At 32.4% G+C, this 62,007-nt stretch overlaps 5 protein-coding genes across 5 annotated transcripts in view; all 5 read left to right on the forward strand.

Moving 5' to 3' along the window:
- The window catches only part of LOC125872135 (GDSL esterase/lipase 5-like), a 2,042-nt gene extending 518 nt beyond the window's left edge, over positions 1 to 1,524 (forward strand). Inside the window, exons 3-6 of the mRNA XM_049552813.1 lie at positions 1 to 39; positions 115 to 339; positions 455 to 719; positions 1,242 to 1,524. The exon at positions 1 to 39 is cut by the window's left edge and continues 1 nt beyond it. Of these exons, the coding sequence (XP_049408770.1) occupies positions 1 to 39; positions 115 to 339; positions 455 to 719; positions 1,242 to 1,441 (729 nt within the window). The 3' untranslated portion in view covers positions 1,442 to 1,524. The remainder of the gene's footprint in view (positions 40 to 114; positions 340 to 454; positions 720 to 1,241) is intronic.
- A 19,940-nt stretch (positions 1,525 to 21,464) lies between these two features.
- LOC125872127 (GDSL lipase-like) lies at positions 21,465 to 23,572 on the forward strand. Its single transcript, XM_049552807.1, has 5 exons — positions 21,465 to 21,714; positions 21,831 to 21,952; positions 22,052 to 22,276; positions 22,428 to 22,692; positions 23,235 to 23,572. Exons 1-5 carry the CDS (start codon positions 21,465 to 21,467, stop codon positions 23,474 to 23,476), a joined length of 1,104 nt encoding a protein of 367 aa, XP_049408764.1. The 3' UTR covers positions 23,477 to 23,572.
- A 1,092-nt stretch (positions 23,573 to 24,664) lies between these two features.
- Positions 24,665 to 26,475, forward strand: LOC125872131 (GDSL esterase/lipase 5-like). Its single transcript, XM_049552810.1, has 5 exons — positions 24,665 to 24,920; positions 25,093 to 25,214; positions 25,314 to 25,538; positions 25,685 to 25,949; positions 26,160 to 26,475. Exons 1-5 carry the CDS (start codon positions 24,665 to 24,667, stop codon positions 26,399 to 26,401), a joined length of 1,110 nt encoding a protein of 369 aa, XP_049408767.1. The 3' UTR covers positions 26,402 to 26,475.
- A 12,100-nt stretch (positions 26,476 to 38,575) lies between these two features.
- Positions 38,576 to 40,678, forward strand: LOC125872133 (GDSL lipase-like). Its single transcript, XM_049552812.1, has 6 exons — positions 38,576 to 38,822; positions 38,941 to 39,062; positions 39,174 to 39,370; positions 39,547 to 39,574; positions 39,672 to 39,936; positions 40,437 to 40,678. Exons 1-6 carry the CDS (start codon positions 38,576 to 38,578, stop codon positions 40,676 to 40,678), a joined length of 1,101 nt encoding a protein of 366 aa, XP_049408769.1.
- A 13,990-nt stretch (positions 40,679 to 54,668) lies between these two features.
- Positions 54,669 to 59,702, forward strand: LOC125872132 (GDSL esterase/lipase 5-like). Its single transcript, XM_049552811.1, has 5 exons — positions 54,669 to 54,921; positions 55,045 to 55,166; positions 55,462 to 55,686; positions 58,547 to 58,811; positions 59,372 to 59,702. The coding sequence occupies exons 1-5, from the start codon at positions 54,669 to 54,671 to the stop codon at positions 59,611 to 59,613; spliced, it is 1,107 nt and encodes a 368-aa protein (XP_049408768.1). The 3' UTR covers positions 59,614 to 59,702.
- Positions 59,703 to 62,007: the final 2,305 nt, after the last annotated feature.

Here is a 62,007-nt window from a genome sequence, read left to right on the forward strand (position 1 = left end):
GGTGGTTCTGGTTGTTTGTCTGAAACCGCTCGTGGCTTTGTAAGTCACAATATTTCTTGTTTCAATTTGATAGTTAGATCAACTTTTTATGAAATGTTTGTTTCCATTTGACAGGTTATAGATCTTAAAACACAGTTGAAGTATTTCCAAAACGTGGCTCAACTGTTGAAGAAGAAAGTGGGTGAAACAGAGTCCAAACAGATTCTCTCCAATGCTGTATATATATTTAGCACTGGCAGTAATGATTTCTTTGCCCCTTTATTAGCAAATTCGACTTTTCCATATTCCGATACAGAATATATACAGATGATTATGGGCAACTTGACTTCTGTTTTAAAGGTAATATTGATCTTCTTCTATTTCTTTCGATTTAATTTACTAGTAATGGTTCTATCTAGGCGTGTCAAATGGACAAGTTAGGCTAACTCTTTGTACTTTGTTATGAATGCAACAGGGAATTTATAAGGAAGGAGGGAGAAAGTTTGTGATGCTTAATTTGGGTCCATTAGGTTGTGTCCCTTTAGTGAGAGCTCTCAACCTTCAAATTGGAGTTACAAATGGGAGTTGCATGGAGAAGGCCACAAACTTGGCCAAAATGTTCAATTCAGCTCTCCCAGAAATGCTCAAAAAACTAGAGAAGCAATTGCCTGGATTTAAGTATACAATATTCAACTTCTTCAAAGTAGTTGCAGATAGCATTGATAATCCAACAAAATATGGTGTGTTCTATCTCTTTGAACTCAAATCAAGTACTTATATGTTTGATTATATATTTATGAAAGAATAACTATTATACCAAGAGTACTAAAGTACTATAAGTACCAACATGAATTAGTGGAGTGGTAAATATTCTTTTATCTTTAACAAGAGGTCTCAGGTTCGAGCAATGGTTTGAAGTCGCCTTTGTTAAGGAGCGGATTACCCCCAATGTAGAACTTCATGGTGCAAATCTAGATTTAGTCCGCCCCATGAGAAACCTTCAATAAAGTAAAATAAAGAATTGGAATTGATCATAGAAAGATGAAACATAAATCATATATAGGTTGTCTATTTCTATTCAGTTCAAACACTGTAGCAGAAATTTCATGGCTCTGCTAACAGAGTAGAATGTAGATGCAATAATCATACAAAATGAAATCACACAAACTATTTAGAGAATAATAGAGTCAAATGTTTGGTTGTTATATAAAGAATGTTTCCTTTGTCTCAATTTACTTATGATTTTGTTCTGTTTTGTTTAGGTTTGAAAATATCAGAGACGGCTTGTTGTGGAACGGGTCCATTTCGAGGGATTCATAGCTGTGGAGGGAAGAGGCAGGTAAAAGAGTACGAGTTATGTGAAAATGTGAAAGATTACTTGTTTTTCGACTCTGTTCATCCAGTGAGCAGGCCTACCAAAAATACACGGAATTATTATGGAATGGAACTCCAGACGTTGTAGCACCTTACAACCTAAAATCCTTTTTTGAACTTTCAACATAACCTGATGGTGGCATAGGTGGAATACTTCTGTTAATGCTTACGATATGATACGAAAGAAAAATAAATAAATGTAAAAGTTGATGATAAGGAGCTTGATCTTTACTATTATTTCTGATCTTGTGTTCGATCTTTAGATTTAGTGAGACGACTTCATATCTCAGTTCATGATTGAACAAAGTTGAGAAATAAGTTGGAATGATGCAATGTACATTTGGTTAGGGAATCAATAAAAAAATCCCCTCTTGTCTGTTTGAGTGAGTTAATTTGTTCGTCTACACCAACACTTATTTCTCTACTATTGTCATGCATTATTGGACCTAATGTGACTGTAGATTAGAGTTATCAATTAGCATAATCAGACCTTAAAAACAAATGCTCTTCTGCCTTCTTTTGCATCTAAACAAAACGAAAAACATGTTTGGCAATTAAATTTTGTAAACATGGTTGCTATGTTTTGGCGATGCAGTTTCATAGTAACACATACCTGATGTTACCTATATTTGGGCCATGTCTGATCAGTTCAATTGCTTCCTCTACATCATTTCACAATGCCCATTAACCCAAAAATCATAAGAGATAATTTGCTGATCGTCAATCTGCTTTCTTAACCACTTCTATGTAATTTTGTCATGGATAAGACTACAAAATCTATATCATAACCTTCTCTACACATCACTTATTTTCTCTTATTAATGTACAAATACTGAAACAAAGGAACCATTCTTTGAAAATGACAGCGAACATATGTTGTGATCAGAGGACTAATCATCTCCAAATATATGCTTTATGTTGTGAGAGAGAAAAAAACTTTTATCACGCTTCAAAATTAAGATGGAATATCAAGCGAATTTTAATTCTTACTAACCAATGAAACAATCTAAACTAAATTGTTTGATCATCATATCATATCATATCATATCATCATATCATATTATATTATAAGTGGGAAGTTCCAACATTGAAAGTTGGATTACCATTTTGCCCCTACACTAAGTGATAATCTAATTAAATCATATTTATCTAATCTAAAATTTCAATAATATTGTGAATAAATAAAAATAATTTCGTTGAGTCTTTTCCACTACCCATTAACTATGCATGCAATGTACTTAATATACAATGTACATCAGCAAACTTAAATACAATAACTATAATTTTATCTTCATTATATACAAATTCCCTAGAGAATGTGAGAAGGTGCTCCGAATATTAATTTTTATTCTTGACTATTCAGTTGTCTAATTTAATTAGTATTATATAGCTCTGTTGCACTATTCTCATTCTCATATAATTATATCCATGACTAGAGATGATTTTTGGTTCAGATTTTGATGAAAACTATACTCTTTTTTTATCCTTCCTCTTATGTGAGTATATTTTTAATGTAAGTTAACATTATGTGATATTAATTTTTATTATTTGTGCCATTTTGCTACATTTACAGAAACATTGCGACAAATTTATATATGAACCATTTCCTCAATTCAAGTTTGTGTCTATCTCTATGTGTCATTATATATGTATGTGCATGTGTGTGTGTCTTTGATATTTGTTTGTGGTGTTGGATTTAAGTTTGTCAAGAAGGCGCAAAATTGAATTTTGATGTCCTTAGCATTCATTTCTTGAACTTTCTTTGTCTATGTCTGTTGAGAACTTGAGATCTTGAAGATTTGAGGGTTGTGCACTGAAGTGCTGCCCTGTTGATTCTAGCCATTCTCTGTGTTGAAATTTTTTATGGATGAAATTGTTTTTGTCTTTTTTTTTTTTCTTTAGCTCCATCCTCATGCAAATGTCAATCATACAAAAGATATTTCTCCACTAAGTTGAAAGAGGTTTTATTATTATTTATTATAAGCAACACATATATCCTACAAAAAGGAAAAAAGAATTTCCATAGAAGTCTAATTCCTCTAGTGCATCGTACTTTATATCTTTGCACTGATTGATTTATTAATTGATTTTCAAGATATAATATAACGTTTCACAATGATCATGATCTTGATACAAAATTGTAGGATCATTGTGATTAAAGACTATTATATATATTTATGGGAAATGCAATTTCTAATGAATTCTTGTATTACACCAAAAGTGTGAAGTTCTTATCTTTAGGGTTAGATAACGATTTTGCCTTTGTTGTAAATTAATAAAATAATTAATTGTTATATAGTATTATGTTACCATATCATCATATCTTTTCCAATAGTTTGCTTGTGTTGTCATCTCCTATAATTATTTATTTATTGTTGTAAGTACCAGATGAGGCATTGGACCATTTTTAAAGGCAACAAAAATAGTAGTAAATGAGGACATTTCAAAGTCCAAATTTGGATTATCATTTTATTCCTATTATCCACTTTTAATACTATATATAATCTTATAAAACATTTAATTAATAATGTTATAAAATATCTAATGAATTAAATATTAAATAGTAAATTCTCCATACTTACCGAGAATCCACAATGATTTATATACTAGCTACCATAAAGTCATATTGATCGAATCTCTATAAAACTTATGCAAAAATTTACTCGCTCAACAAAACTTATATGTAGTTATTAAATAGAGACTGTAATATCATTAAAACAATTATTGTATTTGTATTGAAAACCACAATATTCATTCAAATATTTTTTTCGTTTAGTATTTTTATTTTTACTCTTTAGGATGAAAATTTAAGTTTTATATATAAACAGTATTCCCTCTTTCCTTAATTACTTGTCCACTTTTTTTTTTTTAGTTGTCCCTAATTACTTGTTTATTTTGACAAATTAAGAAAGGACAATATTTTTTTACCTATTATACCCTCAATTAATTACTTTGAAAAAGGTAGAATTTCTTGAAAATCTTAAGTTTTTAATTCATGCACTTCATAATTAATAATAGGGGTAAAATGGTAAACTCACTATGTCAATAAATATTTTCTTAATAGGTGTCTAAATTCAAAATGGGATAAGTAATTAGGATCAAGGGGAGTACTATCTAATAAATAATTATCAGCATTAGATTAGGCATGTACAAATTAATATGGTAGTGGGGGACAAACGTGCAACGCACGTTTCCAAGAACTAGTTTAACTAAACAAGCCAACATATTATTAATAGAACTATTGAAGTCTATAGTCGAATATTGAAAATGAAAATTAAAATCCATAATCATTTATTTACTAGGCTAAGTCATGAGTGATACTAATATGAACATATATCCTTGACCTTGAGGTATATCCTGAAATACTATATTTGTGTATATATAGATCGATTTTCTGGGCTTTTATGGCGATTGTTGTTGCCGCTAAAGGTCTAGTTCTTTTGTAATGAATCCTAGTTGGCAACGCTAGGTGGAAGGATTAGTCCCACGTCAATAAAAATTTGGGGTGTTAACTTTTGAGGATATTTGTGGTCTCTTAGGATAATAGCAGGGGCATTTTTGATCCCAAAATATAACGAAGGGTATAAATGATCTATTTCACATAGTTTAAGAGCAATTTTGACCCTTTTCCGTATATAATATGATCAGTTATCCACCTGAAAGAGAAGCGAGAAAATGTTGACACAAGGAGCTGATCTTATTTGGTAATGCCTGAAAGGTGGTCAACAATACCCGCATCCAAGAAAAAAAAGTCAAATTTATTTTATTTTTTACTCTATACGTTCTTTTTCTTCTTTCTCTTTACACCAGCAATAACATCGGCGATGGCGGCACCTATGATCAGGGGTGGACCTAAAGGTTGGCGAGGGGTTAACTCGAATTCACTTAGCAAAAAATTACGTTTTATATTTAAGGTATTTTTAAGAATTTTTATGTCTATATATTAATTTTGAACGGTCAAGAGTTTTTTTCTAAATTCCTTTAATGAAAATTCTGAATCCGCCATTGCCAATGATCCACCATGTGAGCTTCGCTCCTCCTCTACCACCAGGTCTCTGTCTTCACTAAGTCGCCTCTCATCTTCAAATCACACGTCTCACAGTAGCTCAACTAAAAAATTCACAGAAAATAACCTGTTACTCCACCATACGACAATAGATTCATCAACCACCATTGCCGCTACTTTGGTTTTCCTCCATAGTTCCACGATTTTCAGTGTAGGAGATGCAGATTCAAGCACAAATATAATTAAAAGGCATAATACATAAACATGATCCTTAACTTGGCACCGATAACTATGACTTTTAACTTTGGGTGTGCACAAGTAGACACTTAAACTTGTATAAAATTGAACAAGTTTAAGTGTCTACTTGCGCACACTTAAAGTTGGAAGGATATAATTGTCCGTTAAAACCAAGTTAAAAATCATGTTTATTAATTATGCCTATTAAAAAGTCCGACATCACATCTACCTTTCTTTTTCAGATTTGAAATTTTTTTGACTACCAAATCTACCATCAACATTGAATTGTACAAAAATCATACAAGATCTTCATTTTTAAGATTCCTATTCAACTTAAACTAAACTAAACTAACTGCAACTAAAAACTTAACCCCTAAACTTGATATAAAGATTTTTTTTTGGGTATTGAATTGTTAATGATTTTGGGTGGAAAATTTATCAATTGAGAGGGAAAAAACTGTTTCCAGTGACTTAATTTGCTCAACAAAGAGAGAAGCTAAGAAGAAGTTGAGTGAAGAAGCAGGTTGTTGATTTGCCTTTGGATCAGAACATAAGCCCAACTATATTATTGGATTGATTTATTCATTATGGGCTTCAACAACAGAAACAATAGAGGTCCAGTTCTAGTAGATCATTTTCCTTGTAAATACATATACATGTACAGATATTTTAGAGTACAGTACTCTAGAAATAGTACATGTCCTATTTTATGCTATACAGCTGTATGTACTGATAAGGATAAGGATATAGAGTCCTAGTACGTTAGTATGTTTGAGTCATATACGTAGTTATTTCTCTTCTCTTTAGGTCTCTCACGTTCCATAGACTTCTTTATCTTCTATACTTGTTCATGTATAAATACCACACATTGTATCAATAATACTTAACGCTTTCATAATCATATACAACTCTTACATGGTATCAAGAGCCTCCTAAACACTCTGACGAGTATATTTGATCGTCTTCTTTTTTTCCAGATTCAAACTCTTTTTTTTTCTCTCCAGAATGCCTGCTACTTCCTCCTCTCCTAACTCTCCAGCAGTCTCTCTCAATCAAGGGGGTGTCGTTCAGCCCTCTCAATTGATCTCTTTTAACCCTGCGTCTCAGCTATCCTTCAAGCTAACAGGAAGTGCAAATTATCCAACTTGGAAATCCCAAGTTACCACTCTATTGTTTGGCTACGATCTTCTTACTTTTGTTGATGGTTCACTTCCCATCCCAACTGCGCACATTATGGACAAAGACAATACCCAAATCCCTAACCCCAACTTGCAATGTGATTAAACTTTGTGATAAGTTTGGTCACATTGCAAAGGTATGTAGGTCCAAATCACACAGTGCTACTGAAGCATATGCTAATTTCGTCAACCGTCAGTCTTATGCTTCCAATTCTCCAAGCCCTTGGGTTGTGGATTCCGGAGCGTCGCATCATATTACAAACAACTCTCACTCTCTTCAGACTCCAACTGAGTTCTCTGGAACAGATGCGATAATTGTTGGTGATGGTAAAAGAATTCCTATCACTCATATTGGTCACACTACTTTATCTTCTCCTAATCTTGTTGCCAACTTTCTTTTAAAAAATGTTCTTTGTTCTCCATTTATAAAAAAGAAGTTGATTTCGGTTGCTCAATTTTGTAGGCAAAATCTAACTTCCATTGAATTTTTTCCTTTTTCTTTTGTTGTGAAGGATTTGAGCACGGGGGCATGTCTTCTTCAAGGCAAGAGTAATGGTGATCTTTATGAGTGGCCTACGGACATGACCAAATCAGTCACACCTTGTCCTCAAGCACATTTTGTTGCATCAACAACTCCATCATTGCATTTATGGCATGCTCGTCTTGGCCATCCTCAACCTCGTATTACCAAAGCTTGTGTCTCTTCTTTCAACCTACCAGTGAACCATGCCGAGTCTTTTACATTTTGTAATTCCTGTTTATGCAATAAGAGTCATCGTCTACCATTTGGTCGCAATTCAATTACAAGTTCTAGGCCTTTTGATGTTGTTTACTCAGATGTTTGGGGTCCCTCTCCAACTATCTCTTTTGATAATTTTAGATTCTATGTTATTTTTGTTGACCATTTCACGAAATATACTTGGTTGTTTCCTCTCAAATCCAAATCAGACGTTAAGGGCATTTTCATTAATTATGTTCAAATGGTTCAAAACCAATTTCAATTGAGAATAAAAACGTTATACACTGACGGGGGAGGTAAATACATTGGCCTTAAATCAACTCTCTTGAATTTTGGGATCCAGCATCTTATAAGTCCTCCATACACTCCCCAACTAGTTGGCACTGCCGAAAGAAAACATCGCCACGTTGTGGACACCGCTTTAACTCTTCTTCACCATGCTTCTGTCCCTCTTAAATTTTGGTCTCTCGCATTCCAATCTGCAGTCTACCTCATTAACAGGCTGCCAACTCCACTTCTTGGTCTTAAATCTCCATTTCAGTGTCTCTTTAACACTACCCCAAACCCTCTTAAACTAAGGGTTTTTGGTTGTCTTTGTTATCCATGGTTAAAGCCCTACACGTCAACCAAACTTGATCCTAAGTCTAATCCTTGTGTGTTCATGGGATATTCCGCTGCCACCAATAGTTATGCTTGCCTAGACCTTGCCACTTTAAAAATCTATATCTCTAGGCATGTTGTATTCGTTGAACATATTTTTCCATTCACAACCAATTATCCTCAGTTCTCTCGTCCACAAGTCTCGCACATGGAAAAATGGTTGTGTCCAGATGACCCCTCCGACTCTTCCTCTTCCTCACAATCTCTTTCACCTCTTATTGTTGCAGACCCAATTCCAATTCCTGCTACTACTGATTTGGTCAACTCCATGTCTACTCGTGGATCGCACACTCAGGGCCATCAAGATGACGTGCCAACCGGCTCCACTGTAAGTCCTCCTACACATTCTGTGTCTTTTTCTCCTTCTCAAAATAACAGTCCATATTCATCTCCACAACCAACTCCTAATACACCATCAAATCGAATGGTCACTAGGTCTCAAAATAATATTTTCAAACCCAAAGTGATTTTTGATTACCTTGCAACCTCCACAGTAAAACACCTTCCGCTTACCCCAAATACATTTAGTCAAGCATCCAAATATCCCGAATGGCAGGCTGCTATGACAGAAGAACACATCGCTTTACTTAAAAATAAAACTTGGTCATTAGTTCCATCTAGTCCCTCTCAAAACGTAGTTGGGTGCAAATGGGTGTTTCGTGTCAAACACAAGCCTGATGGATCCATAGAGCGTTACAAAGCTAGATTAGTGGCAAAAGGATTTCATCAGCGTCCTGGAATTGACTTCCATTCCACATTCAGTCCAGTTATTAAAACCACAACTATTCGCCTCATCTTGTCCCTAGCTGTGTCTCTTAAATGGCCGTTGCGTCAACTTGACGTAAACAATGCCTTTTTACAGGGTACTCTACATGATGTCGTCTTCATGCAACAACCACCTGGATTTGTAGATCCCCGATTCCCTAATCACGTGTGTAAACTACACAAGTCTATCTATGGACTTCGCCAGGCACCACGCGTATGGTATACTGAAATAAAGACGTTCCTCTTATCATGTGGCTTTTCTCGTTCCAAATCTGATGATTCTTTATTCATCAAATGGTCTCCTAACTCTCTCATTATTGTTATGATCTATGTTGATGATATTGTTGTTACAGGCTCTAACAACTCGCAAGTTTATGCAACAATTAAGTTGTTGGGTGATAGATTTTCCATTAAGGATCTTGGTCCTTTACATTTTTTTCTAGGGGTTGAAGTTATCCAGCATGATCATGGATTGACTCTCACACAAAGTAGCTTCATTGCGGACATACTCAGCAAGTTCAATATGCTGGATGCAAACAGTGTGAGCACTCCTCTGTCCACAAGTGAAATTTTATCCTTGGATGACGATTCTCCTTCGGCAGACGCTACACTTTATAGGCAGGTCATTGGCTCATTGCAATACCTCACTTTCACACGGCCTGATATATGCTTTGCGGTAAACAAGCTCGCTCAATTCCAACACTCTCCATCTACTAAGCATTGGCAAGCAACAAAGAGGATTCTTCGTTATCTAAAAGGAACCATAACCTATGGACTTCACTTCAAACGTGGTGACTCTTCTCAGTTACTTGCATACTCAGATGCAGATTGGGGTGGTATTCCCGATACTAGACACTCCACTTCAGCCTACGTTATTTTTCTTGGAAAGAATCCAATCAGTTGGTGCTCCAACAAGCAACGCACTGTTGCCAGATCTTCAACAGAAGCAGAATACAGGGCTGTAGCAAGTGCTGTAGCTGAGCTAAATTGGCTAACCAACCTACTGCAAGAACTTCGGGTCAAGCTGCCTTGTCTCCCTAAGGTCTTTTGCGATAACATTGGTGTCACTTACCTATGCCGTAATCCAGTCTTTCACAGTCGAATGAAACATGTCGCAATTGACTTTCATTTTGTCCGTGACCAAGTGGAAAGTGGAAAAATTTCAGTTCATCACATTCCAACAGGAGCTCAACTAGCAGATGCCTTAACTAAAGCACTTCCCAGAAGGTCCTTTGTCCACCTTGTTAGCAACATCGGTCTCAAGCAAATTGAGCCGATGTTGAGGGGGCATGATAAGGATAAGGATATAGAGTCCTAGTACGTTAGTATGTTTGAGTCATATACGTAGTTATTTCTCTTCTCTTTAGGTCTCTCACGTTCCATAGACTTCTTTATCTTCTATACTTGTTCATGTATAAATACCACACATTGTATCAATAATACTTAACGCTTTCATAATCATATACAACTCTTATATGTACTAGGTAGGTACTTAGTTGATTTTATTACCATTCAATCCCTAGGAAGTTTGAATATATTTGCTTGTACAGTAGCTTTGTAATGACAGGCTGAAGAAATACAAAATTCAAAAAATTTCTCACGATCTTTTCTAGTATATTTCTATATATTCTTTCAAAAACACGATATTGTGTAGAACTGAAGAGCTTGAAGGGTAATTAGGTGATTATTGAAAAAAAAATAAGGATTTTCGACGATTGAATTGAGAGGAATCTAAAAGAGAATTGATGAACAATTCGGCTGGTGGGAGAAAGTATAGCTATATTGAAAGATTTTGTGAAAAAGTAAGCTAACTCCGGCGGAAAAAACTCCGGCAGGTGGCTGGTGCCATAAATGTAAAATAAAGAAAACAAAATAATTATTTAATATGTAAAAAAAGGGTAATTTATCGGTGACAGGTGCGTGCAGATCACTACTTATTACGAATCTAGGTGTGAGTTTTAAAGGAGTTATATATTTTGGGGTTTCCAAAAATATTTTTGGGGCTAGTTTCGGGGTGGGACGTACCAAAAACGCTATTAGGCGCAAACTGAAGACGTAGATCTATATGACGCATGTTCTAGAATTTGGGGCGTAAGTTTCGAACATAAAAATGTAAGTCGTGGGCGTAAAAACATATACCTCGGACGTTTTATTTTTTTTTGTTTTAGTTTTTTTTTTGTTTTAGTTTTTGAACCTTTTTATCTTTAAATCATATATTTTTTTATTATTGGTATAACAATATTTCTCAAATAGTAATTATAATACTTTTTTTCTTTATTATTGGTTATTAATACCTATCTCCAATAAAAATCATAATATTTTTTCTATATGTTATAAGTTATGTATTAAAATTTATTTGGAAAATAAATTTTACTTTTACTTATTTTCTTAGTAGAATTATAAAATTGAATATACATGAGACTACACCCTGTAGAACCATGAGACTTACGCCCCGTATCTTGGGGCTTACGCCTCGCCTCGTACTGCATACATCGTCTCGCCTCATGCCCTGTAGATTCATGAGACTTACCCCCGTGTTTCGAAGCTTACACCTCACCCCGTACGACATACATCGTCTTGCCTCACGCCCTCTAGATTCATGAGAGTTACGCCCCGTGTCTCGGGGCTTACGCCTCGCCCCGTACCGGATAAATCGTCTCGCCTCATGCCCCACCTTTTAAAACAGTGATATATTCCTTTCAAAATGTTTAGGGGTAATAAGATCTTGTGAGTATGACACAGTTGAGAATCCTGTAATAGATTGAGAGGTTATTTGGCTATTTTCTCTCCATTATAATATACATATATATATCTTTTTTGTATAACCATATAGATCTTAAAATTTTGATATTGAAATGCTCTTCGATCAAAATATTTGACTTTTGTATTTTAGTTTATTTTATTCATTTAAAAAAAAAACATATAAGAGTTTTTTTTCCTCATATTATATATTATATTTCATATTTTATCATACAATGTCGTGTCAAATCAATCAACAAACAAATTTAACGATTTCCATATTTATTTATGGGAAAAAGGACAAATATACCCCCGAACTATCATAAATGGTATGTCAATACCCTCCGTTATACTTTAAGGTTGTATATGCCCTTACCGTCATTCTTTTGGGTTGTATATATCCTTGAATCTAACGGATGAACATGTGGCATCATCTAAATGATTGACCCGATTTTATTTATTTTTTACCCAAACATTAAAAATCCACCCGACCCACAACCAAAATGGGTGGTGCTAAAATCCACACTTCATTTTCATCAAAAATCATCCCTTTATTCTTCTCAACCCACCATAACCATGGAATCAAGAACTCATCTTTCAAGGAAGAAGATGACTTGTTCACTAAAACTACTATTTTCTTCACTTTCACTAACATCCTTGCAAGTTATGTGAATCTTGTGTCTTTCAATTTTTTTAAATATGTAGCTTTATGCTTGCTAAACAAAAAAAAAAATTTAATTCATCCTCATTTAGCATAGTAGGAATCTAGGTTATTGGGTGTTTTATACATCATCTATTTCAAAAATATTTTCAACACATTTCAATAATAACAAATCAGTTTGAGCTTGAAATTTTTGATTTGATTGTAGACCCACTTTAAAGCTTGAAGCTTTGTCCATCAATGGTGGTTGTATTTTCTCAAACCCTTTCAACAATAACAAATCGATTTGAGCTTGAAATTTTCGATTTGAATGTAGACCCACTTTAAAGCTTGAAGCTTTGTCCATCAATGGTGGTAGTAGTTTCTCAACCCCTTTCAACAAATAATAAATTGATTTGAACAAAAAAAAAATGAAATTGATTTCTTGATTTTGATTGAAATAATATGCTTCTAGGTTTTTGTTTGTGAGATTTGGAAAATGAATTGAAGAACATTTCTCCTTTTATTTGATTTTTAATGAAGATGAAAAGCTATGTTTTTTATTTTTAGTTTTAAATGTCATGATATTTTAATTTGGGCCATGGGTGGGTTTTCAATTTTTTTGGAATAAATAAATAAATAAAATCGGGTCAATCATTTAGATGATGCCACGTGTTCATCCGTTAGATTCAAGGATATATACAACCCAAAAGAATGACGGTAAGGGCATATACAACCTTAAAGTATAACGGAGGGTATTGACATACCATTTATGATAGTTCGGGGGTATATTTGTCCTTTTTCCCTTTATTTATTAGTTTGTTTATTTATCTATTACCATGTTGTATAAAATGAAACGGAAAAAAGGTCTAATATACCTCTCAATTTTGTCTTTAAGAGTTGATATACCCCTTGTTATGAAAGTTATTCATATATACCCCTATTGTTATACAAATGCCTCACATATACCCTTTTTCTCTAACATAAGTGAAAAATATAATTTTAATTTATATTTTGAAAAAAATATAATCCATATGGGGTATATTTGATCCTCGTCACACGTATTTCTTTTTGACTTGTTTATTTCAACGACTAATTTAAATTTATTATTTTGATGGTCAAATTTATTTATGTTTCACTAATTTTCTTGTAAAATTTATTATAGATGCCCCATTTTTTTTTACAAATACAAATGCTAAATTACAATATAGCCGCAAAAAAATTAGTTTTAATTTTTTTCTTTACACTAAAGAATGAAAGAAAAAAAGAATAAGAAACTCGAAGAATGATAATCAAAGAAGTTAAAAAATAATTTTTGTATGAAAAAAAAAAATAAAAAAAAATAAAATATATATATATATATATATATAATAAAGGAGAAACATAAAAAAGGTGATGTGGCACCTCTCTATGACCTCCAATTGTATTTGTCTTTTTTTTTTTTGGCATTTAAATTAATTATTTTATTATAAAATCAAATTACTTAATTTATAACAAATAAATATTTTATTAATGGAGTAAAATTTATAACAAAGACTATTCACATTCTTTTTTTCTTTGTTAGACTCACTTCTAATCATAAAATGATAATATATTTTAATATTTTAAGTGTTTTTCTCTATATTATTTAATTTATTTACAAGGACTAATTACCCATGACCTACATCTCTTTAATTTTTATTTTTAATAATATTCAAGACTCTCATAATTTTCATGTTTATAACCTCCAAAATTTAATTTGTAAGTTTATGATATCTTATGGTATTACTATATTTTGCCTATATAAACTCATATTTAGTTCACATTCAAGATTATCCTTTCCCTTCTTCATCATATTGGTTTGTGAATTAACTAACATGTAACAAAAAAGAAGTACATGAAGGTGAGAAATATTTCATTCCCAAGTCTTTCTTTTTATTTTCTACATTTTGCCTATGTAAATTGATATTTAATTTCATGAAAATTCACATTCAAGAATATATTTTCTCTTCGTTATCATATTAGTTTGTGAATTAACTAACATGTAACGAAAAAGAAGTACATGAAAGGTAAGAAATATTTCATTCTCAAATATCTTTTTATTTTTATGTATTTGGTTATGCTTTCTTAATATTTTATTTAGGGAAAATGCATAAGTACCCCCCCATCCTATGCCCAAAATCCCTGAGACACACCTAACCTTTACTAAGGTCCTATTACCCCCCTGAACTTATTTTTTAGTTAATTGTTTACCACTTTTCGGCCTACGTGGCTGAGTCCGTGATTTCACCTCTGTTAAGCGCGTGGGTGCAGCTTTTAGACGGCACTGACCAATAAAAATTGGTCATGTGTTAAAATAAACTTGGAAAAAATAAATATTAACTCAATTGTCTTCTTCTTTATTATTGTTCTTCACTAGTATACGTACCCGCGCGTTGCGCGGCTATATATTAATTTAAAATTATTTTAATTTAATAAAATATCAAATACTTCAAATATTTTTATATATTGTCCTTTATTACTTTTATGTTGTATTAATAAACTAATATTTTTCATATTAAATATTTAATTTTTTTTCACATGAAATGTAAAATATCATAAGATTAAATGACATGTTAGTATATTTTGAATATTTATTTTTCGAATCCAAAACATTCTTTACATTCTGAAATTTGCGTCAAACTATAATAGAAAAATGATTTAATATAGAGTGGATATAAATAATGTAATAATAATACATGTACTTGCTATATACATTTTCTTATTAATCATTGAAAATAATTAATTAATCAGTTTGTTATATTATTTTTTAAAACATTAATTTAATCTCTTAAACTTTCGTAGAAGAAAATAATAATTTAAATTTTAATCAATGATTAGATGTCGAGGAACTTATCAATTTTTCTAGTATTCTAATATAGTAATTATTGCGTAAATTCCTGTTATGACTATTATAAAATTTATCATAATTTTTCATACTTATTATTTTAATACAACGTGTAATCTTTACTTATTATTTTCTTCCCATTGTTATTTTTGTTTAATTATATTACAAATAATACTAACAACAATTTCTTTTTTTATTAATGTAAAGATAATTTAATATAACGTGTAATTTTTACTTACTATTTTCTTCCCAATTTTATTTTTTTAATCATCTATAAATAATAGTTACAACAATTTATATTTTTATTAACGTAAAGATTTTGAGTAATAATTCTTCTTATGTTCTATTAATAATAATGATCGAAATTATTCACTATTAAAGTTTCTACATAATTGATATAAAAATTGAGGTTGCATACAAATAAAAACATGTTTGAACAAACAAAATAATTATATGCACTATTAGAGAGTACCTTCTAGTCTTATAAGTATCCTACAATTATGATAAAGTTGGAAAAGTGTAACTATCTATAAATAAAATAAAATTATATATATAATATTTACAAAATTTTACAAGCCCAAATTTGAAATAAAATATATAAACATTGAAAGCTATAAACTAACTAAAAATATATTCACAAAGTAGATTATAAGTAATATTTTTTTATCTATAAATAAAATAAAATTATATATATAATATTTACAAAATTTTACAAGCCCAAATTTAAAATAAAATATATAAACATTGAAAACTATAAACTAACTAAAAATATATTAACAAAGTAGATTATAAATAATTTTTTTTATCTATAAATAAAATAAAATTATATATATAATATTTACAAAATTTTACATGCCCAAATTTGAAATAAAATATATAAACATTGAAATCTATAAACTAACTAAAAATTTATTAACAAAGTAGATTATAAATAATAGGATAGCTTTTTGAAATTTTGGGAAGTGTAAAAGCTACTTTTTCCTAGCGTTTGGCCATAGATTTCCAAATATATTTGGCAAATATTATTTGGGTGAAGATTTGGGTGAAATTTCACCATGTGTTTGGCCATAGTATTTGGGAAATATATTTCAATTTTTTAAGAAATATGACTTATGCCCATAAGTTTTTAAAACTATCAAAACTAACCATAAATTTGTATTACATAGCAAAATAGAAATGTCGCGTAACAAGATTCATGACTTCCGCAACAAATCAAAAAGCATCATTACAGTAAATAGTCGCATAGTTAAAAAAGACTAGTACAAATCATGATAATGAAAATACAACTAATATGAATTTGAAAATGTATGCTCTTTATAATAGAAAAATTTGAAAATTTGAAAATGTATGCTCTTTATAATAGAAAAATTTATTAATTGAGTTAGTTAGCAGATGGAGATTTGATTGAGTTGGTTGGTGATAATAAATAAAGTGTTTGGTGTTAAATTTGAATTTTTAAAACTTTCCAAATAATGAGATTTGGCCCAAATACTAGAAAAAACTAGTATTTGGGAATTTGGGTTATTTGCCAAAAAAATTTGCCAAATAATGAGAAAGTGTATGGACAAACAATATTTGCCAAATTTTTTCCCAAGTTTTACTTGGGAAATCTATGGCCAAACGGGCCCTTTAGAAAGTTGAAAAAATGGGGCCCGGCGCGTGTTGAACAAAGTTTTCAACCTATTTGGTTTATATTTCCACGTAAGCCGAAAGTGGTAAAAAATTAATTAAAAAATAAGTTCGGGGGGTAATAGGGCCTTAGTAAAGGTTAGGTGTGTCTTAGGGATTTTGGGCATAGGCTGGGGGGGGGGGTACTTATGCATTTTCCCTTTTATTTATGTATGTATTATCATTCTCCAAGCAAGTATGATTAAGAAAAAAAAAACTTTGTAATAACGAACAATGTGTTGTTAGTATGTGATTGTTCTCTTTAATAGTCAATTTGTTGAATATAATATAGTTTGATTACAATATGTGTGAGATTTCAAGAGATGATTATTATTTATTGTTGATACAATTGAAAAAAAAAATCATTTACAGATATATTACATATAGTTTAGATTTCTTTCTTTCTTTTGGTATAATCACTTTCAATTGGTATGATATTTTATTTATTTATAATTATATTTTTTTTATTCAATTGGTAGCATATAATGAAGAGGTTGACATATGGAGTACATAATATGATGACGGATCTACTTACAAAGGAAGATAGTAGAAGAAAAACAATTTTTGAAGCATAATTAGGGATATTTTTTGCTAGAAATTTTTTTGTTACTTTGACTTGTATTGGTGAGGTAGCTACTTTTGCTAGAATTTTTTAAACTTTAATTTGTATAAGTAAATTAACTACATGTATTGGCAATGCTACTCATTTGGTTCTTTACTATTATAATATGTTTTGTTATGAAGCACAATTAATATAACTATCTCATTTAAAAAATAAATAAATTATGATGATAATGAGCTTCATTTTTATTATGCTTGCAAGAAAATAATTTAAAATAAAATATTAAATTCTATGATGTCTTTTTTTTATGTAACAATTTGTTTTCGTCACTATTCTTTTTTGTTTGAAATGTATTTATATTTTTTATGCAGTCACCAATCATTTTATTTTTTTGTTCATTAATATTGTATTTCTATCCCTTATTTTCACATTTATTTATTATTTATTTATTTTTATAAATAAAATTAATACATGATTATTAATGCAATTAATGTCTAATAAAATTCATAACTCATGTCTCTTCATTTTACTTGTAACTTCTACTTTTAAATATTGTTATAACTTTTTCTTGTTTCTTTTTCATAATTTTAATTAATATTTAAAAAATTAATAATAAAGACACAAGGAAGAACTTCAAAAGTTTTATTTTACGAAATCAGAATTTGTATAGAGAATCATAAAAAATATGTATACAATATATTGTTATTTCAAAATATGATATCTATTTCATTTACTTCACCATGGTAAATAATTGGGATAATTTCAGAAACCTCCCTTGAGATATTGCTCCATCACACTGACCTCACTCGTGGTTTACGATATTACGTTTACCTACCTTATTTTGATTTTTTATAACAATTCCTATAACCTATTTTTCATTAATGAAAATAAAATATACTTTGACAAATCTATCCTTCTCTAATATTAATTTATTTCAATTAAATATTTCTATCAAAATATTATATTTAACAAATTTTGTAAATCTTTTGATGAAATTCTTGAAACCATTCAAGAACTAACATTAAAATTATTTGTAACCATGAAGAACATAAAACTCTAAATCTTTTGGAAGGAATCAATTTCGGAAAACCCAAAAGACGCAAATGCTTAACAAACAAACCGGAAAGAGACACAATAACAAAAATTGATGTTCTGATCAATCCAGAGATCACTTTGATTAGCACTAAAGATTCAAAATATCATATAATGATTAATTAAAGAGAGATTCAACAATGAAAAGAATGATCAATTCTTTAGGAACACATTTACAAGATTGATATCTTACAAATGCTTACATAAATTGAAGAAAAAAAATAATTTATTGTGTTACGTTAAATTTGAAAATATAACTAATTATTGATGATATTTATATTGAATATTGAGCAAAATAGTGGTTGATTTTTTTTTTATTATCGTCATATTTGAATCGTTTATGTGTTTTGAAAGAATTCGTTGCAACCCTAATTGAAAGTTGAAAGTAAGACTAGGGAGGCGACGTCTTTATCCGATGAGTCCTACAAAGAGGAACACAAGAATCTGGAAATTTTCATGTTTCTATGAAAAAATAAAAATCTTTAACTAAGCATAATATCGTGAACCACAAAGGAGGTTAATGTGATAGAGCAATATTTGAGGGGAGGTCTCTGAAACTATCTCTAAATAATTTATTCTACTATATACATTGAATAGTTTGCACTTAAAAAATGTAAAAAAAATTCAATTTTATATATTAAAAAAAGATGAAAAAATGTATCATATCGCATATGAAGAGAATATCAATATTGTTTATATATCTGATACTAACATGCATATAAATATTATATATTATTGTCCAATAAATGATTCTTATAGCCGCGCGAAGCACGGACAATTTCCCTAGTATTAAAATATACCTTAAATTTTGCTAGAAGAATCATATATATACCCTTACATGATTTTTTTTTAAAAAAATTTAAGTCAAAAAAATAAATTTAAAACTATTTTTTTCACTTTTGTTAGATGAAGGGTGTATGTGAACTCTTTTTGTAACGATAAATATATATGTGAGCCATTTATATAATGACAAGGATATATATGAGTCACTTTCATAACGAAGATCTATCAACTCTAAATGACAAAGTTAAAGGAGTATATCAGTCCCTTTTCCTAAGTGAAATTGAAGCAGCGCAAAGAGAAGTAAGAAAATGCACACACACCAAATTTTGTATAAATTAATAATAGTAACCAATAACCGATCATACTTCCGTTTTTTTCTAGAGGCTCTGGAGTCTTTTAGGTAAATCATATATAAATCATATAACTCAGCTAAATATTTTATCAAAATTAATAAGATTTAAGGATTCACTCGACACTCAATTAGAATCAGGTGTCAATTACGCTTTACTTTAATTTTGAGGCGTGACAATATCCATATGCTTTATGGAAAGATATCCATGTATTTGGTACTTTAATTCAATAATATAACTTTAATTTATTACTGAAAAACAATAATTCCTATTTTAAGAAAAGGAGAGTTGATAAAGAGTACTCTATTAAACTAACAAACAAACTTGGTAAGTGAAGAGTCCAAAGTACATAAGTATATAAAACTACTCCACGTTAAGCAATGTTATTTATTTAATACTCGTTTACTTGTTCCGAACGACTGCTATATCAAAATTATTTATCACATTTCGCTTCTCGAGAGTTAATTTGATTAATTTTTGAAGCTAAATTGAATTAACGTAACTCAATATTATATAATTAAATATATATTCAAAAATTATACAAAAAATACTACAAATTACAATTTTCCTCATTCAAATTTGATGAAACATTTTATAATTTTGATCAAAATTAACATAGTTTAACTTTAAAAGGAAATATAACAATTAATTTGGGATGGTGGAACGTGGAAGTAGTGATTTGTATTATATCAAATAAGCTTAGGACAAGTAGCGCACTCATGTGTTTGGTTCAATAGATTTCTGTTTAGGGAATATGCCTTTCAATTTTAAAAAGTTTTTTTTTGTGAACATTTTTTTATTTTATTTTTGAAGAGATACGAATATCTCTGATATACATAAAATAAAGGAGGGAAAGGAAATAAAAATTCGAAGGGAAGGTGGAAAGAAACTAAAAAGGCTTCCCTGGCAATAAATAAGTACTTAAAACGCTATCCATGTGACGAGTTCAATCGATGTAGAAAATTTTGAACATTAAAACCTGACTCATATTTGAGAGATTCTTTGCTCAATCAACTCAATATTTTTACGAGGAAAACAACTGCTTCCCTAGTTAGTTGCTAAAATATATAAATAAATTGGCTTTCCTCAACTCTTATTGATAATTTTTTAATTGAACGGAAAAAGTTTAATCATAGTAATTTTCCCGTAATATTTGAGTTAAGGGAATGAATTGTCAAATATAGTTTATTATCAGTGATAATTTATCACTAAAAGAATTGTTTTTTCTTATACGGAGAGCGATGAGAATTAACTTCGTTAATATTTAGAGTTGCCTTTCCTTATCTTATATCAATAAAATAAATAAAAGATTTAGCGATAATAATATAATTGTCACTATATTATATTTAGCATTAAATAAATATGAATATTTATAATCTATCCTCTCTATAATGCTACTAAAAGCTTTAGCGACTTTAGATGCAACGACATTAAGTCATGCCACTAAATATTTTTGCGACAATACTAAAAGAAAAATCTATTACTATTAAATATCTATATATATATGTATTTATTTTCTTTGAAAATAAAATGTAAATGGCTCTGTAATTTAACTCATAAATAAAGAAATTATTTTATTTATTTCTCCCTAAGAAAACACCAAGCTAATATTGCACAAGTAAAAATGCACAGAATATATAATTGTACTCTACATTAAAGAAAGAGACGCTGGCAAGATAAATGTAAAAGATTGGCTCTTTCAATACATTTAAAAATATCTCTTTCAATGTAGTGGATGCAGACACAGGTATTTTTTAATCATTCTGCACTTCAGGAGTGTCATATATATAATTCCAATTCTATGCAAACTTATAATAAATACTCCAATGGCTTTGATCTCAAGGTTGTGCATCTTTGTTTTGGTTGTACATTTTGCCACCCCAATTGTGTGCCATAAAAGACTTCATCAAGCTGCCCTTTTCGTGTTCGGTGATTCAATTTTCGATCCTGGAAATAATAAGTACATCAACCCGAATACTAGCTCTCAAGGAAGTAATAATTTCCCTTATGGAGAATCATTCTTCAAGTACCCTACTGGCAGGGCCTCCGATGGACGTCTCATTCCTGATTTTATTGGTAAATTTATTCAATTCTACGGAAAGTATTTAATTGTTGGAGGTAGTTAATGTCAACTGACATTTATTTTGCTATATATATGGAGACATCACTTTGATTTTTATTTTATTTTGCAGCTGAATATGCTAATTTGCCATTAATTCCGCCATATTTTGAAATTGGGAAGGAACATTTCATTCATGGGGTGAATTTTGCATCTGGCGGTTCTGGTTGTTTGGCTGAAACCAGTCGTGGCTTTGTAAGTCACAATATTTCCTTCTTGTTTGAATATGATAGTTAGATCGATCAATATTACGTTTTTATTTCTTTTTATAAATTGTTTGTTTTCATTTGACAGGCTATAGATCTTAAAACTCAGTTGAAATTATTCCAAAACGTGACACAACTGTTGAAGAACAAAGTGGGTGAAATACAGTCCAAACAGATCCTCTCCAATGCTGTATATATTTTTAGCACTGCCAATAATGATTTCCTTTTCCTTTTATTAGCAAATTTGACTTCTCCATATTCCGATACAGAATATCTACACATGGTTATGGGAAATTTGACTTCTGTTTTAAAGGTAATATATATTGATCTTTTCGATTTAATTTATTTACGAGTAGTAGTTTTTATCTATTGAAGAAATAAATCAGATATTGTTACTTCCATTTTCTACGTTAAGTTAGACCTAGGCGTGTCAAATGGACTAATTTTTTGTACTTTGTTTACAGGGAATTTACAAGGAAGGAGGGAGAAAGTTTGTTATGTTTAATTTGGGTCCATTAGGTTGTATTCCTTCCATTAGGGCTCTCAACCTTCAAAAAGGAGTTACAAATGGCAGTTGCATGGACGAGGCCACAAACAAGGCGAAAATGTTTAATTCAGCTCTCCCAAGAATGTTCAAACAACTAGAGAAGCAATTGCCTGGATTTAAGTATACAATATTCAACTTCTTCAAAGTATTGGCAGATAGCATTCATAATCCAACAAAATATGGTATCTTCTATCTCATTGAAGTCAAAATCAAGTATCTTTATGTTCGATTATATATTGTGCACTGTTGATTTATGTAAGAATAGCTGTTTTACCAAGAGTACTAATGTACTATAAGTACCAACATGAATTGGCGGTAAGTACTCTTTTATCTTTAACCAGATGTCTGAGTTCGAGAAATGGTATGAAATCACCTTTGTTAAGGAGCGCATTACCACCAATGTAGGACTTCCTGGTGCAAATCTGGATTTAGTCCCCCATGAGAAACCTTCAATAAAGTAAAAGAAAGAATTGGAATTGATCATAGAAAGATGAAACATAAATCATATATAGGTTGTTTTTTTATCTGTTTTTTTCTATTCAGCTCAAAACTCTGTAGCAGAAATTTCAGGGCTCTGCTAACAAAGTAGAATGTTGATGCAATGATCATAACAAAATGAAATCACACAAACTATATTAGAGATAAATAAAGTCAAATGTTGATTGTTATATAAAGAATCTTCCTTAGTCTTAATTTACTTAAAGTTTTGTTCTGTTTTATTTAGGTTTTAAGATATCAGAGACAGCTTGTTGTGGAACGGGTCCATTTCGAGGGATTCTTAGTTGTGGAGGGACAATGCAGGTAAAAAAGTACGAGTTATGTAAAAATGTGAAAGAGTACTTGTTTTTCGACTCTTTTCATCCCACTGAGCTGGCCTACCAACAATACGCAAAATTACTATGGAATGGAACTCCAGACATGGTAGCACCTTACAAGCTAAAATCCTTTTTTAAACTTTCAACATAACCTGATGGTGGCATTGGTGGAATTCTTCTGTTAATGCTTACTATAAGGAAGATAAAAATAAATGTAAATGTTGATGATAAGGAGCTTTATCTTTACTATTATTTCTGATCTTGTGTTCGATTTATGAAGAGACAATCTTTAGATTTGATGAGACGACTTCATATCTCAGTTCATGATTGAACAAAGTTGAGAAATAAGTTGGAATGATGCAATTTACATTTGGTTAGGGAATCAATAAAAAATCCCCTCTTTGTCTGTTTGAGTTACTTAATTTGTTCGTCTACACCAACCCTTCTTTCTCTATTGTCATGTCATGCATTATTGGACCTAATGTGACTGTAGATTAGAGTTATCAAGCATAAGAAGACTTTAAAAAAAAACTCTCTTCTGCCTTCATTTGCATCTAAACAAAACGAAAAACATGTTTGGCAATTAAATTTTAAAACATGGTTGCTATGTTTTGGCGGTGCAGTTTCAAAGTAACACATACAAGTATCTTTGAAGACATTGGTTTTGATTGTTACCAAAAGTGATCCGGAATGAGCATCGCTTTGAAACCATTGATGTTGATCTTTTCTCAGAATTCCTACTCTCACTACACAAAAAATGATTTTTAACAGCAATTAATTGACGGCAATAGCTTAATCACCGCTAAACTTGATCAATCCGAAACTGAACTTGAAAAAACCTATCCAATCCGAACTTATTTAGATTTTAATCTTGAATCTGATCTAAAATCCAAACAGAAGTTTCCATATCCAATCTGAACTGCCTGAACGCTCACCCCTCCTTGCAAAATTCCCTCTTGTACAAACATTTAAATAAAAATGAGACAGTTTCCGCAACTAATCAATTATTATCAGTAAAAAAGGAACTTCATGACATTGACTACAGCCAGCCAACACAATATAGTTTCTTGGTGTCTTTTCAAAAAGAAAAAAAAACACTTCATTTCCTATTCAGATCTTTTAAAATCCACAATTCCTTACTAACTCAGTTGACTTTTGAATATAATTAAGAAATTACATCATGTTTTAACATGTTTACTGACTAAATGATTGTGTTTACATAGAGTAGATAGTGGATGCAGACAGGTATTTTTTTAAAAAAAATCATCCTGCACTTCACTAGTACTATATATTTCCAATTCTATGCAACTATAAACCAAACCAATATATCCAACAATCAATGGCTTTAATCTCCAGCTTGTTTCACTTGTGCATCTTTGTTTTGGTAGCACATTTTGCCACTCGAATTGTCTGCCATGAAAGACCTCATCAAGCTGCCCTTTTCGTGTTTGGCGATTCAATTTTTGATCCTGGAAATAATAATTACATCAACACCACTGCTAGCTTCCAAGCAAATTATTTACCGTATGGGGAATCATTCTTCAAGTACCCTACTGGCAGGACCTCCAATGGACGCCTCATTCCTGATTTTATTGGTAAATGTATTCGCGTTTTGGTCAATTCTTTGAACAGTATTTAATTGTGGGAGGTAGTAAATGACCAGTAAACTAATCAACTTATACACAAGCTGACTCGAACACCTCCTCTAATTTCTATTGCTATATTGAGACATGAGGTGAAGAATTTGATTTTTCAGTATACTTGCAGCTGAATATGCTAATTTGCCATTGATTCCGCCATATTTTCAAATTGGGAAGAAACATTTCGATCATGGGGTGAATTTTGCTTCAGCCGGTTCTGGTTGTTTGGTTGAAACTGCTCGTGGCTTTGTAAGTAACAATATTTACTTTTATGTAATTCTTGTTTGAATTTGATGGTTAGATCAAGATAGATTTTATATTATAAAAATGTTTGTTTCCATTTGACAGGTTATAGATCTTCAAACACAGTTAAAATATTTCCAAAACGTGGCGCAACTGTTGAAGAAGAAAGTGGGGAAAACAGAGACCAAACAGATCCTCTCCAGTGCTGTATATATTTTTAGCACTGGCAGTAATGAAGTATTTGCCCCTTTATCAGCAAATTCGACTTTTCCATATTCCGATACAGAATATCTACAGATGATTATGGGCAACTTGACTACTGTTTTAAAGGTAATCAACTTAATATTGATTCAACCTCATCTTTTCTACTCCCTCCGTTTTAACTTGACACTGAGTTAAAGGATGTACAGAAGACTTTTGATCTTGTGGTCGATAAGACAAATGTATTAATATATCTCTTTGAATTAATGCAACAGGGAGTCTACAAGGAAGGGGGGAGAAAGTTTGTGATGCTTAATTTGGGTCCATTAGGTTGTGTCCCTTCTGTTAGGACTCTCAACCTTCAAAAAGGAGTTAGAAATGGAAGTTGCATGGAGGAGGTCACAAACATCGCGAAGATGTTTAATTCAGCTCTCCCAAAAATGCTCAAACACCTAGAGAAGCAATTGCCTGGATTTAAGTACACAATATTCAACACCTTCAAAGTATTAGCAGAAAGCATTGATAATCCAACAAAATTTGGTAAAATCTATCTTATCGAACTCAAAATCAAGTATTTGTATGTTAAATTATTTTGTGCACTGTTGATTTATGAAAGAATAGCTATTATAGTAGAGTAAATGCAATTATACAAACTAAATATGTTCTGAAAACACAGAGTAAAATGTTTTTATTTTTTATATAAAGAATGTTCCCTTGGTCTTAGTTTACTTGTGATTTTGTTTTGTTTAGGTTTTAAGATATCAGAGACAGCTTGTTGTGGGACTGGTCCATTTCGGGGGATTTTTAGTTGTGGAGGGAAGAGGCAGGTAAAAGAGTACGAGTTATGTAAAAATGTGAAAGATTACTTGTTTTTCGACTCTGTTCATCCCACTGAGCTGGCCTACCAACAATTTGCCGAATTACTGTGGAATGGAACTCCAGCAGTTGTAGCACCTCACAACCTAAAATCCTTTTTTGATCTTTCAACATAACCTGATGGTGGCATTGGTGGAATTGTTTTGTTAATGCCTACTAAAGAAAAGAATAAACAATGTGAAACATGATGTTAAAGAGCTTGATCTCTAGTAATTTTTCTGTTCTTGTGTTCAACTTATGAAGAGTCAATCTTTAGATTTGATGAGATGACTTCATGCCTCAGTGCCCTCAGTCCTCATGATTGATCAAAGTAGAGAAATTAGTTGGAATCAAGCAATCTACATTTTCAGTTGTTATGCATTTGGATAAGGATTTGAGTTTGAATGTTGTTTCGTTAGGGAATCATAGTGAGACCAATAAAATTTCCACTTTGTTGTACTCGAGCTGAGGGTCCTCCAGAAACAGCCTCTTTACCTCTACGAGGTAGGGTAAGGTGGGCGTACACTCTACCCTTCCCAGAGCCCACTTGTGGGATTTCATTAGGTATGTTATTATTGTTGTTGTCTGTTAGCGACCCTTCTTTCTCTGCTGTAATCCATTGCACCATAATCCAACCTTAAAAGATGAATGTGACAAAAGATTAGAGATATAGCAAGCATAATCAGTCCTTTTGCATCAGGCATCATCAAATGTCCCTTGCAAAAATCAAAATTCAAAACATGTTTGGCAATTTATTTTTGAAATCCTAGTTACTGTGTTGTCGCAATGCAGTTTCAAAGTAACACATACCAGTATCTGGCGACACTGGTTTGATTAGTTTTTGGTTGCTACCAAAAACGATCTTTCTAGAACAGGAATGAACATAGCTTTGTAATTATTGATGATCATAAGAATTAGTACTCTGTGGTGAAAAACACACCTGAATTTCATTTATGAAACCTGCACACCCGATAGTTCAGATATGAAATTCACAAAAATGTGATACCTTCAGGTGTGTTTTTGACCACTAACTCTTAGATATTAGAAAACATACTCTTTTTGTAAACTACAAGCAGGATACCCCTCTGACCGTTTTAAAGTGAAGCCTTGTCAAGTTGTTTCACTTGGAAAAATTAAACGACTTTCCAAGTGAGACCTGACTTCTATCGTAAGGTTTATTTATGTAGTGACAAGAAACATTTCTGGTTTTATTTGGTTCTCGAATCCTAATCAGTAGTTTAAATAACATGTTGATGCAATGCACATGAAAAAGTGCAATCACACTTAAACAGAGCCGACTCAATAACATTGGGGCATAAAACGAAATTTAGGAGAGAGGCCCTAATTTTTTTCCCCATCATATGTACTTTTATTTAAAATATACTTTTCTAGCTATTTTAGATGCAAAGTCATTAAGTACTGTTTTATAATCAATTTGTTTTAATAATTCATTTTCAAATAATGATGTAGCTAATTCATTCAATCTATCTTGAGACATTGTTGATCGTAAAGAAGATTTAATCAATTTTAATTTCGAACAAAGAAAAATTTGGTTGAGGCAACGGTTACAGGAACTATTGTTAACATTATCTTATAAGCAATATGTGTATTTGAAAAAGAATCAAATCTTTTTATTTGATTGAGTATTTTCATTACATCATTATCTTCTACTTGTATTATTTATCTTCAACACTTTTAATTCAAAAAATAAATCTAAACCATCAATTCAGAATAACTAGTATGTGTTAAAGAAAGTTCAAGGTTAAGACAATATTTTAAAAAAAAATTCATCATCTAGTAATCTCAATATTTTACCACTAAATAAGAAATCAAAAATATTTTTATATGCTTCAATTGGTTCAAATCTATTTTAAAGTGAAAAAATAGTTTGATCTACTCTACATATATAACGTAATCAACTCTAAAGATTCTTCAAGGGACTTAGTGATTTCTTTATCCATATTTTCATCAAATTGTTTCTTACGAAAATCATATTTATATTCATGTCATATGCAATTTCTTTAGTAGAAATCATAACATTCATAGTACATATAAAAGAAATTTTAAAAAAATAAACAACATATATAAGTAATTATTTTTTAAAAATGGAGGTCCCTCAAAAATATGGGGCTCCAAGCGATGCTTTAGTGGCCTAGGGATTAAGACGGCCCTGCACTTAACTATATATTTAGAGAAAACACAGAGTAAATTGTTCAATTTTTACATAAAGAATGTTTCCTTAGTCTTAATTTACTTTATGATTTTGTTTTGTTTAGGTTTTACGATATAAGAGGTGGCTTGTTGTGGGACGGGTCCATTTCGAGGGATTCTTAGTTGTGGAGGGAAGAGGCAAGTAAAAGAGTATGAGTTTTATAACAATGTGAAAGATTACTTGTTTTTCGACTCTGTTCATCCCACTAGCTGGCCTACCAGAAATACACCGAATTACTGTGGAATGGAACTCCAGATGTAGTAGCACCTCTTCAAACTCCAGATCTTTAGATTGGATGAGATGACTTCATATCTCAGTGAGTCGTCATGATTGAACAAAGTCAAGAAATAGATGGAATCACGCAATGTAATAAGAAGGTTGTGTGCATCTCTTACCTTGTTCTTCTACAGCCACTTTGTTACTGTAGTTTGGCAATGCACCATCACGTTATTAGATAGCAGTCAGCAGACATGATCAAATGTCCTCTGCTAAAACCAAATTTTCAAAAAAGTTGAAGAAGAACATAAAGAACAATCCTTTTCTGGCTTCATTTACATTTGAAGAAGAGAGAAAACATGTTTGTTCAGTGTTTGATCTTTTAAAGTCACTTTAACTATTGAATAAGTAGGAAATAATCTTTTTTCTTCTTCTTAATCTTATATTAATAATAAAAATAGAAAAAGTTCATGTACCTTTTTAGCTGATAATATAGTAATCATGGTAATCCATCGTTACTTTTTATTTAGATAATGATAAAAAAAATCATGGTAAAATAGAAAATATTTTTGTTTCATAATTTCTTCGGAATTGAAATAGGATAAACATTTTCTAATAAAAACAATCATCATTAGAAAACATGTGTGTTTAAAAAGAAAATAAATAATGTATTTATTTGAAAAAAATGACATTTTTAGTCTATTAAGTAATAATAAAGATATTTGGACCAAACTATTGACGACAAGAGCACTTTTAGACCAATCTATTAACTGACGATATTTTTGTTCACTTTTTATGGGAAAACTATACAAACTAGACCCACTAGGGAAGGTATTTACTCAAATTGGACTCAACCTAATATATTTACCCTTATTGGACTCACTGTCCAAATATTTTAGGAAAAACTATATAAATAGACCATAAAACTCAAAATAATTACATGCACAATCCAAATTAATTCAAGAAATACCTATTCTTTTTGAAAAAAAGTACAACTCATACCCCCATTCATTAAGGTTGATAATTTTCGCTTAACTGATACTAAATCAGTATCATATACGGTATTGGTATTGTAACACCCCGTATCCAAAACGGACCAAAAATGCAGATTTTGAGAAGTTGCAGGNATATATTGTATTGGTATCATAAAAGTTTCTTGTTCAGAAAATTACTAATTAGTAGTATTAAAAAAATTATGCGGGGTGGATTCATGCGGAGCGGGTCTATGCAGGGTGGGATGGGTTGAAAATAATAAAAAAAATATTATGCAGGACGTATTAAAAAATTTGCGGGTTAAGTCAATCCGCCCCGCCCCCGCCCCACACCACCCCATTTCCATCCCTAGTTGGTGCACAATATAGACCACAAATCAGGTGGAAGAATATTAATTTTGATACAATTTGGGGGGAGGGGGCTGGTAATTTGTAACATCCGACAATTTGAAATAGCTAAGAAGAGGCTTGGAATTTGAAAATTTTCATTTTTGGAAAGGATTTGAAAATCTGGAATTTGGCTAAGTGTGGAAATCAGTGAATTTTTGGCCAACTTTGAGCAGTCATCACTTCCAGCTCAGAATGAGTTAGGAGTAGTTCCAGTTATGGTTGTGAATCTTGTGTAATGATCTTTCCAACGCCACCGAGTTTGCTCGATTCCGAGTTCGTATGAGCAAGTTATGCCTTTTAGAAGTTGGGCAGTTGGCAGGAAAATCTGTCCGGGAAATTAAGGGCATTTTGGTCCTTTTCCCTAGCCATTTCTTTTGGGATTATATGGTGTGTTAGGCTGACTTTGGATCATTTTTATTCCATTTTAAAGAGAGAAAGTTAGGGTTCTTGAGAGTGAAGAAGAGAAGAAGGAGAAGAAGAAGAGAAGAAGAGAAGATCAACAAGTTTCCGTCGTGGAGATCATCGGGGGTGATCCCTATCAAGGTATGTGAGTTCTTTGTGTGGGTTGATACTTTTCCCCACACACCAAGCTCATTTTATGATTTGAGGAAAGATTGGAATTGTTGTTGAAGTTGTTAGTTGTTGTTGTTGTTGATGTTGTTAGTTGTGTTGTTGAAATTGTTGTTGGTTGTGAGACATGATTGGGTTGTGTTTTGAGTTGTAATCCATTGTATGTTGAGAGATTGATGATCCTTAGTGTTTGGGGTTAAATCCATTGAAGTAAGGATGGTTTAGAGTTGAAGAAAGAGGGGTGAAAAGTCGAGTTTTCTGGGGAAGGGATTGGTGCGTCGCGCCTGTCATCGCGCCCAAGAGGGGCTCTGAAGCCCAGCCCTTGGGGCGGTGCGCCACTCAGAGCGCCAGCAGGCCCTCTCTGAAGTTTTTGGCCTGGCGCTCCGCGCCTCTCAGAGCGCCAAGTTTTCCCATTCTTTCCATGCTTTCTCATGCATGTTCCTAGGTGTTATACCTATGTTCCCTAGTTGTTTCCAACACCCCAAAGTGTTTCCAAACATCCCGAACTCATCTAAATACGTGTGATCATATACCTTGAATCCATAGTTCAATTCAAGGCAAGTTAGTATCAAGTTAAAGAGAAGTTAGAGTCAAGTCAAGCCATGTTAAGAAGTAAGTTCAAGCAAGTCCTCCAAGCTTTTCAAGAGTCTTCATTGAACGTTTTAACTTCATTTTTAGACTCAAGTTTCAAGTCAAGCAAAGAGCTTAGAGTTTCAAGCTAAGTAAGGAGTCTCAAGACTCAAGTTAAGTCAAGAGTGTAAGTTGAGTTCACCAGGCTTTGGAGAAGGTGAGAGTGATTCATTACTTGTATGGTGTGCATGTTAATATATTCACTAATCACAAGAGCCTTCAATACGTGCTTACTCAGAAGGAACTTAATCTCAGACAGAGGAGGTGGTTAGAATTACTCAAGGACTATGACCTGAGTATCCTTTACCACCCAGGTAAGGCTAATGTTGTTGCTGATTCTTTGAGCAGGTTGTCTATGGGTAGCACCGCCCATATAGAAGAAGGAATGAGAGAGTTAGTAAAAGATGTGCACAGACTGGCATGCCTGGGAGTCAGACTTACAGATTCCGCAGAAGGAGGACTAGAAGTGACGAGCAGGCCGAGTCATCACTAGTGTCAGAAGTGAAAGAGAAGCAAGACCAAGATCCCATTTTGCTTGAGTTGAAGACAAATGTCCAAAGGCAAAGAGTATTAGCTTTTGAACAAGGGGGAGATGGTGCATTGAGATATCAAGGTAAATTGTGTGTACCTATGGTAGATGGACTCCAAGAAAGGATTATAGAGGAAGCTCATAGCTCCAGATATTCCATTCATCTGGGTTCCACAAAGATGTACCATGACTTGAGAGAAGTTTATTGGTGGAATGGCATGAAGAAGGACATTGCAGAGTTTGTGACTAAGTGTCCAAATTGCCAGCAAGTGAAAGTTAAGCACCAAAGGCTCGGTGGTTTGGCTCAGAGGATAGAGCTTTCGGAATGGAAGTGGGAGATGATCAATATGGATTTCATCACAGGGTTGCCAAGGTCGCGCAGATAGCATGATTCCATTTGGGTGATTGTCGACAGAATGACAAAGTCAACCCATTTTCTACCGGTAAAGACTACCAATTCAGCAGAAGATTATTCCAAGTTGTATATTCAAGAGATAGTGAGACTTCATGGAGTCCTAGTCTCCATTATTTCAGATAGAGGTGCACAGTTTACTGCACAGTTCTAGAAATCTTTTCAGAAGGGCTTGGGTTCCAAGGTGAACTTAAGTACTGCATTTCATCCTCAGACTGATGGGCAAGCAGAGCGTACTATTCAGACTTTAGAGGATATGTTGAGGGCTTGTGTGATCAATTTCAAAGGCAATTGGGATGATCACCTACCTCTCATCGAGTTTGCCTACAATAACAGTTATCACTCTAGCATCCAGATGGCTCCTTACGAAGCTCTTTATGGGAGAAGATGTAGATCTCCTATTGGATAGTTTGAAGTTGGTGAAGCACAGTTGATAGGACCAGATTTAGTTCACCAAGCTTTGGAGAAGGTGAGAGTGATTCAAGAGAGGTTGAAAACGGCACAGAGTCGTCAGAAATCCTACATTGATGTTAGGAGAAGGGCGTTAGTGTTTAAAGTGGATGATTGGGTATATTTGAGAGTTTCACCCATGAAAGGGGTTATGAGGTTTGGTAAGAAGGGAAAACTTAGTCCCTGATATATTTGACCTTACCGCATAGCCAAGAGAATTGGCAATGTTACTTATGAGTTGGAGTTACCACAGGAACTAGAAGCGGTTCATCCGGTATTTCACATCTCCATGTTGAAGAAGTGCATAGGCGATCCTTTGTTGATCCTACCGACTGAAAGTATTAAGATCAAGGATAACTTATCTTATGAGGAGGTTCCTGTTCAGATTCTAGATCGTCAAGTTCGTAGGTTGAGAACGAAGGATGTAGCCTCAGTCAAAGTCCTTTGGAGGAACCAATTTGTTGAAGAAGCTACTTGGGAAGCCGAAGAGGACATGAAGAAGAGATATCCACATCTCTTTGAATCCGGAGGAAACGCAGATTAAGGTATTAATTTCCTTCTTAGTGCTCTTTTAATTATAATGAGCATGTTGTGATGGTTGTTGTGTTTGCTTAGTTGTTTGTTGGGTGTTTGAGTAATTGTTACACCCTTAGCTTTGTAAGAGTAACCTCATTCAAGGACGAATGTTCCCAAGGGGGAGATATTGTAACATCCGACAATTTGAAATAGCTAAGAAGAGGCTTGGAATTTGAAAATTTTCATTTTTGGAAAGGATTTGAAAATCTGGAATTTGGCTGTGTGGGGAAATCAGTGAGTTTTTGGCCAACTTTGAGCAGTCATAACTTCCAGATCAGGATGAGTTAGGAGTAGTTCCAGTTATAGTTGTGAAGCTTGTAGAATGATCTTTCCAACGCCACCGAGTTTGCTCGATTCCGAGTTCGTATGAGCGAGTTATGCCTTTTAGAAGTTGGGCAGTTGGCAGGGAAATCTGTCCGGGAAATTAAGGGCATTTTGGTCCTTTTCCCTAGCCATTTCTTTTGGGATTATATGGTGTGTTAGGCTGACTTTGGATCATTTTTATTCCATTTTAAAGAGAGAAAGTTAGGGTTCTTGAGAGTGAAGAAGATAAGAAGGAGAAGAAGAAGAGAAGAAGAGAAGATCAACAAGTTTCCGTCGTGGAGATCATCGGGGGTGATCCCTATCAAGGTATATGATTTCTTTGTGTGGGTTGATCCTTTCCCCCACACACCAAGCTCATTTTATGATTTGAGGAAAAATTGGAATTGTTGTTGAAGTTGTTAGTTGTTGTTGATGTTGTTAGTTGTGTTGTTGAAATTGTTGTTGGTTGTGAGACATGATTGGGTTGTGTTTTGAGTTGTAATCCATTGTATGTTGAGAGATTGATGATCCTTAGTGTTTGGGGTTAAATCCATTGAAGTAAGGATGGTTTAGAGTTGAAGAAAGAGGGGTGAAAAGTCGAGTTTTCTGGGAAAGGATTGGCACGTCGCGCCTGTCATCGCGCCCCAAGAAGGGCTCTGAAGCCCAGCCCTTGGGGCGGTGCGCCACTCAGAGCGCCAGCAGGCCCTCTCTAAAGTTTTTGGCCTGGCACTCCGCGCCTCTCAGAGCGCCAAGAGCGCCAAGTTTTCCCATTCTTTCCATGCTTTCTCATGCATGTTCCTAGGTGTTATACCTATGTTCCCTAGTTGTTTCCAACACCCCAAAGTGTTTCCAAACATCCTGAACTCATCTAAATACGTGTGATCATATACCTTGAATCCATAGTTCAATTTAAGGCAAGTTAGTATCAAGTTAAAGAGAAGTTAGAGTCAAGTCAAGCCATGTTAAGAAGTAAGTTCAAGCAAGTCCTCCAAGCTTTTCAAGAGTCTTCATTGAACGTTTTAACTTCATTTTTAGACTCAAGTTTCAAGTCAAGCAAAGAGCTTAGAGTTTCAAGCTAAGTAAGGAGTCTCAAGACTCAAGTTAAGTCAAGAGTGTAAGTTGAGTTCATTTCTCAAAAGCTATTAGGGAACTATGTATTCCCAAAAGAAGTTTCTAAATGTTTTTACATTTGAGTAAGAAAGGAACTATGATTCCAAAAGAGTCTTAGGGCTAGTTTTCAAGAAAAGGAACATCGTTTCCAAGTGAGCCTTTGGGCTAGATTTTGAGTAATTATCTCATTTAAAGAAAGATGTGTTTAAAACACTTATGAGTCAAAAGCATTTTGGGAATAGTATCAAGCACCGATTTGGGGACGCGAGTTCATATTAAACTCAACTCTCCATAAGAACCATGTAGCCAACATGAGAGTTAACGGGTCATACTTTTTAGATGAACCCGTAAGATTGAGCTAGTGGATCCACTTAGTAAAGTTAGCTTCCTATATCAAGACCAGGTATAGGATGGTCCTCAGGCAACGTGAGGTAAAACGTTGTATCATTAGCTTCCTATATCACGGCAAGGTATAGGATGGTCCTCGGGCAACGTGAGGTAAAACGTTGTATCACCACTCATATTCATAGTGGTGGTTTATCAGTTAGAGAAGCTCCCACAGTAGAAAGAGCATGGTTCCTTGAGGGTTCTGCTTAGTATGGATGAGGGTATGGGACTTCATTCATACATTACACAAGTAGACCTTGAGAGGAAGCATGGTATTTTCATGATATTATAAATATGATTTTTACGTCATGTTTTAAGAGTTTTACAAGCTTTATATATTGCATGTGTCTTATTGCCTTATATATTGAGTTCAGTTATTCATGAGTTGAACAGAGCCAAGGTAAGGGTTCTCTTGTACTCTTTTCAAGCTTGAGTCGTGGTTTAGCTTTCCAGCTCGCATACTCGTACATTCAAGGTACTGATGCCAGTTGGCCTGCATCTTATGACGATGTTGATTCAGGTACCCCAGATCAGCATCCTGCACGTCGTTGATCCAGCTGAGCACTCCAGAGTCAGTGGTGAGCCTCCTTGCTTTCCGGAGGACTCAATTATTTTGTGTACTTAGTTTTGTTCTGTTAGGATGTTGCGGGTTCTGTCCCAACATCCATCTCAGTATTTTAGAGGTTTCATAGACAATCAGTCAGTTAGTATTGAGTCTCTCATCTATGTATATATGTAAATATTCTATTTTGAGACTCGAGCTGCCTTTTGGCATGTTATGCATCAGTTGGTTGTTTTATAACCTTTCATTGCATTGAGTTATTTTGTTAAGTCAGATTTCCGCTGAGTTAAGAAAGCCAGGCCAAGGGTTCGCTTGGGGCCAGCAATGGTTTTCGAGTGCCGGTCCCGCCCAGGGTGTAGGCTCGGGGCGTGACAAACTTGTAACGACCGGTTTCCATCGTTATAGAAAAGCCAACGGAGAAAGATTTTGGGCCGGAAAACTTTTTTGTAGTAACTTGGGATTTCCCAACCTAGTCTAGATTTGGACGAAATCGGAGTCAGTGAGGTCTAGGGAAATCTGGTAGCAATTCGTTGATTTAATTATGATTTTGATTATATGAGTAGATAGCAAAGGCGTTAAGAAATCCGTACGACTTTACGGGATTGAATTCGGGTGAGCAGAACTCCCGAAATAAATCTTGGCGTGAATGGGTAGTTTCTGAGTGTCGTTGGTTGAAGGTGTGTTGTGAAATGGGGTCTTGAAATATTAAAATAGCTCACTGTTTTGTGCAAGCTGCTTTGGCAGGGATTTCTGTTGCCATGGCGGGGACACTGTAGTGGGCTAGTGTCGCAATGGCGGGGCAGATGCGACTTAAAGTCAGAAATAAATCCCAAAAACGTTTTATTCTGCAATTTTTGAACTTGAGAGCTAAGGAACAAACCCATGAGACTTCTTGACTATTTTCCACCATTCTTGAGGCTAAATGTAAGGTTTTAACTCCCCGAATTCATTTTTTGATCCGTAGAACGTAATCTAATGGGTAATTATCGATTGGGGAGGGTTTTGATATGGAAATTATGGTGGAAACAACCCTAATTGGGATATTGGGATCTAGGGTTGATGAGATTGTTAGTAATTCGAGTAATTAGTTATCGTTTATTGATTCCCGTATTATATTAATTATTTGTAGACTAAGAACAAGTGGAACGAATCCGAAAAGGGAAGAATCAAGTTTCTTAAGGGATTCAAGCTTTGTTTGAGGTAGGTGATGGTTGTGATTCTATGATTGTGTGATGTATGTTTGTTCTTGCTTCATTATGATGCATGTATGTATGCGAATGTTGCATTATTGATCACATTAATTGTAAATGAGGATATATGAATGATGAATGCCATGAATCATGACTTGATTGTATGATTATGAGAATGAACTTTGTGATTGTGATTATGGCTTGTTGAATGGATCGGGTGTTGCGTTCCGATACACTAACTTGAATTGGTTGCCACATTGCGGCATAATTATGAGATCGGTTGCCACGTTTTGGCATAATCATTGGATCGGGTACCACGTTCCAGTATGCTAACAGTTTGTGTTTGGGTTCCATGAGAGAACCAATGACTTGATATAATTGTGATATGTGAGAGTTGTGAAACTGTTCGTTGTTCGTAAATGTTGATGATATTGTATATGTTCAGTGTATGCATGTTTATAATGTTGTTTGACTTACTTATGTTGCACTTAGTAGGATAGCCACGTGATCCTACCAGTACACTGTAGTTGTGTACTGATACTGCACTTGCTCTTTCTTTGTTGAGTAGAAAAGCATCTTCAGGCGGCTATTGACAGACCTCGCTTAGAAGATCAGTGATAGTTCGAATTCAAAGGTGAACCAGTTCTTCCGGGCTGCCATGAGTTCTCTTTCTGTCTATAGACTTTCTAGTTAGTTATTAGTTCATTAGTTTGGGGTTGTAACAGTTCTTGTTAGACTTATGGATCTTGTTAGATGTTTTGGTACATTGACTTTTAGGTTCTAGGCGTATTTTTCCGCATTGTTTAGTTGTTAGATCATTTGGAAGTTTATGGGAACTTCAATTTTTAGCTATTTAACTTGCTTCCGTAACTTAAATGCCTTAGTATTTTGGTTGAGTTGTTAGTTTGGGTTGTCGTAATGATTCTCCCACCGGAGAGTTAGTGTGGATGCCAATCACGATTGTCTGGGTCGTGACAGTAAATTATTTAAGTAGTGAGTCTAATAAGGGTAAATAATTAAATATATTGAATTGAGTACAATTTGAATAAATATTTTGCCTAGTGTATCTAATTTGTGTAATTTTCCTCTCTTTTTTCTTCAATACCAAATCAAGTCAAAATTTGATATTCGAATGCTCTTAGATTAGAATATTTGACTTTTGTATTTCAAAAATATTTTGTTCATTTCAATTTTTTGAAATAGGATTTTTTTTTTTTGCGTTTACCACCAATATATTATTTTGCTATATAACTAAGTCAAGTTAATATATTATATTTCATATTTAATCAAACAATGTCGTGTCAAATTAATCAGCAAACAAATTCAATGATTTCTATATTTTGTTTATTACTAATGTTGAATAAAATGAAATTGAAGCAATCCAAAGGGAAGAAAAAGATTGCCTACACGCCAAATTTTGTATAAAACAATAATATCAACTAGTAACCGACCATACTTTCCTTTTCTTTTAGAGGCTCATGTGTCATGACTTAGCCAAGTAGGTGATTTTTAATTCCAGTTTTTGTGATTTGGACTTAAAATGATAGTTCTATCACTTAAAATACTTATACGTTGGCTTATTGATTTAGGTAACTCAACTAAATTATTTTCTCAGTTAGTAAGATTCAGGATTCACTTAACAATCAATTAAAATCTGGTGCCACTTACGTTTCACTCTAATTTTAAAGCGTGACAATATCCATATGCTTTATGGAAATATATATACTATGCAAACATAAACCAAATTAATATATCCAAGTAATTGATCTTTCACAAACTCTAATGGCTTTGATCTCAAGTTTGTGCATCTTTGTTTTGGTAGCACATTTTGCCACACCAATTGTGTGCCATGAAAAACCTTATCAAGCTGCCCTTTTCGTATTCGGTGATTCAGTTTTCGATCCTGGAAATAATAATTACATCAACACCACTGCTCACTTCCAAGCAAATTATTTGCCGTATGGAGAATCATTCTTCAAGCCCCCTACTGGCAGGTTCTCCAATGGACGCCTCATTCCTGATTTTATCGGTAAATTTATTCACGTTTTCGCCTATTCTTTGAAAAGTATGTAATTGTGGTAGATAGTAGATAATCAACTTATGCGCAAGCTGACCTGAACACAATTATAATTGGTTGTATTTTGCAGCTGAATATGCTAATTTGCCACTTATTCCGCCGTATTTTGAAATTGGGAAGAAACCTTTCGTTCATGGAGTAAACTTTGCATCAGGTGGTTCTGGTTGTTTGGCTGAAACTGCTCGTGGCTTTGTAAGTGACAATATTTCCTTTAACTAATTACTTTTATGTAATTCTTGTTTTAATTTGATATTGGATGGACTTTTTTTTTTATAAAAAAAAATGTTGGTTTCCATTTGATAGGTTATAGATCTTCAAACTCAATTGAAATATTTCCAAAATGTGGCACAACTGATGAAGAAGAAAGTGGGTGAAACAGAGTCCAAACAGATCCTCTCCAATGCTGTATATATTTTTAGCACTGCCGATAATGATATGTTTGCCCCTTTATTTGCAAATTCGTCTTTTCCATATTCCGATAGAGAATATCTACAGATGATTATGGGTGTAGTTTGCAGAACTGTATTTCTTATTTATTATATCAACATTACATGTATATATACACTAGAAAGAAGCATCAACAAAGGTAAGAAAATATCCTACATATCTCTTATGATTCCTATAGATATCTCCTATCTATATAAGGTAATAGAATATATTTACAATATTCTGTAACAATGGGCAACTTGACTTCTGTTTTAAAGGTAATATTGATCTTTTCTATTTCATTTACTAGTTGTAGTTTTTATCTAGGTGTGTCAAATGGACAGGTTAGGCCAACTCTTTGTACTTTGTTTACAGGGAATTTACAAGGAAGGAGGGAGAAAGTTTGTGATGCTTAATTTGGGTCCATTGGGTTGTCTCCCTTTAATGAGAGCTCTCAATCTTCAAATTGGAGTTACAAATGGAAGTTGCATGGAGAAGGCCACCAACTTGGCCAAAATGTTTAATTTAGCTCTCCCAGAAATGCTCAAACAACTAGAGAAGCAATTGCCTGGATTTAAGTATACAATATTCAACTTCTTCAAAGTACTTGTAGATAGCATTGACAATCCAACAAAATATGGTGTGTTCTATCTCTTCGAACTCAAAATCAAGTATTTATATGTTTGATTATATATTGGGCACCGTTGATTTATGAAAGAATAACTATTATACCAAGAGTACTAGTGTACGATAAGTACCAACATGAATAAGTGGAGAGGTACGTACTTTTTTATCTTTAACCAGAGTTCTCAGGTTTGAACAATGGTATGAAGTCACCTTTGTTAAGGAATGCATAACCCCCAATGTAGAACTTCATGGTGTGAACCTGGATATAGTCTACACCATGAAAAACTTTCAATAAAGTAAAAGAAAGAATTGGAATTGATCATAGAAAGATAAAACATAAATCATAAATAGGTTGTCTATTTCTATTCAGTTTAAACACTGTAGCAGAAATTTCATGGTTCTGCTAACAGAGTAGAATGTAGATGCAATAATCATAACAAAATGAAATCACACAAATAAAAAGAATGTTTCCTTAGTCTCAATTTACTTATGATTTTGTTCTGTTTTGTTTAGGTTTGAAGATATCAGAGTCGGCTTGTTGTGGAACTGGTCCATTTCGAGGGATTCATAGTTGTGGAGGGAAGAGGGAGGTAGAAGAGTACAAGTTATGTAAAAATGTGAAAGATTACTTATTTTTCGACTCTGCTCATCCCAGTGAACTGGCCTATAAAAAATACACAGAATTGTTGTGGAATGGAACTCCAGACGTTGTAGCACCTCACAACCTAAAATCCTTTTTTAAACTTTCAACATAACCTGATGGTGGCATTTGTGGAATTCTTTTGTTAAAGCCCACTAAAGGAAAGAACAAATAATGTAAAAAGCTTGATCTCTAGTAATTTTTTTTGTGCTTGTTGTGTTCAACTTATGAGGAGTCAAACTTTAGATTTGATGAGATGACTTCATGTCTCAGTTGTCATGCAAGTTGTGTATGCAATTGGAGAAGGATTATTTGTGAGTGAATGTTCTTTAATTTGTTTTAAGTTACTTTGTTCAACAGCAATCTTTCTTTTGATCTCTGTTGTATTTAGGGGCTGCTCAATAAAGTTGGTCGTCTAAAGCCAAACTGTGATAAGAGAAGCGGCCCAATAAAGATGATGGAATACTAACTTTAGTCAAGAGCCGGGCACTCATCAGATGTCATCATATCCTTGGCAAAAACCAAAGTTAAAAAAAATATTGTTGATGAACAAAAACAATCGTTTTCTGCCTTCATTTTACTTATAAGGAAAACGAAGAACATGTTGGGCAAATGATTTTTAAAACCTGATTTGCAGTAATTTCGAAGTAACACATACCGGCCAGTATATATCCGTGAAGACATTCGTTTTCCAATTAGTTTTTGGTTGTTACCAGAAACGATCTTTCTGGATTAGGATTGAGCATACCTTTGAACCATTGATGTTTATCTTCTGAGAATTCGTAGTTTGTGATGAAAAACACACATGAAGTTCAACTATAATCAAACTCGCAAACCTGATACTTAATGTTGTACTTCAGGTGAAAAATTCACTTTTAGATATTCCCTCTTACACAAATGTTTTTTTTTTTTTTTTTTTTAAATGGCACAGTTTCTACAACTTGATCAATTGCTGTCACACACAAAAAAAAAGAAGAGCTTCATGGCATCGACTTCAGCCAGCCAACGGTCTTTACACATAGATGATAGCTATAAAATCTGATAGAGAAAAGTAGTCGAAAGCTGATTTTATGTAATAAATTTTTGAGATTATAATATTTTGAAATTAAATCACTCAGTTATTTTTTTAATAATTATATGTAATAAATTTAATAAACAATTACATAACTATATCAAATGAAGTTATAATCGTTTTCGAATTCTCTCACCGTATAGAGCTAGCTCGTACATATTATCCAATAGGTGATTGACTTAGCCAAGTATGAATTTCAGTTTTTGATTTCAATGCAATTTTAGACTTGACGGTTCATTAAAGTCGAATGTCAATCAAGTCTCACTCTAATTTTGAGGCATATTGACAATATCTTTTTTTTTTCCAATGTCCATGATAGTGGACTGTGTTAAGGTTTTGTTATGATTTTTTTACCTTATTTGAAGTTTTTTTTTCTTTTGAAGGAAAGTCAAAGTATCATCATAAATGCTTGAACTTTTTCAAAAAGGAAAATATAATTCTTTTCCATATTTGATTTATTTTTTCCTTAAGGAAAAAAATTTGAACTCTATAATTAAAGACGTCTTCTCATTTCAACAACACAATAGCATGCACAATCTAGTCGTTTAAAGACTTTTGCTCATGTGGAGATTTTCTCTCAACAATTTTTATGCTTTTTATTAGTCGTTTAAAGACTTCGCGCGATCATAAATTTTCTTACTTATTTTATAAAATAGTCGTTTTCTAATATTTCAATCATAAATTAATATTCAAGAGATTGACTTTATATTAAAAAATTATTTGAGAAAAGATGGTCTAAGCACACTAGTTTATTAACTCTTTAATTTTAAGAACGTTGATTGTAAGAAGGATTTGTGGTTACTTACCGACCCTTATATTTGCCAAACATGAGAGTAAAATTCATGTCAAAGACATTTTGAAATACTTAAAATTTCAAAAAACTAAAATAAAAGGTCAAATCAAAACATAATTTCATAAGTAATAAAATAAAATATCTCAACAAAATAATAGTGAAAGCCTACGGAAAAAAGTGTCAAAACCATATTATATTAAAGACTTTTACAATAATCAAATTATCATGAAAACTCAAACAAAAATTTTCACATAAAAACATAATTTATAGTCTTATACATGTATGTCATTTTTCAAGACGTTACAAAATCATTTCTGTAAATATTAACATTAATGTTCAAGATTCACTAACAATTATCTCAAAGGATATGTGCAAGACAATATGTCATAACATATAATTTAAAATATAACTTAACATATAATTTATTAAAATATAATTTAACATATATTTTATCAAAATATAATTTAATTGTTTTAAATTAGTTTTAAAAAAGGGAAAATGCATAAGTACCCCCCCAGCCTATGCCCGAAATCCCAGAGACACACCTAACCTTTACTAAGGTCCTATTACCNTAGGACCTTAGTAAAGGTTAGGTGTGTCTCTGGGATTTCGAGTATAGGCTGGGGGGTACTTATGCATTTTCCCTTTAAAAAAACTAATTTGAAGGCAAATTTTTTTTGATGTTGTAACTACAACTATGTATACTTAATATTTTAATATATCATCTAGCAATAAATATTTTTTTTGATAAAAATAATAAATAATACTAATAAAGAAAAATATACATGTGATGAAACTTTTACCTTGTTCATCCTTAACAAAATTGTGTTGTCATTATAATTAAAGAACTATGAAAAAAATTTCCTTTCAAATTATTTTGATAAAGTTTCATTTTAAAATCATCAAAGAACTGTCTTTTCTAAATTTTCCAGTGAAGCATCATCAATAATTTATCCAAAAAAAAATTCTTATACGTCTCTGGTACTTCAATAAAATTTAAAAATGGTTAATTTTAATGAGTCTTTACTTGTATATGATGTGATTCATATATAATCGACGATATGAAGGCAACCACTTAATAGAGGAAACAAAATGTTAATTTCAATTTTCTTCATGTTTCACTCGCAGTGTCTACATTCTAAATATAATCGGATAAAATATATTTTTATCGCCGACAACTTCAAATAAATAATTTTTTTGCCAATTCGCTCAGTTTCAGATTTTTTATTGTAAGTAGTATAAATATAAAAATTTAGTATTTATAAATTTAGATAATCTACACTTTACTCCTCTTTTGTACTTTTTGAATTTTCTCATTTTTATTATTAAGAAATCAGAAAAATGTAAAATAAATAAACAAAAAAGAATTAAGGAAAAAGAAGGAAATGTAAAAAATGAAAAAGAGAAAAAGACACCAATTAAAAAGTTTTGACAGGTATTCTAAAGAGAAATTAAAAGCAGTTTTTATTTTTTACTTTTTTGGCCCTCTTATTTTTCTCTTTCTCATTTCTTTATCCTCCATGCTTTCCCTCTAAATTCTAATTCATCTCCCAAGACTAAGAAAATTTCTTTTATTTGTTTTTGTAAAAAAAGGAAAGAAAAAATGTATGTAATTCCTTTTATTTTTCTCATTTTTATTTTCTTATCTTTTGTCCTTCTCCTCCTAGGTTGTCATTAAGATGAACTCTCCATTTTTTTCTTCTACTAATATTACTTTATCAGAAGTTGTGAATACATCTATAAAATATAATACCTTATATATGATTATATTCACAAATTTACGTAGTTTACATTATATATATCTAATATAATTAAATACACAAATTAATGCAATTGACATTAGAAACAACTTCATTTCTCTTTTTTAAAATGTCGTCAACTTATTCAAAATAATAAATTGGAGACATTTTTAAACAAAAAAAAATAAGATAATACAAATTAAAACGTTTTGACATATTATGCAAAAGAAAAGTTCTTTTAATTTGACTTTAAAATAATTCTGGATATAAATTCAAAATATGTTTTCTCATATAATTAAATATATAGATTTATGCAATTTATATTTGAAACATATCTCTCACTTTCTGTAACACCCCAGAAAATTTTTGAGATAAGACTCGAACCATCATTCGTAGTGAGTAAGTTTTTACCAAGGAATTTAATTTTTCGTGAGTGTTAAAGTCACTAGATGTAGCACCTTAAGTTCCAAGAAGAACCTAAGAAAAAGCATCCAAGTCATTCCTAAGTTTTCTTAAGTTTTGGGTCAACTTCAAATGACCATAACTCCTAGCACAGGATGAGTTAGGTGACCTACAAGATAGAAAATTAAAGCCCTTCGAGTCCTCTTTCCAACGCCACTGAGTTTTCTCAATTCCGAGTTCTGAGTAAGAAGTTATGACTGATTTACTAACGTCGCGCAAACCTGGCAGCAGCTCCGCGACGCGGAGCCAATACGGACCTCACTACCTGGTGAAAAATAATTCCACTCCCAGCTCATTTTAATTATTTCATTAGGGGTATTTTAGTCTTAAAAACCCTAGAAGGTCATCTAAATTGCCCTAAACGTGTAGAAAATCAGTTTTCTTAAATCAAAACCCTCTCATTCACTCCAAAGATTCTATGCTCAAGCATTTCAAGAAAAGTGAAGGCTAGGGTTCTTCTTTCCAGATTTTCCTTCAAGTTCTTCAATAATATGATTCATTCAGGTATGTAAGCTTTCATAGTGTTGGGTTTGTTCGCCCTCACGCCAATCATGTTTAATTCTATCCTTGAATTCGTTTTTGAGATTGAATTATTAAGTTCTTGAGAAATTCTGAAGTTTTAGCCAATATTGATAATCTTATTGAGTTCTTGAGGTTTGTGCTTCGTTCTTTGATAATGAAGTTCTCATTGAGTACTAGAGGCGAGGGTTTGCAAATAAGATGAGTTAATTGATTGTTCCTTGTGTGGGTTTCGCTGAAATTGTTTTGGGTTAAAAGAATTCGTGAAATTTGACCTTAGAATTGCAGTAGGTGTGAGTTGATTCGAGTATGAGAGAGGAAGAAAAGATCGGGCAAAAATATGTGCCCAGCTCCGTGTCGCAGAGGTGTTTTAAACATTCAGTCCCCCGAAAAGTACCCCCTCTCCGCGTCGCGAAGAGGATACGGAGTCCATTGTCTCAAAATTTATTTTTGCGATCAGAGATTTAATTCCATCTCCGCGTCACGCCAGTGTTCTTTAATTTGGGTCTTCTCCCGTTCTTGTGATCAACTATCTTAACCCTCCTAAATCATTGAGAGGCCCTACATTCTAAAACATAACCCTTGAATCCATAATTCAAATTCAAGGTAGAGTTAAGAGTTAAGTTTTTGAGAATTCTTTCAGACATTCTAAGAAAGTCCTTTAAGTCCTTTTGAGGAGTCTTCTACAATTTCTAATAACTTGTTTCAAGACTCGAACAAGTGAGTATGAGAGTGAGAATAATGTAGTCATGAGTCTACCTTGTCATCATGAGATCTTTCTTATCATGAACTATAACTCTTGAATTCATAATTCACATTCAAGAGAGAATTAAGAGTAGGGTTCAAGAAAACCTTTGAGTTCAATTGTGAATCCTTTGAGATCAACTATCGATTTGAACTAAGTTTTGAGGAAGTAAGCAAGAGAATGAGAAGGGTCGTATACATGAGTTCCATGTAGTTATGTAGACCATCGAGTCGAGTTGTTTCATGACCATAATTCCGCATGAACTTCGTAAGTTGAGCATCTTTTAGAGAAGTGGTATCTTCAAGTTCTAAGCCTTTAAGTGTTGAGTTACTAATCCCTTTTGAGAAACATCTTTGAGTACTTGAGTTGAATTGTTCATGCCCATAATTCCGCATGAACCCTACAAGTCGAGTAGTCTTGAGAAGAGAAGTATCTTTGAGTCCTTGAGTTGAGTCGTTCATGCTCATAATTACGCATGAACCCTCTGAGTTGAGCATTCTTGAAATGAGTAGCATCATTGAAGTTCTTGAGTTTCAAGTATTTGAGTTCTATGTATGGTTATTGAAAACCTTGCATTGAGTCGTTCATGTCCATAATTCGGCATGAACCATATCTTAAGAAGTCTTTTACAAATGTTTAAACTTTGTTTTAAGACTTAAAGCTTTGAGTTCAGTAAAGAGTAAAGAGTAAAGTTTGAAGTCCTTTTCTTCAAAAGTATATGGGGACTAAGTATTCCCGAAGAGTTTATAAATGTTTTCATAATTAAATAAGAATGGAAACTGAGATTTCCAAAGAGCTTTCGAGCTAGTTTTCAGAAAAGAGTAATCGATTTCTAAATGAAGCAAGAGAGGAAACTGAGATTTTCAAGAGAGCCTTTGACTAAGTTTTTGAGCAATTATCTCAAATCAGCAGAAAGAAGTATGTTTTTAAAACATAAGAGCTAGTATATTTTTGGGAGTAGTACTGAGCACTGATATGGGGGAGAGTTCAGACAACTCACAGCCCCCATAAACCATGTAGCCACCATGGGTAGAAAAGGGTCATACTTTTTAGATGAATCCTTTTCACAATAGACTAGTGGATCCACTTAGTAGTTCAAGTCCTATACCTTTGGCAGGGTATAGGATGCATTGGCAGTGTGAGGTAGATCGTTGTATCATCATTATAGCTCTTATGTGATGGTTGTCGGTTAGAGAAACTCCCACAGAAGTTATTGTATTTTTATATACATCAGTTTATTGTATTTTTACATACATTTCAGAGTTATATTATATCCTTGCATACACACAGAGTTTACAGGATGTTTTTAAACAGTTTGTTTTTTATATTGCACTTATTTTAAATTGTTTTATATTGAAATGAGTTCAGTCATATTGAGTTGAGTATCTAGAGTTGAGTACCCAGAGTCGAATAACATATCTTTGAGTTGAGTATCTTATCTCTGAGTTGAGTATCTTATCCTTGAGTACTTATAAGTTGAGTAAGTTTGAGTATCCTTGAGTATTCCTTGAGTTGAGTAAGTTTGACAAGAGGTAAGTATGTTTCCTTTTTATCAAGTTTCAATCTTATGTTTATGTTTTAGAATTCCCCTTACATGCTCGTACATTCCACGTACTGAGCCATTTGGCCTGCATTTTCTCATGATGCAGACATAGGTATTCAGGATCATCAACAAGAGCTTCGTTGATTCATCTGAGAGTTCGAGTTAGCTATGGTGAGCCTCCTTGCTTCCGGAGGATTTCATTTACCTTTCAATTATATCAGTTGTTAGGATGTCGTGGATCTTGTCCCGACTTCCAATTTTATCAGTTAGAGGCTTCATAGATAGTAAGTATAGTTGAGAAGTCTGTATTATTCATTTATTTTATTAAATGTTTTAAAGACTTAAGTTGCCTTTTTATGGTAAGTTGTATATACTTTATTATACAGAGTTTTCTTTGGACTTAAAGTTTGTATTTAATATTTCAGTTTTAAGTTTTTGCATGCTTAAGTTAGTCTTCCGCTTGTAGTCAGCCCAGATAAGGGTTCGCTTGGGGACCAACAATGGTTCTTGAGTGCCGGCCACGTCCAGGGTGTAGACTCGGGTCGTGACACCTTCTTGTGTAGTCACCTTTTTTTTTATAGGGTCCCAATTTTGAATCATAAATTGCTCCTTATAGAACATGAAAAGGAATAAAATATATATTAGTGTATGTTTGTGAAATCAATACAAATAATAGCATAAAAGTGTGAGCAAATGAAGGATAAAAAAGACATGAGAAGGAAATTATAGTAGGAAAAAATATATGTCTAATAAGGAAAATGAAACTTGAAGAAGGAAGAAGATGAAAGTAATGTAAAAATAAAGTAAAAATAAGCTTTCAGCAAATGAGGTAGTTTTTATGGATTTAGAATAATATTAAATGTGTAAATAAATGGTAAGACGTTTAATTTGAATATGACAACGTTTTTGGAAGATGCTTTTAAACTTTTAATATGGCAATGTTTGTGCAAGACGTTTTTAAACAACACTAATAAAACGACACTTACATTAATCTGTCATATTTAATATATTTGTAATTTATTTAAATTAAAAAATGGAAAGAAAATCTAAAAATTTGAGAAAATAGATAAATTCATTTCTTGATCAATGAGGTATGCCACATCAACAGACTTGTGATCCTCCTTTATATAAATATATAGATTATGTCTTTTAGTATAGCTTTATTTGTCATCTAATTTATCACCTTCTTAATTTGCAATTAAAATTTTCCGTATGACGCCCTAATCACTTTCGTACCCAATAGTTTGTGGGGGTTTAGGCATTGACTCCAACCTGTAAATGAAAGAAGAAAACAAGTATATGGAGGAGGAAATAGACCATAGCCCCCAGAACAAGAAAAAGGACGAGGTAAACTATCTCTTTGCTCATATTGACCATATCCATATGCTTCATCTGAAGATATAAAATTTCTCCGTGTGTTTGGCATTTTAATTTAATAATATACAACTCTAATTTATTCTTGATTTTTTTTTTTAAAGTAATAATACCTATTTTAAGAAAGGAGAGTTAGTAAGGTACACGTTACTAACAATATATATTATTTAAACAATGTTATGGTATAAAGAAATGAATCATGCCCATTAATCATTATTATTCAAGTGACTATTCCTCTGTGACATTTTAACCTAACTAAAAGAACTTCTACAAGCAAACATGCTACTCCAATATGGTATAAAGAAATGAATCAGAATCAAGCCAAATCACAAGAAATATTATAGAAATAATGAAATTGGAATAAAATCCAATTTCATATGAATTATGATCTCAAAATGAGTGCAAATTAACGTACTCTCTCCGGCCACTTTTACTTATCCACTATACTAAAAATAGTTATCCATTTTTTGCTTGTCGAGTTTAAAAATCAAGAGATAATTTATCACTTAATTCATAATTTATCTTTATTATTATACTAGTTTTTGGAAATGTGTGTTGCACGTTTGTCCCTTGTAATTACTACAAGATTTCTATATAATTAGAAAAAATGAATTTTATAATAGAAAATATGCGTGTATTTCACGCTACTTAGTATAAATATTTGTAAATGATTTAAATACAATTACAATATGTATAAATAATTATTCATAAAATTAAGTAATCAAAAGGGAAGGAGTGTAACATCAAAGATAGTGCCACATAGGCCGAAAAGGGGTAGAAAATTATTTATAAAATAAGTTCGGGGGTAATAGGACCTTAGTATAGTATAAGTGTGTCTCTGAGATTTCGGGCATAGGTTGGGGGTACTTATGCATTTTCCCGACAATCATATCAAAGAGTTTTAAGATATTCTATCATTTTGATACGTAGATTTCACATGAGTTATTAGTTGTGAAGATGTCATATAATGTTTGAAGAGAATATATAAAAATTTATCAATATCTATTACATTATTATAGCATCACAATAAATTGTACAACTTCAGATGTACATTATGTTCATTCCACAAATATTCAAAAATAAGATGAAATAGAGTAGACTAAAAACAATAAAATAGCTAATGAATTCTAAAACTTTTAAATAACAAAAATTCAAGAGAGAAACAATTCTAACTAACAAAAGCATAAATATATTTACCTCTTTTTTGTTGAATATGATGAACAATAACATCCATCAGCAATCATCCATCAACAATTATACATTAGAATAACTAAGTGTATGCATTAACATAAAGTAACTGTGATGAGCAATATAATTACATCCACCAATAATCATCCATCAACAATTATACATCGGAATAACAAAGTGTATGCATTAATATAAAGTGATTTTGAAAAAAACTTTTTGGTATATATAATTATGAGTCAGGAATTATAAAAGTCATTTAAAATTTGATGAAATACATAACATATATGAGAATCAGATTGGTTAAAGTTGGGATATGTAAAGTTTCTCACTAAAATCTAAATACGTGTGCCATATTAAGAAGTCTGGTAATTTAAAGGACATTTTGTTGTTTAATGTTTAAGGATATTTCAGTTTTTAAAAGATATAATTTACTGCCTTTTCTTGTTACGAAACACTTCATCTACCTAACTAAATTTTAGAATTCCGTGAATTAATTCTATAGAGAAATATAATGGATTAATACCATATAATTATTATTTAATATTTTATTAATTAGTTTTTTTCAATAATAACACTTCATCTACCAAACTCCATTTTAGAATTCCGTGAATTGATTCTATCTAGAAATATAATGGATTAATACTGTAACATCTCACAAATTGAAATGTCTAGGAAGAAGTTAAAGAATTGGAAATAGCCATTTTTGGAAAGACTGAAAATCTGGAAATTTACTTAAGTTAGGAAAAAGTGAGTTTTTGGTCAAATTCAAACGGCCATAACTTCTAACTCAGAATGATTTAGGAGTACTTCCAGATATGGTAGGAAATCTCTCGGAATGATCTTTCCAACGCCACCAAGTTTGCACGATTCCGAGTTTGTATGAGTGAGATATGTCCTTTGGAAGTTGGACTGTTGGAATAAGGAAATGTCCAATCCGGATTTTAAAGGGGCATTATGGTCTTTTCCTTACCCAATTATTTTATTTCGTTTTTGGGTCTAAACTGATCTTAGTCATTTTACGCTTTTGGAAAAAGAGTTAGGGTTTTGAGAGAAGAGAAAAGAAGAGGAGAAAAGAGAAGAAGAAGCAAGATTCGTCAAGATCGTTCAAGTTTGATTGTGGATTTCGTCAAGGGTTGATCCCTAAGAGGTATGTGAGTTCACACAGCATTAGGTTCGTTCACCCACGCGCCAAACATGTTTTATTTAGTGTAATTTCGTCCTAAAAAGATTGAGAATTTGATGTTCCTGAGTTGTATTCTTGAATTGCTTTCGTTCTTGAATTTGGGATGAGATTAAGGAGTTCTTATTATTAGAGTTGATTTGAGTTAGATTCTTGTGTATATGTTGTGGGTACCTGAATCTAAAAAGATATGGAGAAAAAGAATCGAAATTAGGTGAATTGGGGCTAGAAAACGAAGAAAGAACAAGTCGGGCAAATCTGGGTACCAGGTCCGCGTCGCGGACCCATTCCCCAGTTTTGAAAATTTTCTCCTCGTGTCGTGGAGCGGTCACGGACTGTTATGCCTCAAAATTGATTTTGCGACCAAAAAATTTAATTACATCTCCGCGTCGCAGGCCAGCTTTCAAGATGTGATTTCTTGATATTTTCTCATGTTTAGCTATCTAAAATCATTCCTAAACATCATGAGATCTGTCCTATCACAAATCTCAATCCTTGAATTCATAATTCAATTTAAGGATCAGTTAAGAGTCAAGTCAAGAGAAGTCAAGAGTCAAGTTAAGAGAAGTTCAGAAAGTTTTCAAAAGTCTTTTATAAATGTTTTAACTTTGTTTTAAGACTTAAGTTTTGAGTTGAGTAAAGAGTAAAGATTGAAGTCTTTTCTTCAAAAGAATATATCGGGACTATGTATTCCCAAAGAGTAAATGTTTTCACATTTAAACAAGAAAGGAAATTGAGATTTTCAAAAGAGCCTTTGCGCTAGTTTTTTCAGTAAAGAGTAAATGTTTTCACATTTAAATAAGAAAGGAAACTGAGATTTCCAAAAGAGCCTTTGAGCTAGTTTTTCAGTAAAGAGTAAATGCTTTCACAATTAAGCAAGAGAGGAAACTGAGATTTCCAAGATAGCCTTTGAGCTAAGTTTTGAGCAATTATCTCAAACTACAGCAGGAAGTTATGTTTTTAAACATAAGGAGCTACTATCATATTTTGGGAGTAGTACTATTGAGCACCGATATGGGGGAGCGTTCAGATAACCCACAACCCCCATAAACCATGTAGCCATCATGGGTAGAAAAGAGTCATACTTTTTAAGTGCTTTTTAGCATAGACTAGTGGATCCACTTAGTGAGTTAGGTTCTATACCCCGGCAAAGTATAGGATGGTCCTTGGCAGCGTGAGGTAAAACGATGTATCATCACTATAGATCTTAAGTGATGGTTGTCGGTTAGAGAAACTCCCACAATAGTATTTTGTATTTTTATATACATCAGATATATTTGTATTTTTTTTTATATACAAACAGAGTTCATATTATATCTTTGCATACATACAAAGTTATCATTGTATTTCTAAATACACAGAGTTGAAAACCATGTTTTAAAGCTTTTCTTTATGCTGCATTTATTTACACTGCTTTATATTGAAAACAATTGAGTTAAGTAAAGCCCAGGTAAGTGTTTCTTTCAGACTCTTTTCAAATTTATGTTATGTTTAGCATTTCAACTCACATACTCGTACATTCAATGTACTGATGACAGTTGGCCTGAATCGTATTATGATACAGATGCAGGTAACCAGGATCAACATCCAGTGCAACGTTGATCTGGTTGAGTACTCAGAGTCAGTTGGTGAGCCTCCTTGCTTTCCGAAGAGCTCATTTTTCATTTACTTTCTGTTTTAGTATTTCAGTTGTTAGGATGATCGAGGGTCTTGTCCCGATATCCATCTCAGTTATTAGAGGTTGCATAGATAGACAGTCAGTTAGTTCATTTGTCTTTACTTTGTTATTGACTTATGTTCAGAATTGAGTTCCCACTTTGGCTAAGTTGAATGTTTATTTCTAAAACAGTATGAGTTAAGTTTGAGACATTTGAGCTATCTTGCATTTGAGTTATTTTCTTAATGCTTAAAGTCTTCCGCTGAGTAAGTAAGTCAGGCCAAGGGTTCGCTTGGGGCCAACAATGGTTCTCGAGTGCCGGCCACGCCCAGGGTGTAGGCTTGGGACGTGACAGATACCATATAATTATTATTTAATATTTTATTAGTTAGTTTTTTAATAATATTTAAATTTAGTGAAGGTGTAAAATAGTAATCCAACTTTGAAGTTAAGATCTTCCACTTATAATAATATATGATTAGTTTTTTAATAATATTTAAATTTAGTGAAGGGATAAAATCGTAATCCAACTTTGAAGTTAAGATCTTCCCACTTATAATAATATATGATTAACTATAGTCATTTCTCAATATATGAATTTTCCAAAACACTAAACTTATTATATTTAAAGAGCGATATAGTAAAAATTATAATTCTATTTGTTTCTCATTAAAGGAGCATGTCAAGTTAAATAGTTCATAATGGACAAGTAAAAATAACTGAGTATATAATTGTACTCTCTATTAAAGAAAGAAAGAGAAAGAGCTTAGTTCATAACAATAATTGATGAAGAGACATATGCAAGATAAAAAGTAAACAATTGGCTCTTTTGTGGGTCATTTTCTTAATTGATAGTGAAAATGTAATTATTTTTTTGTCAACGCATATTTAAAGGTGATTTTTTTAAGTAGTAATTAAATTAAAAGCAATTAGCTCATTGCCATTCTATCATGAAATATTTTTTTTTGTTGTAGTGATTGAGTTATTGAGAATCGAGATGAGTAGTATATATTAAATTTTGTTACACAAATTTACGCTCAAAATAAGGGAAATTTAAATCATTGTTTAAAAAATAAAAAAGATATTATGGTATCAAGGCATTTGTTAAGAAGTTATGTAAACAATGAAAATACCACAAATTATACAATTTGTTTGGTGCTTAATTCCTTTCTACGAAGGTAGCGCTGAAGAGATTAAAGAGCAAAATAGTGTTGCTGTTTTTGTTCCTACAATGCAAAAATCACTTGCCTTGACATCTTTTTTCTCTTTCTCATCGATAGGATAATTCAATCGCCCTCACCCTGTCAAAATAGAGAACAAACCAAGTTCCTTTCTGATCCATTCATATGTGCACAAATCTCTTTCTTCGAGAGAAAAGGGGGAGTATTTCCTATAGAGCAAACAGTCTAAGTGTGGAAGCAATATTTCTTCTGTTTCAACTTATATATATATATATATATATATATGATGAGTACTACTATATTTTATTTTTTAAATCTTTCAAGAAGAATGATAAAATCCTTAATGATGTATTTTCCTTATATCACATGATATAATATATCTAAAACACAAATTCTAAAAAAAAAAATTATTTTTTTAACTCCACCTTTCGTTAATTAATACGGTCATATAAGATGAAACTGAGGGTAGATAAGAATTTACATCATGTTTTAACTTGTTTACTACCCAAAAATAATAGCCAGGCAGCCAACACTTTTTCACGTCGAGTTGATAGTTGATGCAGACACGTTTTTGTTTTTTTAATCATTCTGCACACCTTTAGTACTCTATATATATATTTCCAATTCTATGTAAATATAAACCATACCAATAATGGCTTTGATCTCAAGCTTGTGCATCTTTGTTTTGGTAGCACATTTGGCCACACCAATTTTGTGTATTCGCAGCCATATTCATCAAGCACCTGCCCTTTTCGTGTTTGGTGATTCAATTTTTGATCCTGGAAATAATAACTACATCAACACCACTGCTACCTTCCAAGCAAATTATTTCCCTTATGGAGAATCATTCTTCAAGTACCCTACTGGCAGGAACTCCAATGGACGCCTCATTCCTGACTTTATAGGTAAATTTATTCACGTTTTGGGCAATTATATTCCTTGAAAAGTATTTAATAGTGGGAGGTAGTAGATAATCAACTTTTGCGCAAGCTGACCTGAACATAATTATAGTTAGTTGTATTTTGCAGCTGAATATGCTAATTTGCCATTTATTCCGTCCTATTTTGAAATTGAGAAGAAACATTTGGTTCATGGTGTAAACTTTGCATCAGGCGGTTCTGGTTGCTTGGCTGAAACCAGTCGTGGCTCTGTAAGTCACAATATTTATTTCCTTTAACTAATTACTTTATGTAATTCTTGTTTCAATTTTATGTGTCCTTTTTAATGACTCAGCATGAACAAGGAAAAAAAATCCTCATTTCTATTTCTTCTGAGTCGAGCCTCTCACATATGACTTACCTAAAGCGGTGCTCACAGCAGGACAGAGGGCTGTCACAGAGAATAAAAAAAATAAAAAAATTACTTTTAAGTAATTCTTGTTTGCTTTAATATCAGATGGGATTATTTTTTAATTTTTCTTTAAATGTTGGGTTTCGATTGAACAGGTTATAGATCTTAAAACTCAGTTGAAAAATTTCGAAAACGTGACACAACTGTTGAAGAAGAAAGTGGGGAAAACAGAGTCCCATAAAATCCTGGCCAATGCTGTATATTTTTTTAGCAGCGGCAGTAATGATGTATTTGCCCATTTAGCAGCAAATTCGACTTCTCCAAGTTTCGATCAAGAATATCTACAGATTATTATGGGCAATTTGACTTCTGTTTTAAAGGTAATCAACTTAATTTTTCGTCTTTTCTATTTCTTTCGATCTAATTTACCAAACACATATTGTTACTTCCATTTTCTATATGTTGAGTTTTGGCTAGAGAGTAGTTAGACCTGGGCGTCTCAAATGGACTAAATTTAAGTAAGCCTAAATCAATTGACCTATTAACCCGCTCAATTGTTATTTGGGTTGAAATGACTTGGTCAAAATGAACTAGATAATGAGTCATAGCTCCACCCGCCCAACTCTTATGCAGTTTTTAAATTTCTTCATTTTTTTTTATGGTTTATTGAATTATCGAGTAATTAATTTTATATATCACAATATTGTACATGTAAAGATGTTGAGGTCTAATGGTATTAAAACAAAATAGACATTTTAAAAAATATTTTAATAAGATTTCTGATATGTCAATCTAGATTTTATATCAACCTAACGTTTAGGTCAGCTTAAAAGGGCATGTCAAATTGAATTGGATTAATAAATGGGGAGGTCATTAACTCGCTGACGGATCGTTTGTTTGTGCTTTGTTTAAATGAATGCAATAGGGAGTTTATATGGAAGGAGGGAGAAAGTTTGTGATGCTTAATATGGGCCCCTTAGGTTGTATCCCTACTATTAGGGCTCTCAACTTTCAAAAGGGAGTTACAAATGGAAGTTGCATGGAGGAGGTCACAAACATTGCCAAAATTTTTAATTCAGCTCTCCTAGAAATGCTCAAAAAACTAGAGAAGCAATTGCCTGGATTTAAGTATACAATATTCAACTTCTTCAAAGTACTTGCTGATAGCATTGATAATCCAACAAAATATGGTATGTTCTATCTCTTCAAACTCAAAATCAAGTATTTTTATGTTTGATTATTATATATTATGCACCGATGATTTTGTCCTGTTTTATTTAGGTTTTAAGATATCAGAGACGGCTTGTTGTGGAACGGGTCCATTTCGAGGGATTTTGAGTTGTGGAGGGAAGAGACAGATAAAAGAGTATGAGTTATGTAACAATGTGAAAGATTACTTATTTTTCGACTCTTCTCATCCTTCTGAGAAGGCCTACCAAAAATACACGGAATTACTATGGAACGGAACTCCAGACGTTGTGGCACCTTACAACCTAAAATCCTTTTTTGAACTTTCAACATAACATGATGACAATTCTATTAATTGTTAATGCCTACATTTTGTTTGAGTGGTTGTTTTGTTTGAGTGGTTGTTACATATTGTTTCATAATATATCGTATTGTATTGTAATGTAATGTTTTAATGAATACAATGTTTTACATTCTCCGTTGCTACATAATATTACACATCAACAATTTGAATGATAAACCTACAAGAATAGAAGGGTACGAGATAGAGGTACTAAATAAATGTAGGGTAAAGGCAAAGATAGAATTACTAAATAATAAAGGGAAACTCATATATGTCATTTAACTTTGAGAAAAAAACTCATTTATACCCTCTGTTAAAAGTTTGGTTCACCTATGTCATTTCCTTTTGAGAAAAAGCTAATTCATGTCATTATGGGTTAACTAAAAATTCATCTAGTTTTGCAAACTCATTTTTTCCACGTGGGCGAACAATGATTCGGCCACATCATTAATTTTTATTTTTATTTAAAAAAATCAATCAAATTTCTAAAATCCATTTGAATTATTTTTAAAAAAGCACCCAAATCATAAACATTTTCTAATAAAAAACAATCATCATTAGAAAACATATGTGTTATAAAGAGAAAAAAAAAATTACTTATTTGGAAAAATGATATTTTTGACTTATTAAGTAACAATAAAAACATTTGGATCAAACTATTGACGGCAAGAGCTCTTTTTAGATCAATCTATTTACTGCTGATATTTTTTTACAGTTTAAGGACAATTTTACCTCTTTTCATTTTATTTTTTAATCATGAACGACAAAATTCTGTATTTATAGATTTTAAGTCCAACTTTCTCATTTAACCCTTAATGACATATTCTCATGGTATATTAAAGGGAAAAGAGTCTGAAAAATACTTCTACTTTGACCGAAATTGTTGTTACGTTACCAAACTTTATGGAGGACCTTTTACCACATGGACACATTACTATTTAAAATGATGCAATATTTATGATGTCCACGTATACACATATATACTTTTAAAATACACTATTAAATAGTACTGGGGTAAAAGGTCCTTTCCAAAGTTTGGTATCGTAACAGCAATGTCGGCCAAAGTTGAAGTATTTTTTCAAACCCTTTTCCCTATATATATATGGAAGAAATGTTAATATGTTCCGAAACACAAATTCTAATTCCTTCGTAACTGAGTTGACTTTTGAATATAATTAAGATTTTACATCATGATTTAACATGTTTGGTAAGTACGTAATGATTGTCAGCCAGCACACACTCTTTCAATTAATTGAAAAACTTGCTTACTCTTTACATAGAGGGATAGTGGATGCATACAAGTATTTTTTTTTATTAATAATTATGCACATCACTAGTACCTATATATATATATATATATATATATATATATATATATATATATATATATATTTCTAACTCTATANTAAACCAAACCAATAATGGCTTTGATCTCAAGCTTTGTTTTGGTTGCACATTTTGCCACCCCAGTTGTGTGCCATAAAAGTACTTATTTGTTTTCTAAAAAAAAAAATGTCAAAAACCTCAATTTTCTTTTAAAAAATAATTTTTGACTTTCTAAAACGTTGGCTAAATAAGCTATAAATAATTCTTTGAAAAAAGAGATAAGGATCAAAAACATACGTGAACTATCATATTTTCATAACTCACCTTAATTATTGGTTATTACCTTTTCTTAACTGAGATATTACTATCTATCAATGTAACAGGGGATTTACAAGGAAGGAGGGAGAAAGTTTGTGATGCTTAATTTGGCTCCATTAGGTTGTCTCCCTTCTGTTAGGGCTTTCAACCTTCAAAAAGGAGTTACAAATGGGAGTTGCATGGAGAAGGCCACAAACTTGGCCAAAATGTTTAATTCAGCTCTTCCAAAAATGGTCAAACAACTAGAGAAGCAATTGCCTGGATTTAAGTATACAATATTCAACTTCTTCAAAGTAGTTGCAGATAGCTTTAATAATCCAACAAAATATGGTATGTTCTACCTCATTGAAGTCAAAATCAAGTATTTTTATTTTAGGAATAGATATTATACCAAGACATTCCAATAGGAGTTAGTGGAATGGTAAGTACTTTTTCATTCTCAACTAGAGGTCTCAAGTTCGAGCATTTGAGTAGAGAGTTGTCTTTGTTAAAAAGAATTTTACCCTCAATGTAGCACTCCCCGTGAGAATCTAGATTTAGTTGAACTCCTATGCTGGTAAAGACACAGGCGGAGAAACCATAAAAAAAGAAAGAACCAGAATTGATCATAGAGGAGAATCTTAGTAGCTCAACTGATTGACTAGCTAAATTCTCACCTTGTTGGTGAGGGTTCAATTCCCACCTTGTAATCGAGAACGGATCAATAGATTTAACTGAAGAAGCAATTTCATGGCTCTGCTAACAAAGTAGAATGTAGATGCAATGTTCAAAACAAAATGAAATTACACAAACTATATATGTAGAGAAAACACAGAGTCAAATGTTTGTTGTTATATAAAAAATGTTTCCTCGGTCTTAATTTACTTGTGAATTTTTTCTGTTTTGTTTAGGTTTTAAGATATCAAAGACGGCTTGTTGTGGAACGGGTCCCTTTCGAGGGATTCTTAGTTGTGGAGGGAAGAGGCAGGTAAAAGAGTATGAGTTATGTAACAATGTGAAAGATTACTTGTTTTTTGACTCCTCTCATCCCTCTGAGCAAGCCTACCAAAAATACTCGGAATTACTGTGGAATGGAACTCCAGATGTTGTAGCACCTTACAACCTAAAATCCTTTTTTGAACTTTCAACATAGACAATCTTTAGATTTGATGTGATGACTTCATATCTCAGTTCAGAAATAAGTTGGAATAAATGCAATGTTCATTTGGTTGAGATCAATAAAAATTTCCCTCTGTGTACAACGACTTTTTTTTCTCTGTTTTCATCCATTATTGGACCTTAAGAAGATGAACGCAAATGTAGATTAGAGTTGTCGAGGTATACTTTGAAATATTAAATATATATGTGTTTGAGTTACTCACCTGAAAGAGAAACGAGAAAATGCTAGACTGGGAGTTGATGTCTATGTTGCTCGGACTCTTCAAAAATGTCAAAGGGATGCGTGTCGGATTCACCAAAAGTAGTGTATTCTTTAAGAATCCGACACGGGTGCGACATTGAAAATAAAGAGTCTGCGCGGGTTGATGTTATGCATCATGAAAAGATACAAAGAAACTTCTCCATGTGTTTGGTACTTCATTTTATAATACTAACTAGGAGTATTATTTATTCTTCAAACCAATAACGCCTATTTTAAGAAAGAATAGTTGGTAAAGAATACACGTGAACTAACAAATTGAAGAATCAAAAGTACATATATAAAACTACTCCGAATTAAACGATGTTATTTTTTAAGCAAAAAAAATGTGATTTATTTGATACTCGTTTACTTGCTCCCAACTGCTGCCAGATCAAAATCTATTAAACAAATACTCGTTCCGTCACAAATTAGTGGTCATGTTTCGCTTTGTTGTAATTGATTTGACTATTTTTTAAAGCTAAATTGAATAAGATTAACTTAATATTTTATAATTAAAATTTATATATTAAAAAACTATACAGAAAAATTCTAAAAGTTACAACATTTCTCATGTAAATTTGATCAAACATTTTAAAATATTGATCAGTTACCAACTTCCCATAGTTTAACTCTTAAAAAAAGAAATAGGACAACTAATTGGGACAGGTGGGAGTAGTTTTGTATTAAATCAAATAATCTTAGGAAATGTGGCGTCAAGTGTTTGGTTCAATTGAATTCTTTTTAGGGAATATGTCTTTCGTTTTTTTGAAGAATCTTTTTTTTATGAACATTTATTTTAATTATATTTTTGAAGAGATACAAATATCTTTCTGATGCATAAAATAAAGGGAGGAGAGGAAACAACCCCCCTCTCTTTTTTTTTTTTTTTGCAATGAGCTCGATCGAAAAAATATTCAAGGAGTTTCAAAGTTGAGACCCCACACATTTGGAAGATCTCTTACTCAATTTGCTAAATTGTTACCGGCAATTCTTAATTGATTGAACGGAAAAAGTTTAATCATAGTTAAGTAATTTAGAAGAAAAATAGTATATATATAGGTTGAGATTCCTTTTGTACTATTTTTCTTCTAAATTATCGAAATAATTATTTTTTCCACTTATTCAATTTGGAATTGAAGAAAAATATTATCTTTAAAGAGTTAAGTAATTTATCAAATATTAGTTTAGAGAGGTTACCGTACTTGTAAAAATACCATGCTCATTAGTCATTACTATTATTTAAGTCATGACTATTTCTCTGTGACATTTTGCTCTGTCCAACTCCAAACAGCCTTTTTAGTAGTATATCTTGTAGAAGCAAACATGCAACAATATAGTATCAAGAATTGAATCAAAATCAAGTCAAATCACAAGAAATATTATAGAAATAAAGCAATTAGAATAAAATCAAATCTCATACGATCTAAAAAATATAAGGTAAAAAGTTATTATCTTTTCCTTCGCTTGAGCAAGGAGAAAAATATTGTATCCATCCATCTCTCGAAGAGATCTAGCACGGTCGAATCGAAATGAGGTTGAGATCTTCTATCTTGATATTCATATTTTTTTCAAATTGTAACAAAAACTGAATCTCCTTAAACTTATTGATGTATAATAAATATTGTAATGGCTTTGTGATAAGTGCTTATGTTCCTAGATGTTTTGATGATCTCCTCACAAGTGCAGGGACCTGGTCCTCTGCAGAGTATGAATACTTGTCCAGTGGTCAAAGTGCTGAACAGCTGTAAAAGTTGTCCGTGTCAGAAAGTTGGTGAAGTTGCAGAGTGCTTCACCAATCAGAAGCGGCGTAGTTGTTTTGTAATGACCCTCTTGGTCATTTCTGTGTCTTGCCTTCTGTGTGTCGTTTAGAGCGTTCCTATAGCAACCCTAGGTCATTTATGACTTGCTGGGACTGATAGTTCGGTCACCTGGTCGTTCGTTTGGTCCTAGTGTGAGTTTTTGTGTTTTGGAGCTTATGAACCTTGAACGATCATTTTCGATCAAAAGTTCGAGAAGATGACATCGGAATCCAATTCTGACGATTTCATCAGCTCCGGAAGGGTCATTTTAGGCTAGTAGCATGGTCGTCATGACTCCCGAGGTTTTCAGCGTGAGTCGGTGCGATTA

This window comes from Solanum stenotomum, chromosome 8 (assembly GCF_019186545.1).
Source record: "Solanum stenotomum isolate F172 chromosome 8, ASM1918654v1, whole genome shotgun sequence".
In the NCBI taxonomy this organism is placed as follows: domain Eukaryota; kingdom Viridiplantae; phylum Streptophyta; class Magnoliopsida; order Solanales; family Solanaceae; genus Solanum; species Solanum stenotomum.

Bases quoted from the DNA above. Each gene is read 5' to 3' on its own strand.
- LOC125872127 (XM_049552807.1), top strand. From the start codon at position 21,465: ATGGCTTTGATCTCAAGGTTGTGCATCTTTGTTTTGGTTGTACATTTT. The intron at 21,953-22,051 runs GTAAGTCACAAT...TTCATTTGACAG, and splicing joins CTGAAACCAGTCGTGGCTTT to GCTATAGATCTTAAAACTCA. The intron at 22,277-22,427 runs GTAATATATATT...CTTTGTTTACAG, and splicing joins ATTTGACTTCTGTTTTAAAG to GGAATTTACAAGGAAGGAGG.
- LOC125872131 (XM_049552810.1), top strand. From the start codon at position 24,665: ATGGCTTTAATCTCCAGCTTGTTTCACTTGTGCATCTTTGTTTTGGTA. The intron at 25,539-25,684 runs GTAATCAACTTA...TTAATGCAACAG, and splicing joins ACTTGACTACTGTTTTAAAG to GGAGTCTACAAGGAAGGGGG. The intron at 25,950-26,159 runs GTAAAATCTATC...TGTTTTGTTTAG, and splicing joins TGATAATCCAACAAAATTTG to GTTTTAAGATATCAGAGACA.
- LOC125872133 (XM_049552812.1), top strand. From the start codon at position 38,576: ATGGCTTTGATCTCAAGTTTGTGCATCTTTGTTTTGGTAGCACATTTT. The intron at 38,823-38,940 runs GTAAATTTATTC...TGTATTTTGCAG, and splicing joins CCTCATTCCTGATTTTATCG to CTGAATATGCTAATTTGCCA. The intron at 39,063-39,173 runs GTAAGTGACAAT...TCCATTTGATAG, and splicing joins CTGAAACTGCTCGTGGCTTT to GTTATAGATCTTCAAACTCA.
- LOC125872132 (XM_049552811.1), top strand. From the start codon at position 54,669: ATGGCTTTGATCTCAAGCTTGTGCATCTTTGTTTTGGTAGCACATTTG. The intron at 55,167-55,461 runs GTAAGTCACAAT...TCGATTGAACAG, and splicing joins CTGAAACCAGTCGTGGCTCT to GTTATAGATCTTAAAACTCA. The intron at 58,812-59,371 runs GTATGTTCTACC...TGTTTTGTTTAG, and splicing joins TAATAATCCAACAAAATATG to GTTTTAAGATATCAAAGACG.